The sequence below is a fragment of the Lolium perenne genome, chromosome 2, assembly GCF_019359855.2.
Source record: "Lolium perenne isolate Kyuss_39 chromosome 2, Kyuss_2.0, whole genome shotgun sequence".
NCBI lineage: Eukaryota > Viridiplantae > Streptophyta > Magnoliopsida > Poales > Poaceae > Lolium > Lolium perenne.
The window spans coordinates 162,882,335-162,954,423 of NC_067245.2; the positions used below are offsets into that span (position 1 = coordinate 162,882,335).

Genomic DNA, 72,089 nt, shown 5'->3' on the forward strand with positions numbered 1-72,089 from the left:
AATGCACATACATATCATGATGACTAGTATGAGATTTACTTAGGGCATTACGACAAAGAACATAGACCGCTATCCAGCATGCATCTATGCCTAAAAAGTCCACCTTCGGGTTAGCATCCGCACCCCTTCTAGTATTAAGTTGTAAACAACAGACAATTGCATTAAGTACTGTGCGTAATGTAAGCAATACAAATATCCTTAGACAAAGCATTGTTGTTTTATCCCTAGTGGCAACAACATGTCACTGTCCCAGATTCAATGGAGGCATGAACCCACTATCGAGCATAAATACTCCCTCTTGGAGTCACAAGTATCAACTTGGCCAGAGCCTCTACTAGCAATAGAGAGCATGCAAGATCATAAACAACACATATATGATAGATCAATAATCAACTTGACGTAGTATTCCATATTCATCGGATCCCAACAAACACAACATGTAGCATTACAAATAGATGATCTTGATCATGATAGGCAGCTCACACGATCTAAACATGATAGCACAAGAGGAGAAGACAACCATCTAGCTACTGCTATGGACCCATAGTCCAAGGATGAACTACTCACGCATCAGTCCGGAGGCGGGCATGGTGATGTAGAGTCCTCCGGGTGATGATTCCCCTCTCCGGCAGGGTGCCGGAGGCGATCTCCTGAATCCCCTGAGATGGGATTGGCGGCGGCGTCTCTGGAACTTTTCTCGTATCGTGGCTCTCGGTAATAGGGTTTTCACGACGGAGAGAATATATAGGCGAAGGGGCAGAGTCGGGGGACGCTCGAGGGCCCACCCCATAGGGCAGTGCACCCCCCTCTTGGCCGCGCCGCCAGGTGGTGTGGGGCCCCCTCGGCTCCTCTCCGTCTCACCTTCGGTGTTCTGGAACAATCCGTGGAAAATAAGGCCTTGGGCTTTTGTTTCGTCCAATTCCGAGAATATTTCCTGTGTAGGATTTCTGAAACCAAAAACAGCAGAAAACAGGAACTGGCGCTTCGGCATCTTGTTAATAGGTTAGTGCCGGAAAATGCATAAAAATGATATAAAGTATATATAAAACATGTGAGTATTGTCATAAAACTAGCATGGAACATAAGAAATTATAGATACGTTTGAGACATATCAGTCCACTCGAATTTTTCTGACTTCTTCATCATACTATAGAAGGGCAAAGCTTTTTCTCCTAGCTTGGCGATGAATCTACCGAGTGCTGCCAGCCGTCCTGCCAACTGCTGCACTTGGTGCAAATTCTTCGGCGGATCCATGTCGAGAATAGCTTTGATCTTCAAAGGATTGGCCTGTATCCCTCTGTCTGAGATGAAGTACCCGAGTACTTGTCCTCCTGGCACCCCGAAGAAACATTTCTTCGGGTTCGGCTTGATTTTGTACCTGTCGAGGTTGTCGAAGGTTTCTTGCAAATCGTCGATGAGAGTAGCGGCGTGCTTGGTCTTTACCATGATATCATCGATGTATACTTCGATATTCCTTCCGATCTGTTCTCCAAGACAGGCTTGCATACATCGGTGATAAGTTGCTCCTGCGTTTTTCAACCCAAAAGTCATGACGTTGTAACAGAAAACGTCGTGCAGGGTGATGAACGCGGTTAACTCTTGGTCCTCTTTCTTGAGCTTGATCTGGTTATACCCGGAGTATGAATCGAGAAAAGAGAGACGATCACATCCTGCTGTAGAGTCGGCTATTTGGTCAATACGAGGCAGCGGGAAGTGATCCTTAGGGCAATGTTTATTGAGACTTGTGTAATTGATACACATGCAAAGAGCTGTTGTGTCTTTCTTTGGTACCATGACTGGGTTGGCTACCCACTCGGCTTCCTTAAGCTCCCGAATGAATCCAGCCTTGCGGAGCCGACTAACTTCTTCGCTGATTGCCTTTCTCTTCGGCTCTGAAAACCGGCGCATCGACTGCTGTACTGGTTAGGCCTTTGGATCAACATTGAGGGCGTGCTCAGCGAGTTCCCTGGGAATACCTGGCATGTCAGATGGTTCCCATGCAATTACTTCCCAGCGCTCACGGAGGAATGATACGTCTCCAACGTATCTATAATTTCTGATGTTTCATGCTTGTTTTATGTATCATTATCACATGTTTCATATGCATTATATATCATTATTATACATTTTCTGGAAATAACCTATTAACAAGATGCCACAGTGTCAGTTCCTGTTTTCTGCTGTTTTTGGTTCCAGAAAAGCTGTTCGGGCAATATTCTCGGAATTCGACGAAACAAAAGCCAAACCTCCTATTTTTCCGAGGGACGCACGAAGCTAGAAGGGCAAGCCAGGGGGAGGCCCACGGCCTCCTCACCATGCAGCCGCGTGGCCGGGCCCACAGGCGCGCTGGCGTGTGGGGAGCCCACCTCGGGACTCCACCGACATCGCCCCTTTGCCTATTTATTCCCCCACGACGCGAAAACCCAAGATATATGGATCATACTCCAGAAAGACTCCCGGAGCGCCGCCGCCATAGCGAAACCTAGTTTCGGGGGTCAGAAGTTCCTGTTTCGGCACCCTGCCGGGACGGGGATCGACCCCAGAGCCTTCTCCATCGATGCCACTGCCTCCATCATGCTCCATGAGTAGTTCCCCCATGGACTACATGTTCTAGCAGTAGCTAGTTGGTACTCTCTCTCCCATGTACTTCAATATAATGATCTCATGAGCTGCCTTACATGATTGAGATCCATCTGATGTAATCGGTGTTGCGTTTGTTGGGATCCGATGAATTGTTACATTATGATCAGCCTAGCTATAAAGTTTGTGAAGTTATTGTTGCTGCAATCTTGTTGTGTTTAATGCTTGTCACTAGTGCACGAGTGGCATGATCTTAGATTTAAGCTCTATAATTAATGCTTAGATTGTATCTACAAGTTGTTTGCACATGTCTATGTCCGGAACCCGAGGCCGCAGAGTGACAGCAACTGGGATAACTGGGGGGGATGGCTTAGATATGAGGATCACATGTTTTCACCAAGTGTTAATGATTTGCTCCAGTGCTCTATTAAAAGGAGTACCTTAATTACCAGTAGTTTCCCTAGAGGCCCGGCTGCCACCGGCTGGTAGGACAAAAGTTGTTATGCAAGTTTCTCATTGCGAGCACGTATGACTATATATGGAAAACATGCCTACATGATTAATAAACTGGATGTTCTGTCTTAATGCTATAATAATTATGTCAATTGCCCAACTGTAATTTGTTCACCCAACACTTGTTATTGGAGAGTTGCCACTAGTGTAGATAGCTGGGAACCCCGGTCCATCTTTCATCATCAAATACTCACTCGGTCCTATATGCCATTAGAAGTAGTATCAACTATTTTCTGGTGCCATTGCCTCTGTGTTACCGTTACTATTGCTCTCATATTACTGTTGCTTTCACATCACCCCTGTTACTAGTGCTTTTCCAGGTGCAGCTAAATTGACAACTCAGTTGTTAAGGCTTATAAGTATTCTTTGTCTCTCCTTGTGTCTAATCAATAAATTTGGGTATTAGTTCCCTCAAAGACTGTTGCGATCCCATATACTTGTGGGTTATCAAGACTATTTTCTGGCGCCGTTGCCGGGGAGCATAGCTCTACTCATAAGTTCACCTGGGGAGTACACTCTACCTCTCTCTCTGTTTTTATTTTATTTTGTTTTGCTTAGTTTACTTTTGTCTAGTTTATTTGTGCTTAGTTTATTTCTGTCTAGTATTATTTTGCTTAGTTTACTTTTGTCTAGTTTGTTTTTGTCTAGTTTTGTTTTTCTTATATACCCGAAAATCCATAAAAATAATTGAAAAACCGAAAAATTAAAAACTGTTGTTATGGAAGAACCCATAACCTGTATGGAGCTTATAGAATTATATATGAATTATAGAGAATCAAGAAAGGGTAAAGTCATGAGTGCCGTGTTAGAAAAATTGAATACAATTGCTAAAATCTTGCTTAAACACCATGATATAAACTGTTGCTCTAAACAGGATACTAAACATCTTAAATTCCAATGTGGCTTTAGTGAAGAAGTTTTAATTGTGAACTATCATTGGAATAACTATATTCATCTTGGGTTCGAAGAAGTAGAACAATTTGTTTTATTTATGGGAGCCTCTGAGATAGAATCCTTCATGGCTAAAAATTATGAAACTTGTATTTCTTGTAAGGACCTTAAATATTATGTCTCTTCTATCCTTGATTATTGTATAGAACATTACAACAATAATCCTTATATCATTGATTATAAAGAGAGACTCATTCATGCACAAGAATGCACTCACAATTTGAAGTGTGAAAGAAGAAATTGATGAACCTGAAATCTCATTGGATGAAAAAGAGGAGGAGAGTGATGAACAAAAGGAGGAAGAATGGATTAGCTACCCATGCCAACCTTCTAATGAGAGTAACTCTTTATCTCTTACACTATTTGATTGTCCTCCATGCTTACCAAAGGAGGATGAATGTTATGTTCCTGTGGACTCTTGAAATATTTCCTATGAGTAAAACTTGTGAGAATAATTATGCTACTGTTATCTATGATAATCCATGCTATTTTGATAAATCTTATGATAATGATTTGTTTGTGCCTGATATCGAAATGCCTGGTACTAAAGAGTTTTGCTTAGACAATGTTTATGATAAAGATGATGGTCCTATGTTACTTGATAATATTAATTGTACTACTAATGAAAATGGATTGGAGAAGTCTTGACTTTATCTAGGAGTCACATATCTCTTGAGAATGATCAATCATCTTGTTATAGATTTTTAAAAAGTGGGTACGTTTTGATCCCACTATTTTTGAGCTTGATAAAAATTATGTGTTTGTAAATCATGAAAAGCATGCTGTATGTGATAGTTATATTGTAGTTTGTTCATGATGCTACTTGAAATTATTATGAGAGAGGAAAATATGGTTGTAGAAATTTTCATGGTACTAAAACACCTCTCTACATGCTGAAAATTTTGAAGTTACTCGTGTTTTATCTTCCAATGCTTGTCACTTTGTTCTTCATGAATTTATTTGTGTACAAGATTCTTATGCATAGGAAGCGGGTTAGACTTAAATGTGTTTCTAATTTTCTTCTTGATGCTCCTTTTGCTTCATTTTCTATTTTCATGTGAGTATCATTAAAATCTTCTGCGCCTAGCTGAAAGGCGTTAAAGAAAAGCGCTTATGGGAGACAACCCATTGTTTTATTTCTATAATTTTTATTTTATTTGAGTCAAGGAGATTGCTTACTTTTGTAACTACTCCTTTGTATCTTTATTTTATCGCATTGTTGTGCCAAGTAAATTCTCTAATAGAAAGTTGATACTAGATTTGGATTTCTGCGCAGAAACAGATTTTTATCTGTCACGGTTTTGGGTTTTTCTCTCTGTAGAAAAGTCTAAAAATCTTGAAAAAATTCATGAGTAATCCTCAGATATGTACGCAACTTTCATTAGTTTCACTTTTTCCAATTTGAGCAACGGAAGTACCTCGAAAAATTCCATCTTTACTGGCTGTTCTGTTTTGGCAGATTCTGTCTCTGTTTTTTTGCATTGTCTCTTGTGGACTTTAAGTAAGGTTTTCTAGACGTGGAGAGCTGTAGCTAATGTTTTATTGAGTTCTTGCAATGTGTCACTACAGGACTAAAGTGGATTAATTTTTTTTGAGTACTAACCCCTCTAATGAAGTTTATGAGAAGTTTGGTGTGGTAGAAGTTTTCAAGGGTCAAGAGAGAAGGGTGATATAATGTGATCAAGAAGAGTGAAGAGCCTAAGCTTGGGGATGCCCCCGTGGTTCATCCCTGTATATTTCGAGAAGACTCAAACGTCTAAGCTTGGGGATGCCCAAGGCATCCCCTTCTTCATCAGCAACTTATCAGGTCATCTCTAGTGAAACTATATTTTAATTCTTCCACATCTTATGTGCTTTACTTGGAGCGTCTGTGTGCTTTTATTTTTGTTTGTTTGTTTTTGTTTCCTGAATAAAATTGGATCCTAGCATTCTTGTGTGGGAGAGAGACACGCTCCGCTTTTTCATTTGAACACTGGTGTTCTTAATTTATTATTCATGTTCATGGCAAAGCTGAAAGCCTCAACATTGATTGTTATTTGGTTGGTTCAGAAAATGTTACATGTGGTAGTGGTATAATGAAATAATTGCATAATCTTGTAGATCATTGAGCTTTGACAACCTGATTCTTTGCAAACGTTTTGAGGTATTTAGATGGTAAAGCTTGCTGGTTAAATAAGTTAAAATCAGTAGTGGATTTTTGTCTTTAAGCTTGTGCCGTACTATAAACTCTACTTAAATGGTTGAAGGTGTAGTTGGACTTGATAGCTTTCCATGTCTAAGGGTTCATCGTAATAACTAAGTTGTGCTGAAGGTCGAGGGAGCTAGCGGGGTACTTGTGCCACCGTGAATGGCCCTCCTTGGAGTGAATTTTAATCATGCTCTTAATGTTGAACCTGCTAGTTGTTTGCAATAAGCTCGTGAGTTCTTTTTGACTAATGTTAAGCTACGGTTTTTGGCGCTTCCACCATCCAAATTTGCTAGCCTCTTCGGTACTGTGCATTACCTTTTGCTCACATTGAGAATTGTGCATACTTCGCCAGTACATCCAAATCCGTGGGAGGACTTTCTCTTGTTCTCATACACATAAGCCCATACATCTTCCTCAAAACAGCCACTATACCTACCTACCACAGCATTTTCATAGCTGTTCTGAGATATATTGCCATGCAACTTCCATTTTACATTACATGACTTATTGTCATTTATTATTTATATATTGCTTTGCATGATTATATACAACTGATGTGTGGTTTACCCATGTTACGCTAGATCATTGCACATCCTGCTACACTGGCAGAGGCATACAGTTTTATACATCATGTTTTGTTCATTATGAGTTATTTGTACCAAAAAGTGTGTTGTCATATTAGGATGTTGCCCCTAAAAGTGAAAAGAGCCATGGAGGCCATCGAAAAGAGAAACATAAAAAGAAAATATATTGAAAAAATAGAAAATAGAATAAAGAATAAAGAAAAAGGGGGCAACATTACTATCCTTTATCCACACTTGTGCTCATGATTTAGCACCTGCAGTATTCATAGTCATCATTTGTGCTCATGATTAGCACCTATACTCCATGTGAGAGAGTTTTCATGTTTTACTAGTATAACTATGTGGGGAATTTACACTATAGAACTTGGGTTGTATATTCCAATGATGAGCTTCCTCAAAAGTGCTCTAGGTCTTCGTGAGCAACCAAGTTGGATGCACCCCCACTAGTTCCATTGGAGAGCTTTCATACACATATAGCTCTATGTGCATCCGTTGCATGGCAATCACTACTCCTTACATAGCTTCGATTATAAGACTTCCTCTTGTCTAATGATCACTTATAGATTTGTGAGACTTTCTTCCATTGGCCTTCCAAACCCCCATTAATGTTCTTTTTGCCATAACATCCTGGTTCCAATACCAAATGCTTGCGCTCACCGGTTGAGTAGGCTTCGAAACAGTTGATTCATGACGTTCGTGTTTATTTTTACTTGACTGAATCCTTCTATGTTGTGAAAATTTACTTGATGCTTGGAATGAAGGATAGAACTTCTACGCTGGATACTTAAAACATCTTTAATGAACTTTGTACGGTTTCATGTCTTTAAAGCAATAGTTCATGAAAACTTTTAGCTTGTTTAACTCTTGCATTATCATCTCTTATATCAACTATAGACATTTTCTTTGAATAATTTGATATCAGTTCACATGCCTTACATCATTATTGGATCAGGATTATGTTGGTAGCATGTCACTTCAGAAATTATTTTCTTTTTATCGTTTACCTACTCGAGGACGAGTAGGAACTAAGCTTGGGGATGCTTGATACGTCTCCAACGTATCTATAACTTCTGATGTTTCATGCTTGTTTTATGTATCATTGTCACATGTTTTATATGCATTATATATCATTATTATACATTTTCTGGGACTAACCTATTAACAAGATGCCAGAGTGTCAGTTCCTGTTTTCTGCTGTTCCAGAAAAGTTGTTCGGGGAATATTCTCGGAATTCGACGAAACAAAAGCCAAACCTCCTATTTTTCCGAGGGACACACGGATCCAGAAGGGCAAGCCAGGGGGAGGCCCACAGCCTCCTCCCCATGCAGCCGCGCGGCCGGGCCCACAGGCGCGCCGGCGTGTGGGGAGCCCACCTCGGGACTCCACCGACATCACCTCTTTGCCTATTTAGTCCCCCACGACGCGAAAACCCGAGATATATGGATCATACTCCAGAAAGACTCCCGGAGCGCAACCGCCATAGCGAAACCTAGTTTCGGGGGTCAGAAGTTCCTGTTTCGGCACCCTGCCGGGACGGGGATCGACCCCCGGAGCCTTCTCCATCGACGCCACCGCCTCCATCATGCTCTATGAGTAGTTCCCCCATGGACTACGGGTTCTAGCAGTAGCTAGTTGGTACTCTCTCTCCCATGTACTTCAATATAATGATCTCATGAGCTGCCTTACATGATTGAGATCCATCTGATGTAATCGGTGTTGTGTTTGTTGGGATTCGATGAATTGTTACATTATGATCAGTCTAGCTATAAAGTTTGTGAAGTTATTGTTGCTGCAATCTTGTTGTGTTTAGTGCTTGTCACTAGTGCACGAGTGGCATGATCTTAGATTTAAGCTCTATAATTAATGCTTAGATTGTATCTACAAGTTGTTTGCACATGTCTATGTCCGGATGGCTTAGATATGAAGATCACATGTTTTCACCAAGTGTGAATGCTTTGCTCCGGTGCTCTATTAAAAGGAGTACCTTAATTACCAGTAGTTTCCCTAGAGGCCCGGCTGCCACCGGCTGGTAGGACAAAAGATGTTATGCAAGTTTCTCATTGCGAGCACGTATGACTATATATGGAAAACATGCCTACATGATTATAAACCGGATGTTCTGTCTTAATGCTATAATAATTATGTCAATTGCCCAACTGTAATTTGTTCACCCAACACATGTTATTGGAGAGTTGCCACTAGTGTAGATAGCTGGGAACCCCGGTCCATCTTTCATCATCAAATACTCACTCGGTCCTATATGCCATTAGAAGTAGTATCAACTATTTTCTGGTGCCATTGCCTCTGTGTTACTGCTACTGCTGATGTGTTACTGTTACTATTGCTCTCATATTACTGCTGCTTTCACATCACCCATGTTACTAGTGCTTTTCCAGGTGCAGCTTAATTGACAACTCAGTTGTTAAGGCTTATAAGTATTCTTTGTCTCCCCTTGTGTCGAATCAATAAATTTGGGTTTTACTTCCTTCGAAGACTGTTGAGATCCCCTATACTTGTGGGTTATCAAGGAACTCGATGAGCGCGCTTTCCTATGCGACAGCAAGATCTGCCGAAGTATTGACTGTCTTCTTCAGGTCAGAGGGATGCACTTGCTGTTTCTTTGCTTCCTTTGCGACGTCAAATTCATCAGATCTCATGTTCCGATTATCGGCTGGTGGCTTTGTGTGGTCTGTGATAGCGTCGACTGCATTGAGTTCTTCCTTAGCTCCAAACTTCGAGGCGATCTTCTGGAAATCCCTGTCGCAGTTTTCTGAACGGGAAAAGCTTCCATGGATGGTTATTGATGTCCCATTATTGCCTGGCATCTTCAACTTCAGGTACGCGTAATGGAGTACCGCCATGAATTTAGCAAACGCCGGTCTGCCGAGGATGGCATGGTACTGAGATTCCCAATCAACCACTTCAAATTCGATTTTCTCCTTTATGAAGTTGCTAGGTGTGCCGAAAACTACGTCCAGTGATATTTTACCAAGGGAGTAAGCGGGTCGAGTCGGTATGATGCCGTGGAATCCTGTGTCGGACTCTCTTAGCATGTCGACTGTTAGGCCCATTGCTTTCATTGTGCTGACGAATAACAGATTCAGACCGCTTCCTCCATCCATGAATACCTTGCTCATGTTGTACCCTCTGATCTGTGCTTCAAGGACCAGGGCAGTGTGACCAGGCCTTGGAACGGCCTTCGGGTGATCTGCTTTGCTAAAAGATATGCTTTGGTCTGACCAGTCGATGTATTCGGGTGTATCGACCGTAGCAACTTCTGCGTACTTCACTTCCTGTGAAAACTTCTTGACTTCTTTTTTTGAAAAACTGGTTTTATGGATCATGCTGACCTGTCCGCGAGATTCTGGAAACACCTCGGTTGGTATGTACTTGTCTCCTCCTTCCGGTAAGTACGGTTCTGGTGGATAACCATAGGATGCCGCTCTTCTCTCCATTGAGTGGACTCTTGCCGCGGCTTCGGCTCTAAGATCGTCGCAAAACTGCCGAATTTCGAGGAACTGCCGACAATTCCTGAGCAGATGACTGGATTTTACAAGGCTATCCTTTGGGTCGATGTAAGAATGTAGATAACCCGGTGCTTCAAGTTGCTCCGTGGACGATAGGTAAGGTCTGCAAAGACGATTCTTGCCCGGCTGCGTGCTGTGGCATCCTCGTTCATACTGTCGGGGCGAGTCGCGATTTTCTTTTCTTCTTCGCGGCGTGAGTCCCTTCGTCTTTTCCTTTGCTCCTCTACGGCGCCCTTCTCCCGCACTCCTGGATAGGACTGCCAAAGCTGCTGCTGGCGTGATATCTTCTGGAACCGAAGTTCTTGGGTTTGATGCATTTGAACTAGGGAGGCGAAGAAACCCTCTGGAATCGATGATGAAGTGAACACCACCGAAAGTAGTATCCATGTTGTCGCGCGATTCTGCGGAGATCGGATGCGAAGCCTTGGTGTGCGGTACGAACTCAAAGGATCCACAACGAACTGAATCTCTCGGATCTGATGGCATTGGTGATTCCAGCACGAACGCTGCAGACGTGACCAGTACTGCCGATGACCTGCCTTGTGCCGACAGGTTTCCCACAGACGGCGCCAATTGTCGAGGGTACTCCTCGGCAATGCCCTCCGTTTGGGGCTCAGGGTTGATGGAATCCTGTAGGCTGACACGAGACATCGGTTAACATACAAGCGGAGAGAGCGATTTACCCAGGTTCGGGGCCCTCGATGAGGTAAAACCCTTACGTCCTGCCTGTCTGATCTTGATTATGAAAATATCGGGTTACAATGGGGTGCCGAAGGTTTCGGCTCTGATCTCGTCGAGAGGCTAAGTGCTACAGGGACCTAGCTCTGGACTTATGGTGGCTAAAGTTGCTAAGATTGATTATGTCCCTCGGCAGCCCCTCTCCTGGCCCTTATATAGGGGGCCAGGTCTCAAGAGATCTGTCCGGGTACGACTAGGTTACAAAAGACCCTAGCTCTAAACTTTCCTTGTTCGATTCCTCTTCGTCTTGTTCTTCAAGAAATCTTCTTCGGCACCGACGTAGTGTCCCACCTTGCCATCGGGTGTCTTCATGGGCCTCCAGTTGGGCCGTACAGGATAGGGAAATAACAGTTACCCGAAGGGTAATGCCCACGTCACCAATACACAAGGTGTATCTTTATCTTCATGGCATCCATACTTGAATCCAACACATGGAGTACAAGTAGTACCTATGGAGTATTCCTTCATATAAACTCAATGCAAAAATTAGTCCATAGGGGTTGTCATTAATTATCAAAACCACACATAGGGGCAATATACCCTTATAATCTCCCCCATTTTGGTAATTGATGACAACCACAATAAGAGGGTTTATATAATGAATATTAGAGATAAGTACGCAACTTATCCGAGAATAAGTTGTATACAAGAGGTTGTATTTGATATGGTCAAGTAACACAAAGCTACTATCCCATATCAAAACCAACTCTACTCACAGAACTACAACTAATGCAAGGGATGTGAGTAGAACCAATATATATAGAGAAACTCCCCCACAATGTATGCACGTGTGATGAACATGAATTCATTGCATACATTGTCAAGATTAACCTTTGGGACAATTTCCACTATATATATACAACCATGCAAGACATATAAATATGGAATGCATGAGAGGAAAAAGACTTAAGCACAAACCAAACTTAAGTATAAAACCATTCCCTTAAACCCTCTAAACTTCTCCCCCATTGGCATCAAGTGCCAAAATGGGAGAAAAATTTAGAAATCCAATATAATGTGAGTTCCTCCCCAAGGTGTGCACTTCTCATAATTTGAGTGGAATCAAATGCACATATCCAATGAAGAATACTTGAAGGAAGTCAAACTATATTGAAGATCAAAGATTGCATAAAGATAACATGGTGAAGAAGGCTTCAACAAATAAAGCAAGCAATCGAAGATCCAATTGGACAAACAAAGATATCATGATAATAGAGATATAGTGCTTTAAATAAAATAAGGAAGCTCCCCAAGGTTCGTGCATAATTTATAGTGTTTGCATTTGAATACAATATGCACAAACATGGAATCCTTACTCCCTCTATATCATTTAGAACACAACCAAGATAAAGATAATATGCTTATCAAGAATAACTTGAGTCCAACAATTACGATATATGAGTGCATGAAGAAAAACAAATAACCCAAGCACTCATAAATCTTCTTTACCAACACCACTAAGAATCAAAAGGATAAAAGATGGTCGGCAAAGAACAAGGATATCAAGGTGATGGATTAACTCTCTTATGTATATAAGTTTCTAAAGTGGACAAAGTGATCCACACACACAAGAGGTTAACAAAATAAATAAGACAAGATATCCAAGATGAAGTCATAAAATATACCAAAGGATGTTTGCTTAAGAAGCATATATAGCCTATAGCTCCAATTTTTACTTATGGTATATGAATGAGCTTCAACCAAGAAAATCTCAAAAACATCACAACTAACAATAAGGGAAGTAAAGGTAGTTGGAATGTTTTGAGAGAGGCAACAACTATCACAAATAGGGATTTATTTCGCAATTTTATCAAAATTGCACATAAGAGTTCTTTGAGGAATTGATATGCAATAAATTGCTAGAGGGCATATTTGGGTAGGTGAATCATAAATATGATTTTTATATATTCCCAACATATGTATCTTCTTAAATTACTCAAATGTACAATAAGAAGTTTTATTTAAAAGGATTTTTCAATAACCACAATAATTTCAAAATAAAGAACTTCATGCCAAGATGCAACCTACAAGAGGTTGGATGCTATATGAGTATGCATGGATAAGATACTTGTTACCGAGATAGCAATGGCATGATGTAGTAGATAAGAGTTCATCGATCATCCTAGCTTGTCTCCAATTCTCATATGGTGACAACACCTTCCTTATAGATGAGACAAGCCTCCATTGCATCTCCAATGTACCTAAAACAATATTCAAGTACATCTTGTCCCCCAAACTCATTGGGTCCAACATGGTTAGACTAACCACAATATATAGGACACACTCCATATAAATATGTGCATATTTAGATGAAATTTGAATTTCATGCAAATCTTAGCCATTTAAGATTTGATGGAGTATACCCTATATAATGGATCAAAGAAATAAAGCATGCTATACATATAGATAAATTAAATATAGGCATGCACAAAGACTTTAAAGATCCAAGAAAGATACACTTTGGAAAAAACACCAAATAAATTCAATAAGGCATAAAGGTGTGACCAAACAAATTTGTCATACAAATTATATCAAAGAAGCAAATCACAAAAGATTTGTTCAACCAATTTCAACAAATGAACTAAGTAAAGATCATTGAGCATAAAATATGAATAAAGCCACACATGCTCAAAGATTTATCCCATTCAAGCAAATAAAAAATGTAAGAAGGAATGAGATAGCAAACTCCCAAAAGAGCAAGGTTCGAATAAATAAACCAAACCCTCTACACTTTTCACAATGGCACAATGTACCGTAAAGAAAAAGGTTTGTCTTCCAAAACGAATACTTGATATGAATAAAAAAAATTATCAAAAGATTTTTCAAAGGGACAAGGAAGACACATGGGAGCAACAAAGATTTCTTGGAAATAAAGTAAGGAAATAAGAAGCAATCCAAGATGAAGATGATCCATAAATTCAACCACATACAAGGTTATCAACTGTCAAAGATAATGAGAATATTGGAATTAACTTCCGGTGGTATATTTCAACAAGAATAGAAAGGATCAACTTCACAATAAAAGGCATAGGGTAAGTATATATAATTAAGCACTATGCACGGATGAAGATTCTTGATAGCTTCAACTAGTCAAACAATCACGCACGACAATGATTAGGATAACTTGAAGCAAACGGTGTCTCAAATAATATATAGAGATATGTATTTGAGGAAAACCGTACCAAGAATTTCTTACTCAAACAAGAACCATAAGATGAACAATAAAAACTTTTTAATACAAGTAGATCTTGTTTGAGCAAACATGCCACCTAGGATCAAGGTAATTAAGAGTATCAACTCTAAGTGGCATAACCTCAATTGTTCACATTTTCTAGGTTTGTGATATGTACAAAACATATTACTCCCCCATAATGTGATAAAACATTTCTTCTAGTTAAGAGGCAATTAAAACTCGATTAGAGGTGATTAAACGGACATTAGAATTTGAATTTCTCATGAGTATGACACACCACATAGTGACTAGATAATCTTGCAATATCAATACTAAGTGGTGATACCCATGTACACACATTTTAGAGAAAGAGATATGCACAATGCATACCACTCCCCCAAAATGGGATGTTCCATTAATCACTCAAAGAGAACCAAATAAGATGTCATCAAGATGCAATAGGCTCACAACAATACACAAGTATATGATGAGTCAAACAAACATACTTGAATATAAAAGATAGGTAAGTAAGACACAACACATACAAACACATATTTGGTACAAAACCAATCATGCAAAGGGGCAAGTAACTTACAATAACTATGATGACTTGAAGTATAAGTTACCGCAAAGAGGAACATTGGATATAAGATATAGATGATAATCCTTATGACTTGGCTTGATAAAAATATAATATATGAAGATCCCTTAATTCTTCATGAAGTAGCCAAGTCTCCAATGCCCTCCACATGCACCTATTGGTCAAGTTTGAGCTTGTTGGTCCCCAACCAAGTTGGGTCCTAAGAGGTTAGTCACAATAGGTTTGACAACCCAAATGGTTATTTTCTTGAAGCCACTTTGAGTTCCAACAAACTTGGAAAACACATTGCCATCCTTATCCTTACCAAGAGAATAATCATTATCAACAACGATAGGGTTGTATAAGGTACCACTTAAACATGAAGAAGCAAAGTGCCCCTTCTCATGACATAAGTAGCAAGTGTTCCCCTTTCTCTTCTTTATTGATTTCCTCTCTTGGGGAAATTTATCTTGATTCTTCTTGGGAAGTGGCCTATCTTCAACTTGAGGTCGAGCATGAGCTTGACCTTGACCTTGTGGCCGTTTCCCTTGTTGTTTCTCACTCAAGTGCTTTTCCTTCTTCAATGGGCATGATCTAACATGATGCCCGTCAACCTTGCACTTGAAGCAAACCAACTTGGCCGGATCCTTGACTTTGTCTTGGCCCTTCTTGTTGTTGCTCATGCCTTTGGACTTGTTCTTGTTATTGGAGTTGAATCCAAGTCCACTCTTGTCATTGGGGCATTGTTGCACACTTAGCATCTTGTCAAGTGCGGATTTCCCTTCATGACGCTTTTCCAAGTCTTTCTTCAAAGAAAGGACTTGGGCCTCGAGCTCTTTGATTTCCTCTACATGGTTAGTAGAAATACAAGTACTAGAGGAAGTAGAAGCTTCATTGTTAGAGCAATAAGGCAAGGCAAGCAATCCAACACAAGGTGTATCAATAGTTTGACTAGATGGATTACAAGGACTAGCACATGGAAGTATAGCATTTGTAGTAGATATTGTGCTAATGTCCACATGAGGCTCACAAGATGTTACCTTAGTGATACTTGCCTCATGAGCTAACTTTAGCCCATCATAGGAAATTAGAAGATCATCATGAGAGCCCGAGAGCCTTTTATGACTTTCTTCGAATTCCCTATAATTGCTAGTTAGCAACTCAAGTTGAGCCCTTAGCTCAACATTCTCCTTTAAGATAGATGCTTCACAAGAAGTAGAGTTAGTAGCACAAGCATCAACAATAGATTTTTCATTTTCAAGCTCATAGGATTCAATTTTTGTGTAAGCATAAAATTAGTATGCTTCTCATCTTTTAGCTCTTGCTTGAGGACATTGAATCTCATTCTCCCATTTTCAACATGGGACTCCAACTCCACTATGGTTTCCTTGTATTTATTCAAGGTTTCCATAGCGTGTTCGAGATTAGCACGAGCTTCTTTATTACCATGAAGAGAAGCATATACCATTCCCATATCATGCAACAAGGTATTATATTCTTCATCATTATCATCATCATCACTCTCATCGTTAGAGGATGTGTTAGGAGTCGAAGTAGGAGATACCTTTGATCCATTTTCCATAAGGCACATGTGCATACCGGAGAATCAGGATGAAGATATTCTTGAATCCTCATTTAAAATCGTGTCTTGATCCATAGAGTGTTCGGTTTCCTCTACATTGTTAGTCAACAACCAACTAGAGGGAATAGAAGCATTTTGATTATGGGAACAAGACAAGGCAAGCATATCATCATGAGATCTATGTAAGCAATCCACACATGATATTCAAGGACTATCAACACAAGCATGTAGATTATTTTTAATGCTAAATGTGTTTAAGTCCAAAGAGGAAGCATTGCAATGTGATAGAGATGAAGAATCATCACTATTGAGCACAATATCAACATTGCAATTTCCTCACCACTCACGATATCATTACCTCGTGTCTTGCTACACATTGGTTAAGTGGAAGAAGATGAGAACTCATCACGACCAGAGGTGGAAGCAACTTGGAGCTCTTCATAATGTGAAGAGGAAGAGAGCTCCTCGGAGACACCACCGACGAAATGAGAAATGGATCCACCAAACATTTCCTTAAGCTTGATTGACATCTCATGAGACGACTTTCGTTTATATATATCAAGAACCTACGAAAATCTGGTCTCAAGGAGAATAAAAGCTCATTAGATACTTGAGCTTCAAGATGTAAGTTTTTCTCATCCTCTAAAGATAGATTTTGAGGGTCCATCGGAGAAGAAAAACCTACATCTAGAAATCGCTCTATATTTGGACACAAGGTCCGAAGATTACAAAGCAAGCAATTTCTCCACAAAAGATAATTTGTGCCATTAAAGATAATTGTGTCATTGTGCACTATATTACTAGCCGACATCTTTACTCTCAAGGCGGTGAAGCCTTAAACAAGGAGAGACCTTGCTCTGATACCAATTGAAAGGACGAGATGTCGCCTAGAGAGGGGGGGGGGGGGTGAATAGGCGTTTCAAAACTCTTGCGGATTTGTCTTGTAAGAATGCGGAATTAAACTAACGTTTAGTTTACAAGCACAAACCCTAAATATGCTAAGCTCAACTAAGTGTAACAATAACAACTAGAGCTAAGCAAGATAGACACAGGATATATGTAGCACAATTGATAGCAAGATATATGTACTTCAAGCACGATGGCTATCACAAGGAAAGAGAGCTCAGGTATAGAAAAAACCGAGGCACGCAGAGACGAGGATGTATTCCCGTGTTCCCTTCCTTTGCAAGAAGGTACATCACGTTTGGAAGAGTGGAGGTCACATGAAGGATTCCCCGCGCCACGAAGGCTCACCCTATTATCCGAGCTACATCCACGAAGGATAATGGCCCTTTCCTTATGGTTAGCTTTTCCTCCGCTCCGGAGATGGCAAGCTCCACAACCACTTCACAAGCTCCACGAAGGAGAAGCCCCGGCCTCTTCACAATCTTCCTTGAAGAGATCACCAGAGCACCAACCGCCAAGCCAACTAGGAGGTCTCCCTCCAAGAGTAACAAGCTCACGGTCTCTCACTCGAACTAATCATGGTGGAGGGCTCAACACTATGCAATGATGCAAAGCAAGAATACTAGAGGTGTTCAAGTCCTTCACACTCAAATCCCACCCAAGCAACAAATGCTAAGATGAGATTGGAGAGGAAGAACAATGGGAAAAGTCAACAAAAGACTCCAAGATCTAGATCCAAAGGGTTCCCCTCACTTAGAGGAGAAATTGATTGGTGGGGATTGTAGATCTAGATCTCCTCTCTCAAATCCTCAAGAATGGGCAAGAATCATGGGAGGAATCAACAGGGGAAATCAAGAGGGGAAGGTAGTTCTTCGAATAGCAACAATGGAGGTGAAGAAAGGGGAAGAACTTCCTCAGCTCAAGGTGGAAGAAGGCTATTTATAGTAGGGGAGAGAAAATAACCGTTGGGGGAAAAACAACACTGAAAATCGCGCAGAAAAATAGCCCAGCCGGTGGCCTAGCCGACCGAGCGGGGCAGAGGCCGGACAGGCCGGTCCATGGTCCGGCCGAGCCGGAGCCCAGACCGGATGGGGGCGGCACGCCGCGCGGTGGAGAAAGGCACAGCCGGGGCGGTAGCTGGCGCGGGTGAGTGGGCCTCGCCATGGAGAGGCGGCCCAGCAGGGGAGCGCTCGGTCGGGCCGAGCTGTGCGCTGGGCAGGCCGGCGCCGGCTGGCTCTGGGCCGGACCAGACCGGACGGCCCACTAGTGGCATCCCGGCTGGCACAGGCGCCAGGTCCGGCGCAGGCCGGGTGGGCCGGTGGCTGAGCCGGTCAGGCCGGTCGGTCGGCTGGCCACTCCCCTCCTTTTTTCTTTTTAATCTTTTCTCCTTTTTCTTTAATAACAGATGCTCCCGAACTCCAATTTGAATGAAACCAATTTTGTTTGAAATATAACAACAAATGCTATCCTATAGAAAGTGAAAACACAAGAATCTGTAGGAGGGGATTTTATCATGAATATAAAAGGTAGAACCTTATATCATGAATAACCGATAAAAACACCCAACCTTGAAAATGTCATAGAAGAGTATACGAACTCCGTTGTCGATGAACTTGGGATTGTTGTAAAGCTAGCAACAAGCTCAAGAACCTCATACAGAGAAACACCAAGAAGCAATAGGGATATGCAAAGTATGCAAAGAATTGAGCTCCCTAAGACGATGCGATCAAGTTACCCAACCGAAAGCCCCTCTTAATAGTGCGACTATCTATCATATAATCCGGTCTCCCATCAACCACCTTGAGACCGGTAAAAGGAAAACCTATCAAGGCCATACCTTTGCCTTGCGCATCCCGCTTGATCTTGACGATAACTCTTCAAGCTCCACTCAAGCCGGAATGCCTCACTTGATCATTGTTGCTTCGTGAAGACTCACAAATGCTCCCCCATACACTATGATGGGAAAGATCCATTGATGCACAACTTCACATGTCCATTATCACCAAATGGACGGCAAGCTTGGATGGCAAGCTTCAAGCATGTGATCCACTTGAGATGCTCATCTTGAACTTGCCCAACTCAACCTTGTATCTTCTCATACTCTATCATAATATCTTGAGGTGTATATAAAGAATTTTTCACTTGAAATCAAGCTCTCAAGATATTGATCATCCATTGCTTATCACATAAGATAGAGCATGGCTAATATTGAGTTCCACATAAGAACTCCATCTTCATTTCTTCTTCTTGATCATATCACATATATATCTTTAAATCGATGATCTTGATGCCAATACACAAGGTGTATCTTTATCTTCATGGCATCCATACTTGAATCCAACACACGGAATACAAGTAGTACCTATGGAATATTCCTTCATATAAACTCAATGAAAACATTAGTCCATAGGGGTTGTCATTAATTACCAAAACCACACATAGGGGCAATATACCCTTACACTTGTATCATCACTTTGGTTTCACCTGAAGAATGTTGGAAGTTACATAATACTCCAATTCCTGTGGCTATTCTTCCTTGTGAACCTGGAATTTTCTTGGTCTTCCAGGCAGCATCTGTGTAAATTTTGTTACCTTGAATTAGCATATCAGATTTGATTGTCTCCGCTTGCTTGAGATTCATCATGTCTTCATTCTATTCTTGGTTCCTATTTGAAGCGTTGTTTTCTTGGGTCCTGTTCGTCGATACTTGCATCATATCAACTTTCTCCAAGTTTTGATTAGTGGCATGTGCTATATGATGAATTTGTCTCTGGCTTTCCATATGCACCACATGAAGGTTAAGATATTGTTAGTATTAGCATGTGGATGATTCATGTTCAAAAGAATTTGTAAGATATGAGTAATACTATCTGCATTAGAAGTAAGCATTTCTGTCTTGATAAACCAAGGTTCTGAGAACCAAGCAGCTTAGGAGAAGCAACAAGTAAAGAATAAATGAATCTCATCTTCTTCCAAACCACATCCGCAACAAAGTTTGCTAATGTGTTTACTATATTTACCTACTCTGGCTTCAGTGGACATCACTTTTGAGAGGAATCTCCATCCAAACGTTTGCATCCTAGGTACCAAAGTTTTGTCTTTCCAAATTTTATTGAGCAGCACCCGAGTGTCGGCATTAACCTGTTTTGGAATTGGTTCTCCTTGACCCTGCAAGAATTTTAAACAAGCCCAATATGCACTTTTTGAATTGCATTTGCTTGAGGGAGTGAGTTTCCAGCATAGCATATCTTCTTCTTGAGAATTAATGATAGTGGTGCTTTTAATGTTGCTTGCTAAAGGTTGCTGAAAAAGAGTGTCAATGAGAGTACTGTTGGAAGCTTGCTGATTTGGTAACCATATATCTTTCACTTTAGCAGGATAAATGTAATTATCAGTTTGAGTTATAAGAGAGTCATATATGTAAGACCAACCTGTACACCAAGGCGAGCTCCAAATGGAAATATTACCCTAAGAGATTTGATAGAAAGAATTGGTTTTCAGAATAGGTAGAATCTTAAGAATAGAGCTCCAGAAAGCAGACTTTGGAACATTAGAGTTTGGGCCCCAAATGGAGGAATTGGGGAAATATTTAGACTTTAAAACATTATGGAGGAAGTTGCAAGGCTGGTATGCAATCCTCCAAGCCGCCATGAGCATTAGACCCCAATTGATAGCCTACAGATTTCGAATTCCTAACCCCCCTCCTTTTTAGGAGTACAAATGTCTTTCCAAGCTTTCAAACACATGCTTTTTGTGTTAGTTTCTTCTCTGATTCCTATCCACCAAAAATTCCTTATGATAGGAGTGAGTTTTGCTATAAACTTTTTTGTGAAAATAATGTTAGACATGTAATAAATAGGAATAGAAGAGAAAACAGATTTAATGAGTTCAAGCCTAGCGAGGGCGTGTGATAGTTCATCTGCCTTATAAGTGGAAAGTTTAGATTGAAATTTGTCCAGAATAAAATTGTAAGCCACATTTATGTTTTTACCAGGAATTATAAGGGGATGTCCAAGGTGCACAAAATTGTTATCAATGTACGGAACAGGAAAAATCTGTTTTATAGTCTGGCCAACGTTATCATTAACTTTCGTACTCTGGCCCCATTGGTTGCAAAATTCATGGATAATGTTTTTCATTCTTGTGGCCTCTTGAGGGGCGGATTATTCGGCCCCCCGGATTATCCGTCCTTCCGTAAATATCCAGCCAAATATCGAGCCTAGATCCAAGAGGTACTGAGAGCTCGTCCGAAAAGTCCTTAGCCGTTTTCCAGGGGCCGGATATTTGCAAAATATCCGACATGGGAAAGTTTCCCTGCTTCCCCTTCTCTTGTTTCTCAACACAAATTGAACCACATATACTTTCTGCACTATATCAACGCACATTAGTGTATCACATATATTGTCATCAAACATACAAAACTATAATCCGAGAGATGTTCTTTCAATCTCCCCCTTTTTGGTGTTTGATGACAATATACGGACTTGCAATAATATCACTAGGTTGAAACCCTCTTCCTCCGACATGCTACCTACATGTGATCGACGTGTACTGGGGAATCGGTGGCAGCGCCTGCGGCATCTCCGATATGAGGATGGATAGCCTTGCCGCATCCTCCTCTGTCAATTCCTCCGGCAGCTCGATCTTCCTACCCTCATGCCATGCCATCTGGATCTCGATCGTGGAAGACGATGGCGACGAAGTCCTCGGAGTCGTCCCGCATTTCATGGGGCGTCGGAGGCGATGGAGGTGACGGCGTACACGACAATGACCGCCGCACCCGTTGCGGCGGGCCGAAGTTGTAGTCCTTGTCGCCAAGGAACCCTGCCTTCTGCCGCTTGTCGAGCACTACGTGCTGGTGGTGGTAGTTGTCCCACGAGGGGGAGTCGACGGCTAAGTCGGGGTTGTGGCGGAGGTTCGGCGGGAAAATGGCACGCCTGCGCCAGATCTCTGCGTTCCGCTGCTGGCAGAAATGTGGCACCACCGGGATGGGTGCCCACACCTTGTTGAGGTGCCTTTCGCCGACGGGTGCATGTTGTTCCACCCCTCGCGCGGCTACCAGTTCTCGTAGAACATGTGGGCAACGGAGGAAAGAAGGGGGACCCTCAGCGGTTTCTCCTCCTTCGACGCTTGTGACGATCGTGCCTCGTGGCCGTTCCTCTTGCGGCGACATGTTGTGGTTGTCGGTGTGTTTGGTGCAAGTGTGGCCAGGGAGTGTGGGCGATGGGAGGATGTTGCCGGTGCCATTTTAAGGACACGCGCGGGATACGAAGCAGAAGGCCAGCCACCATCCGTCAGACCCGGTGAGGCCTTTCGAAGACGAGACATCATTGATGGCGAAGTGTGTTGCACGCGCAGTCGCGGAAGCGATGTGTCCTTGCTCCGCTGCCGTCGGGCCCGTAGCGACATGGCGCAAACATGCGCTGCGTCCGCACAAACGCATTCACTACTTAAATATTTGTTACGTTTGCGTGGTTACAGACACGACAATTAGTTTTCGTCGAACACTTGGCAAGGGTGCATTCATATTTTTCGATCACGCGAGCGTTTGCGTCGGGCCGGTGGATATGCCGGGTTCAGATTTATGGATTTCGACGGGATTGATGAAACAAAAATGGTCATCGATTTCAGCAGCATCCGCACGTGGCCGGAGCATGGCCGAGACCGCCGCTGGTGCACCTGGGCTGGGCACCCTCTTTCCCTTCGTCTTCGCCGCATCGCCCGCCGTTCCTCACGTCACGTGCCAGTTAAAAAATTCAATCAATCAACTAATCCCGAAAGAAAGCTACTCCGACATAATCTAACAACTCCACTCCACCATGCACCGGGCCATCTCCCTCGTTGGCCCCCACAAGCAGTCAGTCATCTTCCAATCGTTCGAGTAAAGCAGCCGCCACGTCACTGCAGCAGCTCCGAGCGACACATGCCACCGTCAGTTTGGAATTTCGCGAGCTCGCAGACGGCGACAGCAAGGGAGGCAAGGATCGCTAGATAAGAAAGCCAATCACAGCACATGGGATGGGAACCGGATTCCCATACTCGCAACTCATTCTCGCCCCGCCTCCGCCTCCCGCGCCATGGCGGTGGTGTTCGCGGTCAACGGCGAGCGCTTCGAGCTCCGCGACGGCGACGATCCGGGCGCCACCCTCCTCGACTTCCTCCGCTCACGCACCCGCTTCACCGGCCCCAAGCTCGGCTGCGGCGAAGGCACGCGACCCCTCTCCCCCTCTTCGATTCCTCCCAGTCCCAGCGCGAGCTTAACTGGCGCCAGCTCCGCGCGCGGCCTAACAATGACGGTTTCCTTGCAGGCGGGTGCGGCGCGTGCGCGGTGCTGCTCTCGACGTACGACGCGACAGCCGACGAGGTGTCCCACGCCGCGGCGGCCTCCTGCCTCACCCTGGCGCACGGCCTGCACCACCGCGCGGTCACCACCACCGAGGGGCTCGGGAGCAGCCGGGACGGGCTCCACGCCGTGCACGCGCGCCTCGCGGGCTTCCACGCCTCGCAGTGCGGATTCTGCACGCCCGGGATGTGCATGTCCCTCGCCGCCGCGCTGGCCGGCGCCGACGGCAAGTGCAACGGGGCGGGCCCGCCTCCGCGGGAGGGCTTCTCCAGGCTCACCTCGGCCCAGGCGGAGCGCGCCGTCGCGGGCAACCTCTGCCGCTGCACGGGGTACCGCCCCATCGCAGACGCCTGCAAGAGCTTCGCGGCGGACGTCGATTTGGAGGACCTTGGACTCAACTCCTTCTGGAGAAAGGGCGACGCCGACGTCTCCAAGTTGCCACCCTACAAGGAGGGGAGCATTGGTGCGTTCCCGGAATTTCTCAAGGCTGAGATCAGAGCCTCGCTGAGCACTGATACGCCTGCCGCCTCAGATATGTCAAAGACAATGAGCTCTTGGCATCGGCCTCGGAGTGTGGAGGAGTACTATAAGCTCATAGCTTCCCACACAAGTGGCACGAAGGTGGTTGCGGCCAACACTTCTTCTGGCGTTTACAGGGAGTCAGAGCTGTATGATAGGTACATTGACCTGAGACACATTCCAGAGATGAATTCAGTATCAAATGATACAGACGGTGTTCGAATTGGGGCTGCCACATCCATCTCTCGGGCTATTGAGATCTTAAGAACACAAGGTGATAGCTTCAAGGATGTGGTCTTCAGTAAAATTGCTGATCACATGGAAAAGGTGGCCTCCCATTTTGTCCGGAACACGGCAAGCTTGGGTGGAAATCTGATAATGGCGCAAAGGGACGAGTTTCCCTCTGACATTGCAACTATCCTTCTTGCTGCTGGTTCATCAGTGTGCATCCAGGTAACATCAGAGAAGTTGAATGTCACGTTGGAGGAGTTCCTGGAGATGCCACCATGTGACAACAAGACACTGCTCTTAAGCGTTTTCATTCCTCACTCTACTCCTGTCTCATCAAGTGCTGGGACTGTAAACATGGCAGGGGATAATACAGCAAGTTCTCTGCTATTTGAGACATACCGAGCTGCTCCACGCCCTCTTGGAAATGCAGTGGCTTACCTTAACTCTGCTTTCTTCGCTCAAGTCTCTTCGGATGGAACTTCAGGAGGCTTGATACTGGAGAATCTACGTTTGGCTTTTGGTGCATATGGAACCCAGCATGCTATCAGGGCTACAGATGTTGAGAAGTGCTTAGTTGGTAAACCCGTTAGTGCATCACTCCTACTTGAAGCATGCAGAGTTCTTAAGAAAACCATTGTTCCAAAAGAAGGCACAACACATTCTGCTTATAGATCAAGCTTGGCAGTTGCCTTTCTGTTTAGTTTTCTTTACCCAGCAACCAAAGGAAATGTGAAGCCTGCAGAAGCAGTCCGTCCAAATGGCTTTGTAGCTTCTGACACCAATGGAAATTCAAATTCCCCACACAGTGTAAACCTCGATGTTTCGCTTAAGGAAACTAATTGTGTGAAATCCGGTCTGAATAATAATGACCACATACTTGACTCGTGCAAACAGATTGTTGAAATCAGTAAAGATTATCTCCCAGTTGGCATACCAACCAAGAAAGTTGGAGCAGAACTCCAAGCCTCTGGTATGCACTTCACTTTTTTTTTTTGTAGCCATTGGTAATCTTGAACTTTTGGGCAATGAATTGGTAGTTCTCTATTTATATAAGTACACAACTAGCAGCATTTTTAAATAGCATGTTGTGTTCCTTGCCTGTGTTGTTCATTGGCACGATTTATCTTCCGTTCTTCCATCTGCATTGTATATGTAATGACGAGTCTTTTCTTAACGTTTATTTTCAAGTTTTATTCATGTGACTTGTAATCAGTGGCAGTTGATTTCATGCCCCGATCTTGCATATAGTAAATTATGGTGCTGATAGCAGAATCATTATACATAGGTGAGGCTGTATATGTGGATGACATCCCTTCTCCGGAGGACTGCCTTTATGGAGCATTTATATATAGCACAAAGCCTTTAGCTCATGTGAATAGCATAGAGCTGGACCCTTCTCTCGAGCAGCTAAAAACTGTGAAAGTTATCACTGTTAAAGATATTCCAAAAGAGGGTGCCAATGTTGGGGCCAGCACTATATTTGGACCTGAAACTCTGTTTGGCGGTCCGCTTACTCAATGTGCTGGGGAACCTCTTGGTGTTGTGGTATGGCTTTCACGCTGATTGTTTGGATTTGAAGAAACCTGCAATAACCTTAAAAACAATATTTTACTTTTCTTTGACGAAGTTATATTTATGCCAATGTGGATTAAGTTTAGTTACTGAAGATTGTAGCATTTTAGGTTGCAGAAACACGAAATTTTGCCAATATTGCTGCCAAACGAGCGGTAGTTAACTACAGCACAGAAACTTTGGATACGCCAATTTTATCGATAGAGGAGGCAGTCAGAAGATGCAGTTATTTTGAAACACCACCATTTCTCCTTCCGCAAAAGATTGGCGAATTCTCCAAAGGGATGGAAGAAGCTGATCAGAAGATCTACTCAGCTGAGGTACACTTCCATAACTTCTAATGCTTTTTCCAAGTTAAATACCTTTGTTAGCCATCCGAAGTCTCTGAATGAATTGATTCTTATGTAAAGTGAAGAGTTTCAACTTGACTAACATTAGTACTCATTAGTCACACCACATGTACCTGGTATATCAAATGGTAGTGCTGAAGCACCCTTTAGTTCCCCTAGAGTAATTTAGATTAAAGAGCTGTTGTGGTCCTTGTGGACTGTTATTTCCTTGCATGTTCCTTTTCCTCTGAGTCTGCTCTCTAGCTTGTCCAACCTATTAGTGTCGAACTCCAATTCTAATTGTTGAACAACACAATATACAAGTCAAATTTTTTTTGTTGAACAATTGACATATCATGGCCTCCCTTGATAGTTCTAATTTGTGGTTAGTCCTTTCTTATGTATCTTCTTATAAGGTTCTTATTTACATATCTTTGATATTGTCACACTGTGCTACAGCTGACAAACACTTCATGCAGGTGAAACTTAGTTCACAGTATTACTTTTACATGGAAACACAAACTGCTCTAGCCGTACCTGATGAAGATAATTGCATGGTGGTATATAGCTCAAGCCAATGCCCTGAGGCAGTACAAAATACCATCGCACAATGCCTCGGTTTACCTTGTCACAATGTCCGTGTTATCACTAGAAGAGTTGGTGGTGGCTTTGGAGGAAAAGCTGTTAGATCTTTACCAGTAAGGATTGGTTCCATCATTACTTACAGCCTTTGAAACACTGAATGAGGTCTTGTTATCAGTTTGTGCTTAACATTTTCTTTGAAGTACAAATGGCATGTTCAACTCTGCTATATCTGCCCACTACCAGATATGCTTTAAAATGCAGACGCTATCATCCTGAAGTTTTTTTCAATGAAATTTTGAGTATCCTCACACCCAAAAAAGAAAGAATAACTGGACATATCTTCTCCTTATAAGCATACATGTAAAGATGGCTGCTTCAACTATAATAGAACTGAATTCTCATTGTTTCCTCCGTGGCATTGTTACGCTGAATACTGAAGCTGAACTGTCTCATTTAACAAGATTCAGTTTGATCTGGCAATTTCTCAAAGATATACTTCATGTAAAATTTTCAAGTAATACATGTAGGAGGGAAGGGTGACTTCAATCTTGCTGCTAAATGACACTTACTGCCCCCACTATATTTTCTAACAAAAATGTTAAAGAATCTTCAACATGTCTCATTTGAATATTATATTAAGTTCAGTGTTTCAGAAGGATTTTATGTATCATTGTTCTGTAAAAGTTTATTGAGTTAGCATAAAGTATCAGAACACTAATTACATGTATGTTAATTTTAGGTGGTGACGGCCTGTGCACTTGCAGCTTTTAAGTTGCGTCGTCCTGTTCGCATGTATCTTGATCGCAAGACTGACATGATCATGACTGGAGGTCGGCATCCCATGAAAATCTGCTATTCAATAGGATTCAAATCAGATGGAAAGATCACAGCATTGCATGTAGATTTGTTCATAAACGCGGGAATGACCATGGATATTAGTCCGACTATTCCTCATAATTTCATAGAGGCACTAAAAAAATATAACTGGGGTGCCTTTTCATATGATGCAAAGATCTGCAAAACAAACTTTTCAACGAGGTCTGCAATGCGGGGCCCTGGGGAAGTGCAAGGTTCTTATGTTGCTGAAGCTATTATCGAACATGTGGCATCAACTCTCTCTACTGATGCTAAATTGGTAAGGCAGAGAAATATTCACACAGTGGAGAGCCTTGCTTTGTTTCACAGTGAGTGCATGGAAGATGCCTTGGGGTATACGCTTCCCTCTATCTGCAATCAATTGACTGCATCAGCAAATTACCAACATCGTTTGGAAATGGTTCAGGCCTTCAACAAAAGCAGCCAGTGGAAAAAGCGGGGCCTTTCTTTTGTTACAATAGCGCATAAAGTTTCATCTCGACCAACCCCTGGAAAAGTGTCTATTCTTAACGATGGATCCATTGTTGTTGAAGTTGGAGGCATTGAGATAGGCCAGGGGCTTTGGACAAAAGTGAAGCAGATGGCAGCATTTGGTCTTGGCCAGTTGTGGTCTGATCAAAGTGAAGACCTGTTGGAAAGAGTAAGAGTTATTCAAGCAGACACGTTAAGTGCTGTACAGGGAGGGTGGACTGCAGGGAGTACCACATCAGAAAGCAGCTGTGAAGCAGTTCGTCGTGCCTGCAGTATCATGGTTGACAGGCTGAAACCTCTCAAGGAGAAATTGCAAGAAAAGCAAGGGAGAGTTTCATGGGATGGACTAATTTTACAGGTATTGATATGATAATAACAATTTTAGTTTATAGCAACTATAATCAGGATGGTCTTATCCTACTCTGTTTTAGAAGTTAGTCACGCACAGAAATTTGTGCATCTCTGGTTGCTATCATCGAATGCACGCATATGCATTACTCAGTAATGTATTCATTGGTATTAAGATATCACATTTCAATGTACAGGCAAAAATGGCTGCTGTGGATTTATCAGCAAGAGAATACTACATCCCTGGGGCTTCTGGTTCATACCTGAACTATGGAGCTGCTGCTAGTGAGGTATCCTGAGTTTACTCTAGTCTCGGATAGTAGATTGTACAAAATTGAAATATGCACGCCTTCACATGAAGATATTTATATTGGGTATTTGCAGGTAGAGATTGATCTTCTCACTGGAGCAACTACAATTCTGCGTAGTGATCTTATATATGACTGTGGCCAGAGCTTAAATCCTGCTGTGGACTTGGGGCAGGTGGGTGTAACCGGTCTCACTCTATTCTAACTGTTGTTTACGTGTCAACATCCTTAATTGGTCAGTCAAAACCTGGCCATCTGAAAGTCTTCCAGTCATTTCAGATAGCAGGTCCTGGATTAATTCTATTATATTAAACTTTAAAATTAGTACAATATAGTTTTATGGGATGCTACAATATGCATGTTTTAGTTCTATTGGTTTACTGTCTGGTGCTTAGTTTTTGGCATTGGTTGTTCATTTCTTTTCAGTATGTTTATATAATCATGTCCACATGGACATCGACAGAGGAGCACATTTTATTAACTGATGTTATTTGCATACAAAGTGTCTCAATATCTTCTGCTGTTGCCCTATCACGACACTTCAGGTGGAAGGAGCCTTCGTTCAGGGAATTGGTTATTTCATGAGCGAGGAGTACGTCACCAATTCGGATGGGCTGGTTACCTCGGATGGAACTTGGACATACAAGATCCCAACTGTGGACACCATCCCTCGACAGTTCAATGTTGAGCTTCTTAACAGTGGATTTCACAAAAACAGAGTGCTATCTTCAAAAGGTATTTAGTTTCTCCCCTGGTTTGATATCTATGAGCATGCGCCCAAATGAGCTAGTTCTATTTTGCTTTCTAGCCTTCTAGGTTCCTAGCATGGGATAAGATGTTATAAGTCCACAAAACAATTCATGATATCTGTTATAAAGTATTCATGCATTTTTTGGCCTTTATTTGTCGCAGCATCTGGGGAGCCGCCTTTGTTTCTTGCAGCCTCAGTTCACTGTGCAACAAGGAATGCGATTGCCGCAGCAAGGAAGGATATCCACTGTTCTGTGTCAGGATCTTCTCCGCCTTCCTTCTTTGAGTTAGAAGTTCCCGCAATCATGCCTGTGGTGAAGGAGATGTGCGGCTTGGACAATGTGGAGAAGTATCTGAAAACTCTAGTCGGTCCCAAATAATATTCTTCATCCTTAGCACATAATTCTTCAAGAAACTCGTCAGCGCACTTTTTTCATGGACCATCTGCAGAGTAAATTGTAACCCTACCATTAAGAACTGTAAAGCATACTTTCAAAGTTCATAGTGAGAGTTAACTTTTGTAGCCCGGGCTACATGTAGGCCATATTTTGAATCTATAAAAATTTCACTTTAAACATGTTAATTTTTTTGAAAAAAATACTGTGATGTAGATAATATTGTAATCTACAAGTATGTAATTTTTCAGACTGAAATATGTTGTATTTTGGGCTCAGTAAAAATGACAAATCTTGATTTCATCATCGGTGAATAGTAATGAACAGTACTAAAATCTAGATTTCATCATTTTGTGAGACTTTGTCATTTTTACCGAGGGAAAAATATAATGTATTTAATTCTGAAAATTTACATACAACATTCTCTACGTCTATGTATTTTTTTTTTAAAATCTAAAACATTCAAATATTTTTTTAAAAAATTAAAAAAAAAGAATTTGAGGTTTTCCATAGTATTGGTGCAAACTAGGAGGTCTTTTCTTTTACAAGAAACATGAGTTCTTATTTTTTACAAGGACTAAGAGGTCTTGCGTATGTTTCACTTCTCAACACATGTACACTCCGATTATAACTGAATTTTGTTTGGACACAAATATTTTGTAACATTTTCTCGAACATTTCACGCAATTACAGTATAGTATACTCATGATGAAACATGCTGTATTATATGCAAAGATATATTGTCCTTGTGAGTCAAATACGCAATTATAGTAACATAATTGTATTTACAGAACATCACCAGAAATTACCGTGGTCATAGGATCTCACTATTGACAATACGGAATATAATGTGATTCATGGTATAATAGCAAAGTACATGTCCGCAGAAGTAAGGAGAGGACTAAGAAAGCAAACATCTTTGTGATTCATTGACCCATAGTCAAGAGTTACAAAGTTCATCTTTCGGGAGTGAGAAAAATACAATCATACACTTGTATATGTTCTTATACTTAAGCTATATAGAGTTATTTACTGCACAGAGAAATGCACGCAGATATCCAGAGCAGAATTCGTGTTACAACTTACAACCGTAATACAACAGGTGTGAACAACTTAGAAAGAGCTTCAAAAGATCAGGGTGCAGCAACAAGATCCTCTTCCTTGGTGTTGCTCTTCCCACTCTCTTCCAGTATCTGTACAGGCTTCTTCTCTTCAGTGCTCTTTCCTGCTTCCAGTTCCAGCCCCTTGAGCTGCCTCAGGATGTCTTCCTTTTCAGCATGTAGGTCTTGTAACTTTGTGTCAATCTTCTCCAGTTTCTTCTTAAGCTTTGCCGGATCGTTTGTCTTCTCTTTGGCGTCCTTGTCTTTCTTCTTCTTCTCTTTATCTTTCTTGCCTTCATCCTCCCCATCATCATCAGCATCCTTGTCCTTATTTTTCTTCTTATCTTTCTTCTTGTCCTTCGTCGCTTTGTCTTTCTTACCTTCTTCCTCCTCCTCATCACCATCCTTGTTCTTTGTTTCTTTCTCTTTCTTCTTGCGTTCTTCCTTTTTGTCTGTCTTATCCTTTTTATTTTCCTTCTCTTTATCTTCCTTCTTGCCTTGTTCACCCTTCTCGTTAATTTTCTCATCCTGTTTCTTCTCCTTCTCTCTCTTTCTTTTATCCTTGCCATCCTTCTTCTCTTCAGATGCATCAGTTTCTTTTTTATGTGAATCACCATCTGTTAACTTGATATCTCTTGTTTCCAAACCTCCAGAAACAGAATCCTTGTTGCTCTCTACTCCTGCAACTTCTGCATTCTTCTTGATGATATCTTTATCCTCAGCGAGGTCCCTGTCTTTGCTTTCGGTCTTGCTACCTTTTTCCTTCTTGGCCTTCTCCTTTTCAGAGCCTTCGGCGCCATCTTCTTTCTTTTTCTTATCCTTCTCCTTCTTATCCTTCTTACTTGCCTTCTCATCGTCTTCAGTCTTCTCTGACTTGTTCTTACTTGCCTTCTCATCGTCATCATCTTCATGCTTCTCCGGCTTCTTCTTTTTGTCCTTCTTATCTACCTTGTCATCATCTTCATGCTTCTCTGGCTTCTTCTTTTTATCCTTGTTGTTTGCCTTCTCATCGTCTTCATGCTTCTCTGACTTCTTGCTTTCCTTCTTATCTTCTTCATGTTCATCTTCATGCTTCTCCGGCTTCTTCTTTTTATCCTTCTTACCTACCTTCTCATCGTCTTCTTCGTGCTTCTCTGACTTCTTTTTCTTCTCTTTCTCTTTGTCTTTCTTAGTTTCTTTACATTTGGCCAGAGACTTTGAACCATCGCCAGAGTCACCCTTCACCTCTTCCTTCTCCACAACCTTGGCGTCGATTTCTATCTCGATCTCCTTCTTCTCGTCCTCTGCATTGTCCGATGACTTGTCCTTGCTCTTGATCTTGAGGTGTATCTCATCCTTTGACTTCTTCTCTTCCTCCATCTTGAGTATGATCTAGACTGAATACGAGGAAAAAATTATATGAGCTACACTGTATCATGTGAAACATGGCTTGTTACATGCTGAACCATCATACTCAACGAAAGTAAAGCTGTCTGTGACGACTTGTATTTGTCCCCAACACAGTATGTTTCAGCACAGCGGCGTGTTCGTCAGCTCATACTCCTATTTCAGCATCAGATTCACGACGCTCGCACTGACGCTGCACACCGCATTTCGGCCGGATGACAGAAACAGAACTAAGGATACAGACTGAGAAACCATGTTTCGGTCTGCACACGGTACAATGCCAGATCATACCAGCGAAAATGAATCTTGAGCAAAACTCATGAGCCTGCCTGACACAGGCATACCCCAGTCATACTGTACTAAGTAGGTCTGATACTAGCAGTAGTACTAATATGGTGATGCTACCCCATAGCTGAATTACCAGTTTTCCACACCCTCTAAGACCATATGAGCTTGAGGGCAGCAAGAGGAAGAAACTACTGACCTCCAAGGAAGGAAGGGATCCAATCCAACCAGGATGTGCTCCGGGCCGAGCTGCGACCTCCTTGGACGTAGGGCGACACCGAATCCGGTGGCTCGCTTCGGCGATCGCGCAGCGGAGTGGACGGGCGGTGCAGTAGTCAGATCAGCTCAGATTCGAGAAGGGGGTGGGAGCAGGGGCAGTGGATGGATGTAGTTCGAGAAGGGGGAGAAGAAATAGGAAGAAGACGGAGCCGCGTGGGGAAAGCGAGTTGCGCGGGTGCGGCGTGGTGGCCGCGTGTGCCAACCTCGCCACGTCGCACGCGCTGATGTCGGCTGGATGGACAGGTCTTCCGACGGACCCATGTGCCAGCGGGTATACACAGGTTTACCTTTTTGTTTTGCAGGGCGTTTGAGTCTAGACAACCGAAATTTCAAATTTCAAAAAATTCTGAAATATACTAGATATAGCCAATGATGTAATCTACATCGTTCTACCGGTGTAAAAAATTAATACAAAATATCCTGGTTGCACAAAAATGAAAAGAGTGCGAACCGAGAGTTGCGAGATTTCGAACATCAAATATTTGTCAGGTTTTGTCCTAACTAGGAGTGCAGAACCAGAGAGTTGTGGGATTTTAAACATTTAATATTTGTCGGATTTTTTCCTAACTACCTTTTGCAGTGGCGGACGCAGGAGAGAATTGAAGGGGGGGCACACCTTAATTTTTTTTTTTTTTTGCGCTCACCTAAAATGTGAAAAACCTTTGCATAATTAATGAAGTAATGAACAGTATACAAGACAAATTTATTGTAAACATTGAAATTCAATACACATATCAAATGGCTATTCTCTTAATTTCTACACAATGGAAACATTCAAATATTAGCAATTTTATGTGTTATTCATAATTATAAGACTTAACATACAGAGGACAGACACACATAGACATGCACATACAGCAGTTCATATGAAAATAGCTGAAATGCTCAATGTTGTCCAAGTGACGCATGGCAGAATAGGGGCTCACTTCTGGTGATCTGGTCGGGCCTCGGTGGGAAGATCAGGGGAGGCGCTCGGCGTTCAGTGCGGCGCTCGGCGGTCAGTGCGGCACTGCGGCGGCCGGGGCGGCGGGGCTGCGTGACGCCGTGAGGACAAAGTTGCAGAGGGCGGGCGAGCGCCGGGCGGACAACTGAACTGGGCGGAGATGCAGAGTCGATGGAGGCTGGGGCCGGCGGGAAGCGGCAGCGCCGGGGCCGGGGCGGCGGCGGTCGGGGGATTGGGGCGTGGGGAATCGCGATGCGTGACTGCAGCCTCGTCGGCTCGTCCTCGTGACCTTAACACAAACGAAGTCGGGCCTTTTTTTCCATTGTGTACTATTTGGGCCGGCAGAATTCTGGGTGGGCCACGGCCCCCTCGGCCCCCCCCACTGCGTCCGCCCATGACCTTTTGCGTTAAGATTTTCGGGTTGGTAGAATACATTGTGGAGTATATCTAGGTTTTTGAAGATAGTTTTGAAGCTTTAAGATGTTGATTTTGAATCTTTGAAGAAAAACAAGCTATGTTTAACCAAGCTATCAGGTTTTCACATGAGTGATGGTTAAGCAACAATGGCAGTCCTCAATTCTATCAGGTTATTTCATTTTTTTTGTAACAGTTATATTAGGTTACTTGAGTTTTTTTTTGCAACACTCGTACTTTTGCTTTCCCACTTGCTACAAAGTGGTTGGATGCTCCCTGTCAAACCGAGCGCTCGATTTCTTGTCCGTTGGGTCCGTCCTGGACGGACCGATCCTGTTCCGCGAAGTCCGACCGAGAAGCACCTGCGTCTGGACAAATTCCCACCTAGGTCCTACGTGGCACGTGTCATGTAGCGACGGATTTTATCCTGCACCATTCTCTCTCCGTCTCTTGGCAAGGTCGCTAAGCCATTTCCCATTTTCTCCTCTCCCATTCTCAGCGTGCTAGGGTTCCATGGCGATTACTGTGGAGGAGGTCGACCGCGATCGTCATGCTTGCCGTCGGAGTACGAGGGCGTGCGGGGGGAGGTTTGCTCGACGGTGAAGGGTGAGCCGCGAGGTAGTGTGGTGTGCTCTCCATCGGGGATCGAGGTTTCCGGTCGGGCGACGAGGTTGATTTCGGTGGTGGAGGTCGACCTCGATCGATCTGCTCGTCACCGGATTGCTAGAGCGCGCGGGAGGAAGCCTCGCTCGACGGCGAAGGGTGAGCCGCACGGTAGAGCGGCGTGCTCTGCATCTGGCATTGAGGTTTCTGGCCAGGTGGCAAGCTCTATGGCGTAGAGGGTGCGACGGTAGGGAGCAACACGGTGGATATCTAGTTCCACGTGTCGTCGTGCTACGAGGTGACGAAGTTCTGCTAAGGATTCTAACCACGTCGAGTTACGGAGGTAACTCCTGTGTGATTCCCCTTTCAATCACATTATATTCTGGTGTGTTGAGGAGTAATTCGTGGCAATATCCGCAGTAATTTCAGACCAGATTTAGCTGCTGGTGTCTATGTCCTGTTCGGTTGTGTATATGGATCCCTAGTGCTGGCTTGAACCACAATATAGTGTAATGTTCATGGCGCTATGCTATGAATGATTTCATCTCGCGTGAGGGATTTAATTTTTGGCAGAATTAGTTTAGTTGTCCACTTTGGGACTATTTTGTTGTTGTAGCATATGCCGTAACTGAAGTTATATGATGGCTAATGGGTGAATAGAACATGTACCACTGGTTGTTTCCCATGCATTTTTAGCAGCTAAGGCATTTTATCTGCTTAGTAGCAGGGTTAACGGGTTGCGATGCAGGCGGAATTTTTCACTAGCCACGCACTAACTCCGATCGGATTTCACTAGTCATGCACATATTCTTCTTACTTTAGTTTCATGTTTGCATGACAGATTCGGGACGCCGCTTGCCACAATGCCACCCCATCTAGTATATGGTTTTTTTTTTGCGAAACACAGTACAATCAAAGACGCTCATACATACGCGCACACACTCACCCCTATGAACGCACACACGCACACCCTACCCCTATGAGCACCTCCAAGAGACTGCGTTAAAGAACTGATCCGGCGGGTCTTGAGATTGACGAAGTCACCACAGACGCCTCGCTGTCGACGGGAACGTCGCCTCCCACTGAAGAATATTCCGCCTTTATGAGACACCAAAGTGCCTTTATGAGACACCAAAGTGTCAAATCTAGGATTTGAACTCTGGTGGGTTGGGGGTGCCACTGCCCTCCTAACCATCCAACCACAGGTTGGTTCTCTCTAGTATATGGTTAAGTTTGGTTATCCTGCATGCTTAAGTTGATTATAGTATTTGGTTAACTAAGTTGCTGCTTCTTTTTTCGCAGCAAGCTGTCCGCGCGCAGAGGCAGCGGTTGGCGAGTGGTTCTTCTTGTCCGACGAAACAAGTAGAGGTTGTGTGTCTCGGGAGTATGAGGTACCCTTGTACTTCCGCGTGGGCTCTAGCCTCCGACGGTTCTCCTCCACCTATATCCAATTTATGGTAAATCTTTGGATCTCTTGTTTAATTCGTACCACCGTATGTGAAGCATCTGTGCGTAGCTCAAATGAATTGGTGTGGTTTGTTGAAGCCTACTTGTTGCGTTTGCTCGACCTTGAATTACAGGAGGTTCCGAGGCATCTGGTTGTGTTCTCAAACCTCAGTATATTTACTTGTAGTTCTGCTAGTAATGGTACTCAATTCCATATAGCTCTCATCAGTGATGATGTCTATTTGCACCATGAATCAGCATCACAAGAATCCAAATTACTAGACATGCAAGTGCTTCAATTTATTCTCGCTGCAAACACGTCCAGCTACAAGTATCATTTTACATTCATGATAATGCATATCATTAGCCTCAGTGCAGATTGGACATATTGTATTTTTTAGCTGTCACATGTTTGTATTTTGTAGGAGACGTGAGTATTTTCACTATATGTATAGTTGTATTTCAAATTAATTGTATAATAATTTCTATTTAGTTGGTTGATCATCAGGATAAGTTGGTTACTGAATTCATATTTAGTTGCTTCTGCGTTAGCATGCCTTAGTTGTCTTTAACAGGTAGTTAAGATATTTTTTTAGCACCATAATTAAGTTTTGCATGTTTATTTCATTAAGTTGGTTTTCGAACATGCTTAAGTTGGTTACTGAAACCAACATCGTTGCTACTCTGTCAGCATGCCTTAGTTGTCTTGTCAACGTGCTTAAGTTGAGTACTGAAATTAATTAACTTGAATCCTCCAACATGTTTAAGGTGTTCCTACTGAGAAAATTGCATGAGTTTTCCACTAATTTAATTTGTTGCTTCATGAACATGTGTAAGTTGAGTACTGAAAATTAATTAAGTTGATTCTTTCTGGTATGCTTAAGTTGTGCGGGTATCGTCTACAATCTATCTTGGTTTTCATTTTCGAGCGACATTCATAACTTCGTCACTGGTCTAATTAAGTTTCCCTTGCCAATATGCTTAATGTGCTTATTTGCGATGCTGGTAAGTTGTACCTTGAAGCGGTGGATCTCGGGAAGCCCAGTACCATCTTGAGCACAGCGGTGACGGAGGCCATGGCTCCTAGCTCGAGAAGGTGGCAGCGCCCAATGCCCATGACTCCCACCTTGATGCGCCACCCCTGGTGTTCCGTTGTTGAATACTTCCAGCGGAAGACGGCGGCCTCCCACCCCGCCTCCGTGATTTGTAGCCTTAGTGGTTTTTTTCTTCATCAACATGCCATTAGTGCTTCATTAGTGGGCCACAGGTTTATTAAGTTGTTTCATTAACATGTGCGAGTTGGCTTCTGAAAAATTACTAGATTGCTTCTACATGCTAGTTATGCTTTCTAGTTTATTATTCACATTCTTGCTAAACTTTTCCCCCCTCAAATAAACTGAATAATTATATATGCCTTCTAATATTTTCCACAAGTTGGTTATCGAAAGAGTTGCATTCCCCCTAGTTGTCATGTATTAAATGAGGTTTCATTAATATGTGTAAGTTGGCTACTGAAAAAAGGCAAATTGATTTTTTAAGCATGCTAAAGTTGCCTACTAAAATTATTAAGTTGCGTCCACATGCTAGTTGTTTATCAGTTTCTTATTCACATTATGGCTACTTTGTTTCCCTTAAACAAATTATATAAGCTGGATTCTGGCAGAAACTAAGTTGCCTACCAAAGGTATTAAGTTGCATCCCCCTAGTTGTCATGTATTTGAGGTTTCAATAAGTTGTTTTCATTAATATGTTTTCTAGAGTTTGAGATGATGCAGACCTTAGTGGGGTGATCCCGCACATAGTTGTTTTCCTGTGTGAAACACGTTTGTGGATTTCTATGTATATCCATGTATTCATGGATGAAGAAGAAAAGTAGTAGCTGGTGGACCTGGCCCCTGGGAGCGAAAGAAGACTGGAGCAGTTCCCTGATCGCTTTGTTACGCGTACAGCACGCGTCCGTTGGGAACCCCAAGAGTAAGGTGTGATGCGTACAGCGGCAAGTTTTCCCTCAGTAAGAAACCAAGGTTTATCAAACCAGTAGGAGCCAAGAAGCACGTTGAAGGTTGATGGCGGCGGAGTGTAGTGCGGCGCAACACCAGGGATTCCGGCGCCAACGTGGAACCTGCACAACACAACCAAATTACTTTGCCCCAACGTGACAGTGAGGTTGTCAATCTCACCGGCTTGCTGTAACAAAGGATTAGATGTATAGTGTGGATGATGATGTTTGCAGAGAACAGTAGAACGAGTATTGCAGTAGATTGTATTCGATGTAAAGAATGGACCGGGGTCCACAGTTCACTAGTGGTGTCTCTCCCATAAGAATAAGCATGTTGGGTGAACAAATTACAGTTGGGCAATTGACAAATAAAGAAGGCATGACAATGCACATACATGTTATGATGAGTAGTGTGAGATTTAATTGGGCATTACGACAAAGTACATAGACCGCTATCCAGCATGCATCTATGCCTAAAAAGTCCACCTTCAGGTTATCATCCGAACCCCCTCCAGTATTAAGTTGCAAACAACATACAATTGCATTAAGTATGATGCGTAATGTAATCAATAAATACATCCTTAGACATAGCATTGATGTTTTATCCCTAGTGGCAACAGCATATCCACAACCTTAGAACTTTCTGTCACTGTCCCAGATTTAATGGAGGCATGAACCCACTATCGAGCATAAATACTCCATCTTGGAGTTACAAGCAAAAACTTGGCCAGAGCCTCTACTAGCAACGGAGAGCATGCAAGATCATAAACAACACATAGATGATAGATTGATAATCAACATAACATAGCATTCATTATTCATCGGATCCCAACAAACGCAACATGTAGCATTACAGATAGATGATCTTGATCATGTTAGATAGCTCACAAGATCCAACAATGATAGCACAATTAGGAGAAGATGACCATCTAGCTACTGCTATGGACCCATAGTCCAGGGGTGAACTACTCACACATCACTCCGGAGGCGACCATGGCGGTGAAGAGTCCTCCGGGAGATGATTCCCCTCTCCGGCAGGGTGCCGGAGGCGATCTCCTGAATCCCCCGAGATGGGATTGGCGGCGGCGGCGTCTCTGGAAGGTTTTCCGTATCGTGGCTCTCGGTACTGGAGTTATTATCGACGAAGGCTTAAGTAGGCGGAAGGGTAGGTCAGGGGGCGCCACGAGGGGCCCACACAGTAGGCCGGCGCGGCCAGGGCCAGGGCCGCGCCGCCCTAGTGTGGCGTCGCCTCGTCGCCCCACTTCGTATCTCTTCCGGTGTTCTGGAAGCTTCGTGGAAAAATAAGATCCTGGGCGTTGATTTCGTCCAATTCCGAGAATATTTCCTTACTAGGATTTCTGAAACCAAAAACAGCAGAAAACAGCAACTGGCTCTTCGGCATCTTGTTAATAGGTTAGTGCCGGAAAATGCATAAATATGACATAAAGTATGTATAAAACATGTAGGTATCATCAATAAAGTAGCATGGAACATAAGAAATTATCGATACGTTGGAGACGTATCAGCATCCCCAAGCTTAGTTCCTACTCGTCCCAAGTAGGTAAACGATAACAAAGATAATTTCTGAAGTGACATGCCATCATAATCTTGATCAATACTATTGTAAGCACATGTAATGAATGCAGCGATCCAAAGCAATGGTAAAGATAATAAGTAAACAACTGAATCATATAGCAAAGACTTTTCATGAATAGTACTTTCAAGACAAGCATCAATAAGTCTTGCATAAGAGTTAACTCATAAAGCAATAAATTCATAGTAAAGGCATTGAAGCAACACAAAGGAAGATTAAGTTTCTGCGGTTGCTTTCAACTTGTAACATGTATATCTCATGGATAGTTGTCAATATAAAGTAGTATGATGAATGCAAATATGCAAGTATGTAAGAATCAATGCACAGTTAATACAAGTGTTTGCTTCTAAGGTGGAAGGAAATGGGTAAACTGACTCAACATAAAAGTAGAAGAGTGGCCCTTCGACGAGGGAAGTATCGATTGCTATATTTGTGCTAGAGCTTTTATTTTGAAAACAAGAAACAATTTTGTCAACGGTAGTAATAAAGCATATGTGTTATGTAAATTATATCCTACAAGTTGCAAGCCTCATGCATAGTATACCAATAGTGCCCGCACCTTGTCCTAATTAGCTCGGATTACCTGGATTATCACCGCAATACATATGTTTTAACCAAGTATCACAAAGGGGTACCTCTATGCCGCCTGTACAAAGGTCTAAGGAGAAAGCTCGCATTGGATTTCTCGCTTTTGATTATTCTCAACTTAGACATCCATACCGGGACAACATAGACAACAGATAATGGACTCCTCTTTAATGCTTAAGCATTCAACAACAGATAATATTCTCATAAGAGATTGAGGATTGTTGTCCAAAACTGAAACTTCCACCATGGATCATGGCTTTAGTTAGCGGCCCAATGTTCTTCTCTAACAATATGCATGCTCAAACCATTCAACTCATGGTAAATCGCCCTTACTTCAGACAAGACGAACATGCATAGCAACTCACATGATATTCAACAAAGGGTAGTTGATGGCGTCCCCAGGAACATGGTTATCGCACAACAAGCAACTTAATAAGAAATAAGATACATAAGTACATATTCAATACCACAATAGTTTTTAGGCTATTTGTCCCATGAACTATATATTGCAAAGACAAAGGATAGAAATTTAAAGGTAGCACTCAAGCAATTTACTTTGGAATGGCGGATAAATACCATGTAGTAGGTAGGTATGGTGGACACAATTGGCATAGTTATTGGCTCAAGGATTTGGATGCACGAGAAGTAATCCCTCTCAATACAAGGCTTAGGCTAGCAAGGTTATTTGAAGCAAACACAAGTATGAACCGGTACAGCAAAACTCACATAAAAACATATTGCAAGCATTATAAGACTCTACACTGTCATCCTTGTTGCTCAAACCCTTACTAGAAAATATCTAGACTTTAGAGATACCAATCATGCAAACCAAATTTCAACAAGCTCTATGTATTTCTTCACTAATAGGTGCAAAGTATATGGTGCAAGAGCTTAAACATGATCCTTATGAGCACAACAATTGCCAAGTATCAAATTATTCAAGACATTCTACAAATTACCACATGTAGCATTTCCCGTTTCCAACCATATAACAATTAACGAAGCAGTTCAACCTTCGCCATGAACATTATGAGTAAAGCCTAAGGACATATTTGTCCATATGCAACAGCGGAGCGTGTCTCTCTCCCACACAATGAATGCTAGGATCCAACTTTATTCAAACAAAACAAAAATAAAAACATACAGACGCTCCAAGTAAAGCACATAAGATGTGACGGAATAAAAATATAGTTTCACTAGAGGAACCTGATAATGTTGTCGATGAAGAAGGGGATGCCTTGGGCATCCCCAAGCTTAGATTCTTGAGTCTTCTTGAAATATGCAGGGATGAACCACCGGGGCATCCCCAAGCTTGGAGCTTTCACTCTCCTTGATCATATTGTATCATCCTCCTCTCTTGATCCTTGAAAACTTCCTCCACACCAAACTCAAAACAACTCATTAGAGGGTTAGTGCATAATCAAAATTCACATGTTCAGAGGTGACATAATCATTCTTAACACTTCTGGACATTGCACAAAGCTACTGAAAGTTAATGGAACAAAGAAATCCATCAAGCATAGCAAAACAGGCAATGTGAAATAAAAGGCAGAATCTATCAAAACAGAACAGTCCGTAAATATGAATTTTTAAGAGGCACCACTTGCTCAGATGAAAATGCTCAAATTGAATGAAAGATGCGTACATATCTGAGGATCACTCACGTAAATTGGCAGAATTTTCTGAGTTACCTACAAAGAATCAACCCAGATTCGTGACAGCAAGAAATCTGTTTCTGCGCAGTAATCCAAATCTAATATGAACCTTACTATCAAAGACTTTACTTGGCACAACAATGCAACAAAATTAAGATAAGGAGAGGTTGCTACAGTAGTAACAACTTCCAAGACTCAAATATAAAACAAAAATGTCGTAGTAAAATCATGGATTGTCTCCCATAAGCGCTTTTCTTTAACGCCTTTCAGCTAGGCGCAGAAAGTGTGTATCAAGTATTATCAAGAGACGAAGCATCAACATCATAATTTGTTCTAATGATAGAATCAAAAGGTAACTTCATTCTCTTTCTAGGGAAGTGTTCCATACCTTTCTTGAGAGGAAATTGATATTTAATATTACCTTCCTTCATATCAATAATAGCACCAACAGTTCGAAGAAAAGGTCTTCCCAATATAATGAGACAAGATGCATTGCATTCAATATCCAAGACAACAAAATCAACGGGGACAAGGTTATTGTTAACCGTAATGCGAACATTATCAACCCTCCCCAAAGGTTTCTTTGTAGAATTATCAGCAAGATTAACATCCAAATAACAATTTTTCAATGGTGGCAAGTAAGCATATTATAGATTTTCCTAGGCATAACGGAAATACTTGCACCAAGATCACATAAAGCATTACAATCAAAATCATTAACCTTCATCTTAATGATGGGCTCCCAACCATCCTCTAACTTCCTAGGAATAGAAGTTTCAAGTTTTAGTTTCTCCTCTCTAGCTTTTATGAGAGCATTTGTAATATGTTTTGTAAAGGCCAAATTTATAGCACTAGCATTAGGACTTTTAGCAAGTTTTTGTAAGAACTTTATAACTTCAGAGATGTGACAATCATCAAAATCTAAACCATTATAATCTAAAGCAATGGGATCATTATCCCCAACATTAGAAAAAATTTCAGCAGTTTTATCACAGGCAATTTCAGCAGTTTTAGCAGTTTCAAGCAGTTTTTCACGCTTTGCATTAGAAGTAGAAACATTGGCAACACCAATTCTTTTACCATTAATACTAGGAGGTGCAGCAACATGTGAAGCATTAGCATTGCTAGTGGTGGTAATAGTCCAAACTTTAGCTACATTGTTATCTTTAGCATTTTCTTCTTTCTCCCACCTAGCACGCAATTCGGCCATTAATCTTATATTCTCATTAATTCTAACTTGGATGGCGTTTGCTATAGCAAATGACTTAATATCATTATTTTCATTAGGCATAACTTTCGATTTCAAAAGATCAACATCAACAGCAAGACTATCGACTTTAGAAGCAAGCATATCAATTTTCCCAAGCTTTTCTTCAACAGATTTGTTAAAGCAGTTTGTGTACTAATAAATTCTTTAAGCATGGCTTCAAGTCCAGGGGGTGTATTCCTATTATTGTTGTAAGAATTTCCAATAGAATTACCATAACCGTTACCATTATTATAAGGATATGGCCTATAGTTGTTACTAGAATTGTTCCGATAAGCATTGTTGTTGAAATTATTATTTTTAATGAAGTTCACATCAACATGTTCTTCTTGAGCAACCAATGAAGCTAACGGAACATTATTAGGATCAATATTTGTCCTACCATTCACAAGCATAGACATAATAGCATCAATCTTATCACTCAAGGAAGAGGTTTCTTCGACAGAATTTACCTTCTTACCTTGTGGAGCTCTTTCCGTGTGCCATTCAGAGTAATTAATCATCATATTATCAAGAACCTTTGTTGCGTCGCCTAGAGTGATGGACATAAAGGTACCTCCAGCAGCTGAATCCAATAGGTTCCGCGAAGAAAAATTCAGTCCTGCATAAAAGGTTTGGATGATCATCCAAGTAGTCAGTCCATGGGTTGGGCAATTTTTAACCAAAGATTTCATTCTTTCCCATGCTTGGGCAACATGCTCATTATCCAATTGTTTAAAATTCATTATGCTACTTCTCAAAGATATAATTTTAGCAGGAGGATAATATCTACCAATGAAAGCATCCTTACATTTAGTCCATGAATCAATACTATTCTTAGGCAGAGATAGCAACCAATCTTTAGCTCTTCCTCTTAATGAGAAAGGAAACAATTTTAATTTAATAATGTCACCATCTACATCCTTATACTTTTGCATTTCACATAGTTCAACAAAATTATTAAGATGGGCAGCAGCATCATCTGAACTAACACCAGAAAATTGCTCTCTCATAAGAAGATTCAGTAAAGCAGGTTTAATTTCAAAGAATTCTGCTGTAGTAGCAGGTGGAGCTGAATGGATCGTAGCGAACAAGAGGGGGGGGGGGGGGTGAATGGCGCTACGGCAAGTTTTAACCTTATTCAATTTTAGCGCAACGGAAGGTAAAGGTGACAACTTTAGCAATAGCGATGTTCCTACAATGATGCTAGAACATGTGCAACAAGTAAAGGAATCAACAAGATAGGAAGAGTAAGGAGCGAGACAACCGGAGGGCGCGGAGGCGAGGCGAGGTTTGTTTACCGCAGTTCCTTCCACAACAGGAAGTACGTCTGCGTTGAGGAGGTGCTAGTCTCACACAAGAGACTAGACGGCCACACCACGAAGGAAGGCCTCACCTTCTTCCTCGAGAGAGCTCCACGGAGGTGCTCTCCCTCTTCCACTAAGGCACCTGTCGAGGCGGTGATTCCTTCACAAGGTTGGGGCGAGCTCCACACACAAGGATGCTCCCAACACCCTATGGAGCTAGTACATCACCAAGCTAGGCTCCATAGCTGCACATCTCCAATGCTCCACCATAGGAACCCATCTCCAATGCTCCACCAAAGGAACCCTTCCAATACTCCACCAAGAAGCTCTTCCAGTGCTCCACCAAGAAGCTCTTCCAGTGCTCCACCAAGAAGCTCTTCCACCAAGGAACCCTAACACCAAGATCTACTAAGGACTACCACAAATTGGTGAACTTTCTCTCAGTAGAATGATAGATCGGGGTCTCCTCCACCACCTCTCAAAGTATGAGCAAGATTGGTTGGGTGGATGAGGAGATCCCCTCAATTTTGACCTCAGCAACAATGGAGGAGAGAGAGAAGAGCTGAGGATGGCTGGAGAAGAAGGGGCCTTTATATAGGTCCTTCAAATCCAACCGTTACATACTGTTTTTGCCTAAGCGGTACTACCGCTTCTAGAAGCGGTACTACCGCTCTGAGTTCGAATCCCCACTGAACTTGTCCACGTGGACACATTGCGGTACTACCGCTCGCGGTACCGCTTGAGGTACCGCAATAGGGTCCAGACCTTACTGGATCCCAAGCGGTACCCGAGCGGTACCAGAGCGGCACTACCATAACGCGTTACGGTACTTGAGCGGTACCGTGGGCGGTACTACCGCTCTCAAGCGGTACTACCGCTCATGGTACCGTAAAGGTACCGTAACGGGTTCTGTGGGACATTTCCTTGTGCAAGCCTCACAGCGGTATCTCGGGCGGTACTAGTAGGGGTAGCGGTACTACCGCTCCTGGTACCGGTAGTACCGCTATGGCTAAAACAGCTTTTCCTCTTTCCCTCTCCTACCATGTTACCTCGCGACACACACACAAAACCAGAAACCCTAAGAACTACGCTTCGGTCTTCTGATCATAATGTGCTCAGCGAGGGTACCGTGCATCTTGCAAACCTATCAATGACAAACTTTGTGCACGGTTAGAATTGTTCGAGTGTTGTTATCAAACACACAAAACACGGGATATGGATCTTGCTCTTACAATCTCCCCCTTTTTGGTGTTTGATGACAACACACGAATTTGCAATAATTCATAGGATATTATGATAAGATATTATGCTCCCCCTAGATGTGTGCATATTTAAAATATGCATTTGTATACAAATGCACACATCCTAGAGAGAACTCCCCCTAAATTTTACAAACCAAGCACAAGTGCTAAGAGGAACATATGACAAGATTATGTAGCACAAGTACACTATAGAGGCAAGAATATTTGTATATAGGGGAGTTTGGGTGAACCTTTTCATACCTTTGCCTTGAGAAAACCCAAACTCATCATAATAATAAGTGCCTCCATAGGAATGATGTGGCCAAACAAAGAATAAATAATGGAGACCATTGACCATTAAGCTACGCACGATTAAGTCTTAATACAAACGGGGGGATCGGGAGATCCACGAATAGAGTAGCAAACACACATACGAATAAAGTTTCGAATAACTAGGGGAAAGATTTGATGCCAAGGCCGAAAGAACCAAAACGAAGCCACCAAGCCCTTGGCATCCCCTTGCAAATTCCCGTCCTAATAGATCAACTTCTCCCCCTTTGGCATCGAGACACCAAAAAGGGAGAAGAAGCATACTAGCGTCCCAAGGGAATCACTCGTCATCGTCATCCTCCTCGTCATCATCATCCTCGTTGTCATCACCTTCATCCTCGACATCCTCCTCCTCTTCATCATCGTCCTCTTCATCTTGGGCAAGGCCCTTGCCGTGAGGTGGCTCGGGGATGGATTCCTCGGAGCTAGACCAAACGAGCTTTGACTTCCACTCACCGGGAGGAGTGATGTTGTCCTCGGAGCCCTCGGAGACCGGGAGTTGCATGTGCCTCATCATCGCCTTTTGGCATTGGCAGATCTTCTTGTTGTCATGATGAGCTTGATACATCCTATCTTCGAGATCCCTCTTGAAGCAAAAGGACTTCTTGAGGCGAGCGGTGAGCTTGGCGAAGAGGCCCTTTTGCTTGATGGAGTTGGGCACATAGTCGGAGTCATCGCTATCGGCTTCATCTTCATCCTTGTCCTTGGGAGCTCCTTTGCCAAACCTTGGAAGGTCATGGTCCTTGACAAGAGGACTCTTCTCCTTGTGAATGGTGACGTTGGGGCGGCATTGTTCCAGAAGATCTCCGCGACCTTCTTGATCCCACTTGATACAAATGAGCCTCATGAGGTAAGGAGCGTACTGAGGGAGCTTGCGAAGGAAAGCACAATCACGCATCTCATGCCAAATGTAATCCATGACATCCAGTTGCTTGCCGCGGCCCCTCAACTCATGTGTGCGCACAAGGAGATTCACAAGGAATCCATGCACCTCATCGTGGTTGGTATGCTTGGGGTTGATGGTGCTGCGGTAGATGCGGTTCATGATGTCGTAGACAGGTAGAAGGCCCTTGGTGCTTCCACACAACATTCTCCCTCGAATGTAGAGATCGGCCATTTTCTCCTTGGCCATGGGCTTGGCTTGGAGATGAATGAGGAAGGTGTTGGAGTCGTCTTCGGGGAGCTCATAACCAATGCCTCTAGCAAAGTCTTGCCATGAGGCCTCCATCACAAGGTCCTTTGTCATCCACTTCAAGGAGCGATAGCCTCCTTCATCCTCAAGAAAGACCACGGTGGCATAGAATTGGCAAATCACCTCCCGGGAGAAATCATGAGAAAATTATAGGAATAAGACCTTGTTCATCACATATCTCAAGTGCTTCTCCAAAGTAGTCGAGGTCGGATTGAGCTTGTCCATGCTTATTGAGTATTGGGGGCAACACTTGAACTCTTTGGCCCCATAGACCTCAGTGTAGATCCTCTCTTGATTGATATGATGAAAATAAGCATTGGGGCATTGGCGAGCATTTCTTGGGAGCAAATAAGGATTGCCCCCCCGCACCTCCAAGAACTGGCCTTTCTTTACATCAAGCATTGATTTTTGAGGTCCCCTTGCCCCTGCTGCTGCTTCTCTCTGTCGTTTAGTGGTCCTTGTTGGCATAATCTCCTCTTGCTCTTCCTCTCGATGACGACGAGAGGATGGCTTGACCTTGCCACCACGGGTCTTAGGAGCTCCTGTGAATAGCAAAGGTTTGGGAGGGAATAGGGGATAAGTGCACAAGCCGAGAAATTAAAGATCAAATTGGACACTAACAAGCAACATTGGTGACTCTAGACAGAGCGGTAGTACCGCAAATTCTGTCCGGTAGTCCCGCTTTGACCTGTAGTACCGCTCGAGAATGAGCGGTACTACCGCTTAAGATCTGCACATCCAGATCGAAAATGAGGCCATGGCAAAATCGACCCTAGAGTCACACATTGTTGCTAGCTAGTATCCCTGCACATGAATAGCTTCCAAGAGTGCTTCTCCACCACAAAACTCCAACAAACCCTAGCATATGCATCTAGGGAGTTCAACACACCCTAGAGCGAGAATTTAGGGTTCATACCGGAGGACATGGCGGAGAAGAGGTTGGGGAAGCTTCTCCACGGAGGAGATTTGGCCGGTGGCGGCTGGAAAAGGAGATCGGGGCCGATCTCCTCGAGGTCTTGAGCTTGGAGGAGCCTTTTGACTTGAGGTGGAAGAGGTCTATGTGGGGATTTGGGGAAGACCCGACCCCAACCGGTACCTCTTGTCAAAAGCTGCAAGCGGTAGTACCGCTCTTACGAGCGGTAGTACCGCTTACCGGTACTGGCCCGGTACTTGGAGCGGTAGTACCGTTCTGGGGATAATTGTTTAGTTTCGTCAGAGAACTGCCCCAGAGCGGTAGTACCGGCCCAAGAAGCGATAGTACCGTCCTCCAAATTCAAAAAACCTCAGATTTTGGTGTAGACTTGTGCTTTTAGACGGAGTTGGCTCAAGAGGTAGATGATGGCTTGGGATTAGATTACGGAACTGTTAAGGTACTACCCAACCAAGCTTGCAAGAATCAAAGCAAGAAAAACCAAGCTTGGGTGAATCTCCCGTGAAGAAACAAAGAGAAAAGAAGAAACGACAAACAAAAACAAGAAGAGAAAAGAAAAAGACAACAAAAAGAACAAAAACTCCTCGAGGAGGAGGTTTGGTGGCCGAAGCCACCATGTACGAGTTCGGTAGTGTGACGTCGCGTAGAGACCTAGGACTCACGACTACAACTCAACATGAAGCTCATAGTCACTTGATTGACGAATGGCAGATGCGTTTGGGTTTCTTTGTGCATCATGGGGGGAGGGATAGCTCAATAATTTAAACCGCACCCCCCTATGTTCATGCGTGATTTGCATCTAGACATATGGCACAAGAGTGGTATAGGTATCCACTTATGACACAATGCCCGTATGAGAAGCACAAAGGTAGAGAGGCAAACCTTGACGATAATTGATAGGGAGTGAGTCCATTGTCTTGTTGGGCACATTCGGGAAGAATTGATACTTGGGATTACTATACCGTTGAATCCCAACATATCTTGCTCTTGAGTATGTCTTGTTCTTTGCTTGAATTATGAGAGAGTCTTGACGCTTTAGCACCCCGGCGAGAATCGATCAAGAGGATAGGTTCTTGTGAAGTTCCTTGATCTTCATCATGATTTGGGTCCTCGCCTTGACCTCATTATTGTTGATGCCGAACTTTAGGTTGTGGAATAGGTGACCTAGCACTTGGTTGTCCAATGAAAAAGACTTGGCCTTGTGGTGTAGATGGCTCCACATAGGTGGAACTTCGTCCTTCCCCGGTACTCATAGAAGGTAGCTTTTGAGACCGGCGTGTGCCAACACTCATCCTTCCTATGGTAATCGGGGGAATTGCATCTCCTTTCTCACAAGAAGCACTTCGCCTTCTCCAAAGAACTATTATCTCCATCGAAATGTCTCATCACTCAATACCACAAACTTCACAATAGACTCATACTCTATCATCATGCTTGAGTGTCTTCTTAGGTTTGTCTCTCACTTCCGGCAACCCTATGAGGTTAGGGTAAGAGTATGGCTAGGAGCAAAAGATGGATTCCTTCTTTGCCAATGAAGATATCCAAGATCTTGAGAACAAACTCCGTTCCATTTTTGCTTCTTCTTGCACGGATTATGTCATAGAACTTGTATCGAATTTTTTTGAGAAGCTTCATCATGATTCAATTCCTTTCAACACAAATCCTACAAAACACAATCTCTACACAAAGAAGCAAATTCCATTAGTCCTAGACCGTGGCCTCTTGAAGAGACTAGCTCCACAAGAGGACCACTACATGTTCATAATAGTAGGTACAAAGACCCAAGAGTGTAGAGCAATGAACAAAGAGTATATATGTAAGAGTCTTGACAAGGTAGGAATTGATCACCACCTTGTCAAGGCTCCAATACCTTTAAGCTTGCTTGTGTCGTCGTCATGAGAAAGATAGATATACGGACTTGATGATGACAACAAATTCCTTGCTTCCGGACATAAGACTTGTGGCTTCAAGATAACCACCCAATAAGCAACTCCGAAAGCAAGGCCCTTCATGGATCAAGAGTTGGAAATAGGAGCCCACTTTTCAATGGGCCCTACCTTCATATTCTTAGCTTCATTGATCCTTCCTCTCTCTCAATCTTCTTTGGCATAATTGCCACTTCTCCTTTCATTGCATAAGTCCTCGTGGGCTTCAATGACTCCTTCCAAGAATTGGACTTGAATTTGGAGACTCTCAATCTCGGACCTCAAGTCATTAGCTTCATCTTCTCGGTCCACTAGAGCTTCCTCAAGAAGAGAATTCCTTCTCAAGAGTGAATGCTTGTGTCTCTCCAAGGTGGCAATGTCGTCCTCATGATTGCGACAAATGTAATCTTTGCTTGAGCGTTTGTATTCTTCTATGGCTTCATCTTGCATAAGCTTGATCATCATAAGTTTGTCCTTGCTCCTCTTAAGATAAGCAATTTCATCCTCATGGTTACAACAAGTTACCTTTTCTTTGCTCAAACGGATACACTCCAACAAGGACTCATTTTGCCTCTCATTCACTTCGACTAGCTTGGCCTTGTGTTTCTTTAGGGTGGCAATCTCTTCTTCATGATCACAACACTGAACCTTCTCTTTACTCAAGCGATAGTATTCATCTAGAGCCTCCTCTTGAGTTGAGATGACATCCAAGAACTTTGCATTGTGTTTTCTCAAGAAGCATACTTCGTCAAGGAGCTTGTCACAACATGAATTAGGACCTTCATATTCTTTATTCTTGGCAAAGGTTGCAACATCCTCAATTGACCATTCATGTTCTTCTTCAAGATAATCCTTCTTTGTCTTGAGCTTGTCCAACCAACCAAGAGCATAATCTCGATCCTTGAGTTGGGAGATGAGAGATGAGAGAGTTGTTGTAGTCTTCAAGAATAAGAGCACTAGTTTCAAGAGTCATACGCATGCACACTTCTTCCTCATAAGCTTGGGTGAGAGAGATAAGCTCCAATTCCTTCTTCTTTTCAAGCCCTTCATTTTCTGCCATATGATCTTCATCTTCAAGCATATTATTTCTAGGCTTATTGGTGGAGGAGATCTTGGAGACCTCGTTGTTGGGGAATAGCTTGGGGAGCCCTTTGGGAAGAGGTCTACACCCGCTCTTGCGAACGAGCTTTCCATCATGTTCATCTATTCTCTCATAGATACATTACGCAACAAGATGCCTTTTGTCACCACAATTGTAGCAAGATGATCTTGAGCTTCGTCTCTTGATTCCCTCCCAAAAACTCTTGGTGATAGGGGCCATGTGTTCACGATACAATGCAAACTCAAGCTTGCGGGTAGAGTGTGGGTGAGCAACATGGTCTTCCGCATTCTTCTTAGATATGGCCATTGACTTCGTCATGGCCATGTTGTTCACTTCATTTAAGCAAGAGCTTTGGATGTTCACATGTTCGAGGAAGAGCATGTCAAGTTTGTCCCAAGCTTCCTTGGCGGTCTTGAGCGAGCGGATATGAGCGCGATCCTCAGGAGTAATGGCCAAGTGGATCATGTTGATGGCGACGGCGTTGAGTTGGTTGTCCACTACTTCTCTTCTTGTCAAGTTCATACGGTCTCGTGGTGAATAGCCTTCCTCAATGATACGCCACAACTCGGTGGAAGCACTGCGCATATGGGAACGCATTAAGAATTTCCAATCACCAAACCGATTATAATCAAGTAGTAGAGGTGGAGAACCATGAGGCAAAATGCATGGCATGGGTATTGGGAATTTTAAGGCACAATCACTTGGTGAGAACACCGCATGAATATCTATTAATTTTCCCGCAACCGGAGATTCATCCTTCCCTTTTGATGAGGTGTCAACATTCTCAAGATCCTTTTCCCGATGTGAATTTGTTGATTGCTCAACAACCTCAACACAAGGAAAAGAGTTAACTTGTGGTGGGGAAACATTGACACCACTCTTAGAATCTATCATGGGGTTTGTTTTTGGAGTAATCAACTCCATCACCATAGCCTTCAATTGAGACACAATGGATGACTCCAATTTCTTGAGATCATCCAAAGTAGCCGGAGTATTATCGGCACTTGATGATGGAGATGATTGCTCACGGGGAAGGACTCCATTCACAACCACCTCTTGTTCGGCCATTTCTTAGGCGGTAAAGCCCGAGCAAGAAAACCCCGCTCTGATACCACTTGAATGGATCGTAGCGAACAAGAGGGGGGGGGGGTGAATGGCGCTACGGCAAGTTTTAACCTTATTCAATTTTAGCGCAACGGAAGGTAAAGGTGACAACTTTAGCAATAGCGATGTTCCTACAATGATGCTAGAATATGTGCAACAAGTAAAGGAATCAACAAGATAGGAAGAGTAAGGAGCGAGACAACCGGAGGGCGCGGACGCGAGGCGAGGTTTGTTTACCGCAGTTCTTTCCACAACAGGAAGTACGTCTGCATTGAGGAGGTGCTAGTCTCACACAAGAGACTAGACAGCCACACCACGAAGGAAGGCCTCACCTTCTTCCTCGAGAGAGCTCCACGGAGGTGCTGTCCCTCTTCCACTAAGGCACCGGTCGAGGTGGTGATTCCTTCACAAGGTTGGGGCGAGCTCCACACACAAGGATGCTCCCAACACCCTATGGAGCTAGTACATCACCAAGCTAGGCTCCATAGCTGCACATCTCCAATGCTCTACCATAGGAACCCATCTCCAATGCTCCACCAAAGGAACCCTTCCAATACTCCACCAAGAAGCTCTTCCAGTGCTCCACCAAGAAGCTCTTCCAGTGCTCCACCAAGAAGCTCTTCCACCAAGGAACCCTAACACCAAGATCCACTAAGGACTACCACGAATTGGTGAACTTTCTCTCGGTAGAATGATAGATCGGGGTCTCCTCCACCACCTCTCAAAGTATGAGCAAGATTGGTTGGGTGGATGAGGAGATCCCCTCAATTTTGAGCTCAACAACAATGGAGGAGAGAGAGAGAAGAGCTGAGGATGGCTGGAGAAGAAGGGGCCTTTATATAGGTCCCTCCAAATCCAACCGTTACCTACTGTTTTTGCCTAAGCGGTACTACCGCTCTGAGTTCGAATCCCCACTGAACTTGTCCACGTGGACACATTGCGGTACTACCGCTCGCGGTACCGCTTGAGGTACCGCAATAGGGTCCAGACCTTACTGGATCCCAAGCGGTACCCGAGCGGTACCAGAGCGGCACTACCGTAACACGTTACGGTACTTGAGCGGTACCGTGGGCGGTACTACCGCTCTCAAGCGGTACTACCGCTCATGGTAACGTAAAGGTACAGTAACGGGTTCTGTGGGACATTTCCATGTGCAAGCCTCAGAGCGGTATCTCGGGCGGTACCAGTAGGGGTAGCGGTACTACCGCTCCTGGTACCGGTAGTACCGCTATGGCTAAAACAGCTTTTCCTCTTTCCCTCTCCTACCATGTTACCTCGCGACACACACACAAAACCAGAAACCCTAAGAACTACGCTTCGGTCTTCTGATCATAATGTGCTCAGCGAGGGTACCGTGCATCTTGCAAACCTATCAATGGCAAACTTTGTGCACGGTTAGAATTGTTCGAGTGTTGTTATCAAACACACAAAACACGGGATATGGATCTTCTCTTACAGGAGCAATAGGTGTGCATAAGAAATCATTATTATTTGTGGTTGTGAAGTCACACAACTTAGTATTTTCAGGAGTACCCATTTTACCAACAGTAAATAAAGCAAACTAGATAAAGTAAATGCAAGTAACTAATTTTTTTGTGTTTTTAATATGGAGATTGCAAACAAGACAGCAAATAAAGTAAAGCTAGCAACTAATTTTTTTGTGTTTTGATATAATGCAGCAAACAAAGTAGTAAATAAAATAAAGCAAGACAAAAACAAAGTGAAGAGATTGGAAGTGGAGACCCCCCTTGCAGCGTGTCTTGATCCCCCCGGCAACGGCGCCAGAAAATCTTGATCGCTTTGTTACGCGTACAGCACGCGTCCGTTGGGAACCCCAAGAGGAAGGTGTGATGTGTACAACGGCAAGTTTTCCCTCAGTAAGAAACCAAGGTTTATCGAACCAGTAGGAGCCAAGAAGCACGTTGAAGGTTGATGGCGGCGGAGTGTAGTGCGGCGCAACACCAGGGATTCCGGCGCCAACGTGGAACCTGCACAACACAACCAAATTACTTTGCCCCAACGTGACAGTGAGGTTGTCAATCTCACCGGCTTGCTGTAACAAAGGATTAGATGTATAGTGTGGATGATGATGTTTGCAGAGAACAGTAGAACGAGTATTGCAGTAGATTGTATTCGATGTAAAGAATGGACCGGGGTCCACAGTTCACTAGTGGTGTCTCTCCCATAAGAATAAGCATGTTGAGTGAACAAATTATAGTTGGGCAATTGACAAATAAAGAGGGCATGACAATGCACATACATGTTATGATGAGTAGTGTGAGATTTAATTGGGCATTACGACAAAGTACATAGATCGCTATCCAGCATGCATCTATGCCTAAAAAGTCCACCTTCAGGTTATCATCCGAACCCCCTCCAGTATTAAGTTGCAAACAACAGACAATTGCATTAAGTATGGTGCGTAATGTAATCAATAAATACATCCTTAGACAAAGCATTGATGTTTTATCCCTAGTGGCAACAGCACATCCACAACCTTAGAACTTTCTGTCACTGTCCCAGATTTAATGGAGGCATGAACCCACTATCGAGCATAAATACTCCCTCTTGGAGTTACAAGCAAAAACTTGGCCAGAGCCTCTACTAGCAACGGAGAGCATGCAAGATCATAAACAACACATAGATGATAGATTGATAATCAACATAACATAGCATTCATTATTCATCGGATCCCAACAAACGCAACATGTAGCATTACAGATAGATGATCTTGATCATGTTAGACAGCTCACAAGATCCAACAATGATAGCACAATTAGGAGAAGACGACCATCTAGCTACTGCTATGGACCCATAGTCCAGGGGTGAACTACTCACACATCACTCCGGAGGCGACCATGGCGGTGAAGAGTCCTCCGGGAGATGATTCCCCTCTCCGGCAGGGTGCCGGAGGCGATCTCCTGAATCCCCCGAGATGGGATTGGCGGCGGCGTCTCTGGAAGGTTTTCTGTATCGTGGCTCTCGGTACTGGAGTTATTATCGACAAAGGCTTAAGTAGGCGGAAGGGTAGGTCAGGGGCGCCACGAGGGGCCCACACAGTAGGCCGGCGTGGCCAGGGCCTGGGCCGCGCCGCCCTAGTGTGGCGTCGCCTCGTCGCCCCACTTCGTATCTCTCCCGGTGTTCTGGAAGCTTCGTGGAAAAATAAGATCCTGGGCGTTGATTTCGTCCAATTCCGAGAATATTTCCTTACTAGGATTTCTGAAACCAAAAACAGCAAAAAATAGCAACTGGCTCTTCAGCATCTTGTTAATAGGTTAGTGCCGGAAAATGCATAAATATGACATAAAGTATGTATAAAACATGTAGGTATCATCAATAAAGTAGCATGGAACATAAGAAATTATCGATACGTTGGAGACGTATCATTCCCCAAGAGCTTCTTCTCTTACCTATAACCTCGCTTTTTCCCAGACGGGTGTTGAATCTGCCAAAACAGCACTCGAATGCTGGTTAGGACAAATTAGCATCCGGATGTTGTGATGGACAAACCAGCACCGGATGCTGGCTACCTGGGTCCTTTGCTTTTGACTATAGGTAGAAGTAGGACTATTGGAGCGGTTTTGTGAGAGAAGAAGAGCTTTCTTGACCTATCTTTATATTGTATCTCTCGTAAACCTATATTTGCACCTCCAATCCATACTTTGCGAGATATAGAGTGAAATTAAGCCTACTTCCCTGTGAGATCTTTGCGGTGGCTTCAAGATCCAAGTGCTAGCTTTTGTGTTGTTACTTTTTGGATTGGGTGTGCCTCTTAGCAAACTAGGTGACATAGGCATCCCCAATGGGCCTACCGAAGATAGTACCCGGGGTTTACTGAAGGCCCACGACTCGAAGAATAAGAAGAATCGGAAGCCCAAGTTATTATTAAGGAAAGTTAGAGTTATATTAGGAGATAATATTTGTAATCTTGTGGGATGAGTTGGAAACCCTCCCGGATTCTGTAACTTGTACATTACGAATCCCTCGGCTCCACCTCTTATATAAGGGGGAGTCGAGGGACAAAGAAAGCATCGAATCATCGTCTCACAAACCCTAGTTTTCATATCGTCGAGTACTTTTCGGCTGAAACCTTTGAGATCTACTTGCCCTCTACTTCTAACTAAACCCTAGTCTACAACCCGTAGGCATTGACAAGTTAATCCCTTGTCAATTGGCGCCGTCTGTGGGAATTAGAGGCGTCAAGGATCTGATCTCGATGGCACGTTCAAGATCGTCGACTTCATCAACAGCAAGCAACGCGATGGATCGAGGTAAACAGATCGCAACTGGTCCTATCGATTTTGTTCCTCACCCGCCCTCCCGTTTGGATGAATATGCGTATCTGGAGGAGCCTATGGAGATGACGTTCGGAAGATTCCACTTTCGCGTCGATAAGGAGGGAGCGTATCGTCTCGAAATTCCGATCTCGTCGGGATTATCGGTGGACAATTCCGATTTTCGAACTCAACATCGTCAATCGAGTCAGGCGAAGAGGATACTTCATCGCCACGCTTCATCAGCACCAGGGCAAGCGAAAAGCTCGCCAAGATCTTCAGCGACATGTCCTTCGAGTCATCCGCGGACTCCTATATAAGCAATGACTCGAGCAGTGTCGACAGCTTCAACTTATCGACAAATCCACTACTGTGGGCAAGGTCTTCACCAATCTTTATGATGGTGTCACCAAACCCAACAAAGATCTAAATTCAAAATATCATCAGATTTATGCCATCGGAGAGCCAAGCCGCGATCAGGAGGAAACGTCTGAGGCTTTCGACGATTTGGGAAATCCATACGTTGATCCCTCTGATTTACGACGAGGTCTAGGCAGCAAATATGTCGGCCCCACACCACGTGTTAGTGTTCAACTCCCACAAGCAGCATGGGATAGAGACGCAAGAGCTATGGGTGGCTCAGAACCAATGGCCACAACAGCCACGCCGGAAGAATTGCAAGCATATCAATATAGGCTCGCGTGAGCTGCAAGGGAATTGGAAAAACAGACAGCTGCTCTGAACAGGAGACGGGAGGCAGCCTCCGCATCAAGCCGACGAAGGGCAGAGTTAAGTCGACAATCAGGAACTTCGGGAGATAGCCACAGGGAAGCTCGGAATAGAGCGAGGTCAAGGCTGCAAAACATACCTGAAGGAGAAAGAGAGCACTTGGTTCAAAACCTCAACATGTCTTTTATGTCGATAGACACGAGAGGGAACATTATCCCCAAGACACCAGAAGCTGGGTATATGGCGACACAGGCCTTTATCCTTGCGTCCAGGCCACCTCCAGGAGATCCAAGGGAGGCATTGTACGTACAACATGGCAATGGCAGGAGTCGGAGCCATGGGAACGGCGTTTGTATCAACACCTCCCGAAGGAACAGCAAGGCAAAATAGTCCACGACCTGCGGCAGCAGCAGTTCCCGAAGGAACAAGTGGAGCAAGAGACACAGCTGTGCAAGCAAGGGTGAACAGAGCACAGCAAAATAGAAGGGAACATCGGCATTCCCCAGAATTAAATGACGAGGATATGTGCGGTTTGCCATGCTTCACGAGGAGAGTCCAAAAAACTCGAGTCCCTTCGGGGTTCAAACTGCCTGATAACTTCAAAAAATTCGATGGCCTGCAAGATCCAGAGGACTGGCTAGTTGATTACCTCGAGACGGCGAAACTCACAGGAGGAACCAGAGCAACAGCTATGCAAAGCATACAGGTGCATTTAAGTGGAGCCGCGCGATCTTGGATAAAAAAGCTTCCTCCAGGATCTATCGACAGCTGGGATAGCTTCGAGGACGTGTTCGTCAAGAATTTTTGGTCCACTTGCAAAAAACCTGCATCGCTAGAGGAACTGAGAGCGTGTCGACAAAAGCCAGATGAATCAATGAGGAAATACATCCAAAGGTGGAATATCATTAAAAACTCGGCAGAAAATATATCTAACGAGAGAGCGATAGATGCGTTTGTCGCAGGAATCAGGCGGGGAGATTTTGTCGAGGACTTGGGGAGAACCAATCCAAAGACAGTATCCGCATTAATGGAGATAGCAAACAGATGGGCAGATGGAGAAGATGCTGTTCACAACAAACGGCATAGGTCACCAGAGGAGGACCGCGGTCGAAATTATCAAAATAGGCGACGATTTCCTCGGCAGTACTCGGGTTATGATGCCCCTGGGCAAATTTCGGCTGGCTTTCGAGCAAGCGCCAGAGGAAACCATAGAGATGATTATCAGAGGAGCAATGAGCAGCGAGGCGACAATAGAGATGACTCTCGAAACAACAGGCAACATACTGGGCCAAGGTTTCAGAGACCTTTCGTGTCCCCCGAGGAGATGATGAACGGGCCGTGTCAGATGCATTTTTATCTCGACAATAACGGAAAAAGACAGTCAGGACACTTGCAAAAGGATTGCCGAAATTTCCAAGCAATGTTAAGGTGGGCAGGGCACGCCAATGCCCAGGCAGCACACAGAAATCCTCAAGGACCCAGGAGTGAGATCCACTTGCCACCTCCTCCCGCAATTACGGACGAAAATCGACATCAGCTCAGAATAGTGGCAGCACCTGCACCACCACATTATGTTGATCCCAATTCTAACGGAGCGGTCTTGATGATTCAGAAAGGCAGGCCATCCAATAGAACTCAGAAAGTAATCTCGCGACAGGTGTTCATGGCAGAGAAGATGCCTCCACCAACGGTTGAGTATCTTAACTGGTCAGGGCAAGATATTGGCTTCACAATAGCGGATCATCCACAGCAAGTTCCTCGACCAGGGCAGTCGGCACTTATCTTACCAGCAGTAATCGCAGGATTCGATGTATCTCGAGTATTCATAGATGGCGGCAGTAGTTTAAACCTTATGTATGCAGATACACTAAGGAAGATGAACATATCCCTAGCAAACCTGAAACCAACCGACACGCGATTCCACGGTATTACACCGGAGAAGCCAAGTTATCCGCTGGGAAAGATTAATCTCGACGTTCAGTTTGGGACCCGAGAAAACTACAGAATAGAGAGGCTAGAATTTGAAGTTGTGGATTTCCCATCACAATACCACGCTTTGTTGGGATGACCAGCATATGCCAGGTTTATGGCGGTACCACATTACACGTACCTGTTATGGAGGTTGCCTGGACCTAAGGGACAAATCACAGTCAAAGGAAGCTTTGCGCTAGCCGATAAGTGTGATAAGGATTTTCATCGACTGTCAGAAACCTTCGGGATGCAAGCAGAGTACATGGCGTCAAGGCTCACGACTGACTATGATGTGTTGCCAGATGTAGGAAGGCCCAACAAAGAATCAACTTTCAACACTGAGAAAAATTCTAAGGAGGTACAGATCCACCCGACAGATCCAAAAAAGACGACGTCCATTGCGACAGACATGGACCTCGCATAGGAAAGCGCGCTCGTCGAGTTCCTCCGTGAGCACTGGAAAATCTTCGCATGGTGTCCAGCTGACATGCCAGGAGTACCCAGGGAACTTGCCGAGCACCACCTAAACTTGGATCAATTAGCGAGACCAATAAAACAACCTTTGCGGCGTTTTTCGGAGCCAAACCGCAAAGCTATGCTGTCAGAAATCGATCGACTGAGAGAAGCTGGTTTTATCAAGGAGCTGCATACAGAGGCCACATGGGTAGCAAACCCAGTGTTGGTGCCGAAGAAAAACACTAAAGTCCTTCGCATGTGCGTCGACTTTACGTGTCTCAATAAACATTGTCCAAAGGATCACTTTCCCCTCCCGAGGATCGATCAAATTATCGATTCCACGGTAGGATGTGAACGTCTTTCCTTCCTGCATGCGTATTCTGGTTATAACCAGATCAGATTGAAAGAAAAGGATGAGGTCAAAATAGCGTTCATCACACCTTATGGCGTGTTTTGCTATAGAACAATGCCTTTTGGTCTGAAAAATGCAGGAGCAACATACCAGAGGATGATGCAGAAGTGCTTAGCAACACAGATTGGGAAAAACGTACAAGTGTACATCGACGATGTCATCATAACATCAAAAAAGGGGACAACGCTTATCGAGGATCTGAAGGAAACTTTCGAGAACCTCGACAAGTTTTGCCTCAAGTTGAACCCGACGAAGTGTTCCTTTGGTGTCCCTGCAGGAGAACTTCTTGGGTTTCTAGTTTCAGCAAGAGGGATTGAAGCAAATACCGAAAAAATCCAAGCTATCGTAACAATGAGGAAGCCAACAAAGTTGAAAGAAATACAGCAGTTAACTGGACGAGTCGCAGCTTTAAGCAGATTTGTCGCCAGGCTGGGAGAAAAAGCGTTACCGTTCTATGCTTTAATCAAGCAAGGAGAGAAATTCCAGTGGAACGAAGAGGACGATAGAGCCTTCGAGGATTTAAAGCGCACAATTTCGACACCACCAATCTTGGTGGCGCCGAAAGAGAAGGAACCTCTCCTGTTATACATTGCAGCTACGCCTCAGGTGGTCAGTACGGCGCTAGTTGTCGAAAGGGAAGAAGAAGGAAAACTCCATGGAGTACAAAGGCCGGTATATTTCATCAGTGAAGTTTTATCGCCTTCCAAACAGTGGTACCCGCAGTACCAGAAGTTAGCATATGAAGTGTTCACAACAGCAAGAAAATTGCGCCACTATTTTTCGGCGCACCCGATAATAGTGGTCAATGAAGCACCTCTATCAAATATACTGAACAATCCAGAAGCCACAGGGCGTGTCTCCCTTTGGGGAATAGAGCTTTCCCCTCGGGACATCACGTATGAAAAAAGAAAGGCAATCAAGTCACAAATTCTGCTAGATTTCATCGCAGAGTGGATGGAGCTGCAAAAGACAGGACCCCCAGATTTATCAAGAACTTGGACCATGAATTTTGACGGGTCCAAAAGGGTAGAAGGAGCTGGTGCAGGCGTGATACTTATATCACCTGAAGGTGACAAACTGAAGTATGTCCTACGGATGACGTTCCCAAACGCATCTAACAATGAAGCAGAATACGAAGATCTCATACACGGGATGAAGATGGCGAAAGCTTGTGGCGCAACCCGATTAAAAATCTTTGGCGACTCACAATTGGTAGCTCAGCAAGTTATGAACCAATGTGATGCAGTCAATGACAGCATGGTGGCATACAAGGAAGTGTACAACGAGCTTGAGAAGCTGTTTGATGGATGCGAAGTAAATCATATCAGCAGGTTGAGCAATGATGAAGCCGATGTTCTAGCAAACATCGGGTCGCAATGCCTTGCAATTCCACCAGGTGTGTTCTGGGAAGAGATAACCGAAAGGTCCACCAAACCAAAGAAGGCGCAGAAGAAGGAGAAGGAGGAAAAAACTTCGACGGCTCTCAAAGAAGCACCAGAAGAAGAAGAGGATCAGGAGCTGGTGATGATGGTGGAAGTCCCATGGATGCAAGCGTACATATCGTATATCCTAAGGAAAGAAATACCCGACGATCCAGTTGAAGCAAGGCGAGTTATTCGACGATCCAAAGCCTTTACAGTGGTCAAAGGGGAGTTATACAAGCGAAGTATTTCGGGCGTGCTGCAAAGGTGCGTTACACCCGAAGAAGGAAGGATAATCTTAAAGGACGTACACGAGGGAATATGTGGTCACCACGCGAGCAGTCGAGCTATTGCGGCCAAAGTTTTTCGGGCTGGATTTTATTGGTTGACAACAATCGAAGATGCAAAAGAGATAGTATGAACCTGCGACGTGTGCCAGAGATTCGCCGCAAAATCCCACTCTTCGGTAGCAGAGCTGATGCCAATACCATTGTCTTGGCCCTTTGCCCAATGGGGTCTCGATATGGTGGGAAAATTACACAAGGCCTCGCCAGGAGGATACGAGTACATGTTGGTTGCTGTCGATAAATTCACCAAGTGGATAGAAGCAAAGCCGATAAATTCACCAGATGCAGCGTCAGCAATAAAATTCATGAAGAGCATCGTTTTTCGATTTGGAGTACCTCACAGCATCGTCACAGACAATGGTAGCAACTTCACGTCCAAGGAATTCAAGGCATACTGCGCAGAAGTAGGCATCAAATTGCACTTCACGTCAGTGGGGCACCCGCAAACCAATGGTCAAGTCGAGAAAGCCAATGGTATCATCTGCAATGGTATTAAAAAGCGCCTGCTAGGACCGCTTGAAAAGGCTCGACATACCTGGCCAGAAGAATTGCCAAGTGTCTTGTGGAGTATTCGAACAACACGAAACACGGCGACACAAGAAACTCCGTTCTTCTTAGTCCATGGAGCTGAGGCAGTACTACCGATTGAAATAGAGCATGACTCCCCAAGAATCACAGAGTATGATGAAGAAACTTCAAGAAGAGCTTTGGAGGACGATGTAGATGCACTCGATGGAGCTCGAGATGAAGTACTTTCACGGGTCACCAAGTACCAGCAAGACCTGAAAAACTACCACAGTCGACGATTACGGCCAAGATCTTTTCAAGTCGGAGATTTAGTCCTACAGCTCAATCAGCAAAGTACTGAAAAACTCGAGTCGCCATGGCTTGGCCCTTACATCGTCACAGAAGTAATTGAAGGAGGAGCATACAGGATCAAGGACAAGAAGACAGGGGTTCCCGAGAAAAACCCCTGGAACGTGGCGCAGCTCAGGCGGTTCTACGCTTAGAGTCGAAATATAGTCCTCCTTTGTAAAAATACAATGTACTGAAACGCCCGCGAGTTTTCAGACGCACTCTTTTCCTTTTCAGGGCACCGAGTGGGGCTAGAAAGGTTTTTAATGAGGCGGGCTCGCGATGCTGCAATATAGTAAAAGACAGTGATGGTATACATCTTTTTCTTCGACAGGCTCGGGGGCTCATAACCCACGACAGCAAAAGACATATATTCTCGCAAAACAGTAAATTCTTCGAGACGAAAAAATAGTATAAGCTTCGGCCAAAGGCTCGGGGGCTTCGCAATATAGATTACACTTTACAATATAGACAACCTCGTCAATACAAAGAATTCGACGAAAAATATAGACATAAATTTTCGCAATATAGTACAACTCAGTCAATGCCTAATATACTATCTATGGATAAACCTTTGTTATTTGCAGCAGTCGTCTTATGATCAGCATAGCTCCCCTTGACAAAGAATTCAGAATCCATCCGAAGAAGTTCATCCATCATCTCTTCGGCTACAGGAGTCACCATGTCATTGATTTCATCGACGTTATTATTTCGTCTCGATTTCTTGGCCAGGCACTCAGAGACAATCTTCGTCAGATCTAATTTTGGATGGCAGATATGTATCATGATCATGGCGAATCTTGCTCCAGCAGTCAATTGAGCTCGTACAAAGTTGTGAATACGAGGAGCATCCCGAAATTTTTCCATCAAACCAAGAAGAGTCTCGGGCGCCTCGTCTCGAGGAAACATTGTCTTATAAACAAGGGACAATGTTCTGGTGGAGCGATCAAGGAAATCGCGAACTTGACAGGCGCGGTCTTGAAACCTGACAATATGTCGGGTCCGTTCTGGAGTGGCCTAGAATAAACAACCATGATCAAGAGAAAGGTTAACGAGAAGATTGGTCCTCGCGTTTACCCTTTCATCTTCAGCAGCAGCGTCGAGAAAGGAACCTATTTGGCGACAGCATGAGAAATTCAAGAAAGATCTGGTAGAAAGATAGAAAAAGTTCGGGTTTGAACAAACATACCGGACATATCAGCGCTGGCTTCATTCATCAATTCAAACATGGAATTCTCTCGAGTGGTTGCCTTTTCAGCTTCAGAAACTGCGGCTTCCTTGGCAGCTATGGCTTCTCGAGCTTGTTGCAGAGCAAGTTCCTCTCTTTCGGATACTTTGCGGGATTGCTCCATCATCGCAAGAGTTTGCTTTTTCATGGATTGAAGTTGTTGGCGAAGTTCTTGCAAATCTTGCGAGAAGTGTTTACTCGAAGAACCTTCGATAAGGTTATCATCGACAAGTGTTTTCTTCGAGAAGGAGGAAGCAGGAAAAGTATCGGCAGGATGAGGATTTGTGGAGTAGTTATCAAATATCAACTGGAAAAAAAAATTCAGTATCAATGATCACGCAAAACAGAATTCCATTGATCTTCAGAAAATTTACACAGCTATTACAGAAGGAGTCTTCAAAAGAACTACCACGACAGTTGTCGCTAAAACTATTGTGACGACAACATCAAAAGAAACAGTAAAAAAAAAGATAGGGCATTCTACTAGACCTCCGGCTTCGACGAGCTAGGAGCGGGAGTCGGCTTGCATCCAAGATAAGCGAGGATCTTCTTTGAGTTGGGCTTTGCAGCCCTGATCAGCGATTGCCACTTCGTAGTCTCCATCTCCTGTGTGTCGCCAACTTTGGTCCAGTCGATGTTTTGCTGGCTGTCAGCAACCAGGGCAATAGTGCTTTCAACGGCAACCTTCATATTTTCTTGGCGAAGCTTCAGTCCAAGATCTTCTGGGGGATTGAAGCACTTGGCAAGAGCAAGAAAAGTCGCGGGTTCCTTTTTCTTCGGGAAGAAGTAAGGGTAGAGCCGCGACAACCCTTCCCTAGCCGCAGTAAGACCTTCGCGTGCTTCATCTCCGTGAAACTCAAGGAAAGCAAGTGCGTCAAGAAGAGGATCATTGTCGGGATCTTCAAGTTCATATTCTTGAGATGTTTTCCCTGTCGAGGCAAAAATTTATTGATCAACAAACGAGTAAAGAAAAGCAAGTCCAAAGAATGCAAAATAGCTCGGGCACTTGCTAACAAATGACGGCTTTGTGATTCCAAGCGCTTAGTAATCGCTTCTTCACGAGCAGATTGTGCGGTTATATGCTCGCTCAAAGCAGTCTCGGCGTCGTGAAGCCTCTTCTGAAGTTCTTCGACACCAGCAGCGTCTGCCTTGGACTTGTCAGCATCTGCCTTAGCCTTATTAGCATCTGATTCGGCCTTCTTACGAGCCTTCTCACTTTGCTCTAATTTTTGAGCAAGTGTGTCGGCACGTTTGTTGGCCTCCGCAAGTTTTTCTGCCAAAATAGTCAAATCCAGTCAAAATCACGACAAGAAAGGAGTGAGAAGTCATGGGTAAAGAGAAGCAGAAAGACATTACCTTCAGCTTTGCTAGCATACTCACGGTACCCGATGAATAGGGCACCGAAGCGGATGAATTCCTTAATCAAAGGCTGTTAAAGAAAGATAGAGAAAGAAAGCGTCAGTATAGGAAAAAGTGCGATAGCACAAAATGAAAAGAAGCAAACAGTGAAAACATCGATAGCATCAGAAAGTCTTCAAGGACTTACATCATCCAAAAGAGGAGTCGAGGAGCTACCCAATTGTAAGGTAGGCTCTGTGATTGATTCAACCCTCGCCCTTTTTGGCGAAGGGACGAGGGGGCTTGCAGGAGGAGTAGGTTCATCGGTGTTTTGTTGAGGAGGCGAAGATAGCATCAGAAACAACTAAAGTTGCGACGTACTCGTTCGAGCAGTCGCATCAATAGCTAGCGTTTCTTCCTCGTCACCACTACGGTTAAATGGCGACAATATAAGAAGCAAGATAGACAAAAGTCTTCAAGAGGCAAAACAGTAAGAAACAAGGGGTAACTTACGAACTGACGAGGGCGTCAAGGTATGGATCGAAAGCTGCCTTCTGATTTGAAGGAGCAGTTTCTTCGGCTTTGGAGGTGCCGGAATCTTCGACGTCGGTCCTTTTCCTCTTGTTCCTTGGAGAAACAGCAGGAGGAAGAGAGTGTGCCGATGCGGTAGCCTCGGAGTCAGCCTCCTTTTCAGAGGATCCCGCAGATTTTCGAGAACCTGCGGGTTCACTCTCAGGGCAAGGAGCACCCTGGTTGTCATCAGTGACAACGGCTCGTTCTTCGACTTCTCCACCTTCAGGAAGGGGAGGAAGAGAGACAAGATCTGGATGGTTCTATAAAAAGCAACGGGGGATGTCAATAAAAGAGTTATGCAAAGGATGTCAAACAAAAATGAGCAAGTCGACAAAAGTTACCTTGGGGAGCGCATTGGTGGCGCTATATGGTTTTACGCGACAAGAAGAGGGGACAGCGTCTTTCTTGCTGAGGGAAGAGATTTTCCGGACAAGTTTTTCTAAGTCCTTGACCGACAAATCCACCGACAGGCGATCCACATCATTGTCGCCAGCATACTTCCAGAGGGGATTTTTGCGAGCTTGCAAAGGCTTCACTCTGATTCTAAGGAAATATGCCGTGATTTGGATACCCGACAGTTCTTTACCGCGGGTACTTTGAAGCTCGTGGATGCGAGTCATCAGTGCCTCCGTCGCTATTTTTTCTTCGTCGGTAGCTTCTGCATCCCAGGACCGACGGCGGTAGATTTTCTCGGCATCATCAAAAGGAGGAATGTTGTCTTCAACAAACCCATGATTCTCCTCGTGGATATACAGCCATTTTTTGCGCCACCCTTGAACTGAGTCAGGGAATTTGACATCGAAGTACTTGACATCAGGGCGAACGCAGATACAAACACCGCCTATGTTATAGGCGACATTGGCAGAGCCATTACGGCGACACAAAAAGATGCGTTTCCATAACGCCCAGTTAGGCTGGATGCCGAGGAAGGATTCACAAAGAGTGATGAAGATGGAAATATGGAGGATAGAGTTGGGTGTGAGATGATGAAGTTGCAATCCGTAAACGAAAAGCAACCCACGAAGAAAATTGTGAATGGGGGCAGAGAGGCCACGGATGAGATGATCAACGAAACTAACCCGATACTCCATTGGAGGGGTTGGGTAGCTCTCTTCGCTGGGGAAGTATAGCGCCTTTGGCTTCTTGCTGATCCCCAGTTTCTTCAGCAGGTTAATGTATTGGGCAGAGATTTTGGATCTCTCCCACTCAGCGCTCCCCAGATCTGCGGAAGCTATCTTCGATTCAGGAGTGCTGTGCCTGGTCAATTTGCGCGGTGGCATCAACAATGGCGCAGGAGTACAGCGCGAGAGTAGTTGAGCTCAAGGAGCTATGGGGCGCAAGAGGAGATTTTTGCAGAGGAGAGCAGAGGAGCGGCGCAAGCGAAAGTGCGGAAGGAAGAAGATGAAGGCCTTAAATAGAGGCGCGGCGAATCGGCACACCGTTAGATGGAAAAAGTGTGAGGCAGATGGTGTACACGTGGAGCAAGGGTAAAAAAGTAATTTCGCCCTGCAAGCGTTACAGTGCGTGCGCCAGGAAAAGCGGAGAACGTGTGTCCCCCACTTGCGCGACGTGTCAATACAATGCGTAATTTGGGCCCGCAAGGCAGTGAGAGAGAACTTCTCGCGTTTTCCAGGAACAGCGGTCGTGGCTATTGTCAGCACTGATGTCACATTAACAAGAGGAAGTTTCGACTAAGCAGCTTCGTAAAAAATGCGACAGCAGAGGATGATGGACTAATTTGAGAGCTTTTGATCAAATACAAAGTTTTTGATCAAATGCTCGGGGGCTACTTTGGAAAAAATGAAAAAATTCGAGAAAAGACAAAATAGAAACGGCGTGAGCCTATGATCAAATACAAATATTTGCTCATAGCCTCGGGGGCTACTCCCATCGGGAGCGCTGTTCGCGCACCCGAGAGATTTGAAAATTTCAAGAGAAAAAGAAAATATAGCGACATAAGGCGTGGAGCCTACACCCAAGCACAAGTCCTTGGCTGTAGCCTCCGGGGCTACTCCCATCGGGAACGCTGTTCGCGTACCCGATGAAATTATAAAAAGGAAAAAAAAGAAAGAAAGAAAAACAAGAGAGTATATTTCGAGTTATACATAACTCTGCATATACTCCCACCGGGAGAGCAATATAAGTCATCCGTTGACTCAATAAAATGTGCTATTCCAACAGCCGAATAAGCACTCGACAATATATTCTCAGAACGCCAAAGTTGCGAACAATTTCTGAATGCCGCAAAACTTTGCGAAGGTAAGACCCCAGATCCGTTCTGTGTGGCGTGGCGCCGTCTCTGACGTCGGTTTGCTACTTTTATCCGTATCAACAGATACAAAGAAAAATCCTAATGGACGCGTTAGGTACCCGATAAATATGACTGGGACTCGACAGAATGGTAAGACCTTAAGCGGCACCTGTCGAAGTTTACACCAGTATCCCGAGATCATGTCCAGGGACGTGATCTTGAAGTAGGTTTTTGCGGATTTCCACTAGAGCAGTTAACTAGTACCTGATCCGTCAGATGAACTAGCCCCAACTACCATTATCCCTGTACAATATAGAAATTCATATGCAAAGAAATATGGAGAAGTTCAAAGCTATCGAGTAAATATAACGGTGGAGATTTTCCCTGACTCTACGATTCAAGTAAAATCTCGGGGGCTACTGACATAGGCATCCCCAATGGGCCTGCCGAAGATAGTACCCAGGGTTTACTGAAGGCCCACGACTTGAAATATAAGAAGAATCGGAAGCCCAAGTTATTATTAAGGAAAGTTAGAGTTATATTAGGAGATAATATTTGTAATCTTGTGGGATGAGTTGGAAACCCTCCCGGATTCTGTAACTTGTACATTACGAATCCCTCGGCTCCACCTCTTATATAAGGGGGATTCGAGGGACAAAGAAAGCATCGAATCATCATCTCACAAACCCTAGTTTTCATATCGTCGAGTACTTTTCGGCTGAAACCTTTGAGATCTACTTGCCCTCTACTTCTAACTAAACCCTAGTCTACAACCCGTAGGCATTGACAAGTTAATCCCTTGTCACTAGGTGTCCCTTGGAAGCCTTTGTGATGCTTTATGAATGAGACAAGAGTTTTTGAAGGCCTAGTGAGCGCCTACTTCACGTGAAGATCCCTTCTTCAAGGTTGTGCATAAACTAAATGTCCTAGCACAAGCACAAATAGGATGATCTTGGTGACCAAGGTGTAAGGGTACATTGCCCCTAAGTGTGTTTTTGGTAATTAATGACAATACTCTATGGACTAATGTTTTCATTGTCTTTATATGAAAGAATATTTCATAGGTATTTCTTGAAATCCATATGTTGGATTCAAGTGTGGATGCCATGAATACAATGTTATACCTTTGATATTTGCATCACGATCATCGATTTAACGAGAAGACTATGATATGATCAATAAGAAGAAATGAAGATGGAGTTCTTGTGCGAAATTCAAGTTATACATGCTCTAGATTCTGTGGTAAGCAATGAATGATCAAGATATTATGATAGAACATGAAGAGATACAAGGTTGACCAAGACTAAGAGTGAAGATTGAATTCAAGTTGGTCAACACATGAAGCATAAAGATTGTACCACTTTGGATCATGTGATTTTGTGGGCGGTAAGCCTTGTCAATTATGCTTCATGAGCTAACCCACTATATATGTGCATTTGTGTTGTCTATGTGGGTTAGGTATCTTGCCATGGGCATGTACCAAGAGTATGATCTCATATAGCCCATGAGAGGATGACATCAAGCTTGGATGTCATCAAGGTTGAGAAGATATCATGCTTGAATCTTGACGTTCATTTGATGATAATGGACATGTGAAGATCTGCCTCAATGGTGGTATCCCATAATGGCATATGGGGGAGCAATTGTGACTCTTCACGAAGCAACAACTATCAAGTGAGGCATTCCGGCTTGAGTGGAGCTTGAAGCGTTGTCGTCAAGATCAAACGGGATGTGCAATGCAAATGTATGGCCTTGCTAGGTTTTCCTTTTACCGGTCTCATGGTGGTTGTTGGGAGACCGGGTGACATAGGCATCCCCAATGGGCCTGCCGAAGATAGTACCCGGGGTTTACTGAAGGCCCACGACCCGAAGAATAAGAAGAATCGGAAGCCCAAGTTGATATCAAGGAAAGTTAGAGTTGTATTAGGAGAGGATGTTTGTAATCTTGCGGGATGAGTTAGAAACCCTCCCGGACTCTGTAACTTGTACAATACGAATCCCTCGACTCCACCTCCTATATAAGGGGGAGTCGAGGGACAAAGGAAGCATCGAATCATTGTCTCACGAACCCTAGTTTTCATAATCATCGAGTACTTTTCGGCTGAAACCTTCGAGATCTACTTTCCCTCTACTTCCAACTAAACCCTAGTCTACAACTCGTAGGCATTGACAAGTTAATCCCTTGTCAATTGGCGCCGTCTGTGGGAATTAGAGGCATCAAGGATCTGATCTCGATGGCACGTTCAAGATCGTCGACTTCATCAACTGCAAGCAACGCGATGGATCGAGGTAAACAGATCACAACTGGATCTGATCTTGATGAAACAGATCACAACGCGATGGATCGATGGATCGAGGTAAACAGATCACAACGGGTCGCAGTGCCTTGCAATACCGCCAGGAGTGTTTTGGGAAGAAATAGCTGAGAGATCCACAAAGCCAAAGAAGGCGCAGAAAAAAACAAAGGAGGAGAAAACTTCGGCGCCTCTCAAAGAAGCTCCAGACGAAGAAGAAGACCAGGAGCTGGTGATGATGGTAGAAGTTCCATGGATGTAAGCGGACATATCATATATCCCAAGGAAAGAAATACCCGACGATCCAGTTGAAGCAAGGCGAGTTATTCGATGATCCAAAGCCTTCACAGTGGTCAGAGGGGAGTTGTACAAGCGAAGTATTTCGGGCGTGCTGCAAAGGTGTGTTACACCCGAAGAAGGAAGGAAAATCCTAAAGGATGTACACGAGGGAATATGTGGTCACCACGCGAGCAGTCGAGCTATTGCAGCCAAGGTTTTTCGGGCTGGATTTTACTGGTTGATAGCAATCGAGGATGCAAAAGAGATAGTGCGAACATGCGACGCGTGCCAGAGGTTTGCCGCAAAACCACACTCACCGGCAGCGGAATTAATGCCAATACCATTGTCTTGGCCTTTTGCCCAATGGGGACTCGATATGGTGGGAAAATTACACAAAGCTTCGCCAGGAGGATACGAATACATGTTGGTTGCTTTCGATAAATTCACCAAGTGGATAGAAGCGAAGCCGATAAATTCACCAGATGCAGCATCAGCAATAAAATTCGTGAAGGGCATCGTTTTTTGGTTTGGAGTACCTCACAGCATTGTCACAGACAATGGTAGTAACTTTACATCCAAGGAGTTCAAGGCATACTGCGCAGAAGTAGGCATCAAATTGCACTTCGCGTCAGTTGGGCACCCGCAAACCAACAGCCAAGTCGAGAAGGCCAATGGTATCATCTGCAATGGTATCAAAAAGCGCCTGCTAGGACCGCTTGAAAAGGCTCGGCATACCTGGCCAGAAGAACTGCCAAGTGTTTTGTGGAGTATCCGAACAACACCAAATACGGTGACACAAGAAACCCCATTCTTCCTCGTCCACGGAGCTGAAGCAGTACTACCAATCGAAATAGAGCATGACTCCCCAAGAGTGACAGAGTATGACGAGGAAACTTCAAGAAAAGCTTTAGAGGACGATGTGGACGCACTCGACGAAGCTCGA

The 72,089-nt window shown here is 43.7% G+C and overlaps 2 protein-coding genes across 2 annotated transcripts; one reads left to right on the plus strand and one right to left on the minus strand.

Annotated features, from left to right (window-relative positions):
* The first annotated feature begins 23,375 nt into the window (after positions 1 to 23,375).
* Positions 23,376 to 30,230, plus strand: LOC127333881 (probable aldehyde oxidase 3). Its single transcript, XM_051360320.2, has 10 exons — positions 23,376 to 23,528; positions 23,630 to 25,384; positions 25,700 to 25,959; positions 26,097 to 26,306; positions 26,795 to 27,013; positions 27,640 to 28,605; positions 28,793 to 28,885; positions 28,980 to 29,078; positions 29,449 to 29,638; positions 29,816 to 30,230. Exons 1-10 carry the CDS (start codon positions 23,399 to 23,401, stop codon positions 30,031 to 30,033), a joined length of 4,140 nt encoding a protein of 1,379 aa, XP_051216280.1. The 5' UTR covers positions 23,376 to 23,398; the 3' UTR covers positions 30,034 to 30,230.
* Positions 30,231 to 30,950: 720 nt separating this feature from the next.
* LOC127333880 (uncharacterized) lies at positions 30,951 to 33,270 on the minus strand. Its single transcript, XM_051360319.2, has 2 exons — positions 33,019 to 33,270; positions 30,951 to 32,524 (listed from the first exon to the last, which is right to left on the minus strand). The coding sequence occupies exon 2, from the start codon at positions 32,505 to 32,507 to the stop codon at positions 31,182 to 31,184; it is 1,326 nt and encodes a 441-aa protein (XP_051216279.1). The 5' UTR covers positions 32,508 to 32,524; positions 33,019 to 33,270; the 3' UTR covers positions 30,951 to 31,181.
* Positions 33,271 to 72,089: the final 38,819 nt, after the last annotated feature.

Coding starts and splice junctions, on each gene's coding strand:
- LOC127333881 (XM_051360320.2), top strand. CDS start 23,399: ATGGCGGTGGTGTTCGCGGTCAACGGCGAGCGCTTCGAGCTCCGCGAC. Junction 28,606..28,792: donor GGGATGGACTAATTTTACAG/GTATTGATATGA, acceptor TTCAATGTACAG/GCAAAAATGGCTGCTGTGGA. Junction 28,886..28,979: donor ATGGAGCTGCTGCTAGTGAG/GTATCCTGAGTT, acceptor GGGTATTTGCAG/GTAGAGATTGATCTTCTCAC.
- LOC127333880 (XM_051360319.2), bottom strand. CDS start 32,507: ATGGAGGAAGAGAAGAAGTCAAAGGATGAGATACACCTCAAGATCAAG.